At 41.9% G+C, this 71,533-nt stretch overlaps 1 protein-coding gene across 1 annotated transcript; it reads left to right on the top strand.

Annotated features, from left to right (window-relative positions):
• Window positions 1–20,863: 20,863 nt before the first annotated feature.
• On the top strand, window positions 20,864–69,223 carry PXYLP1 (2-phosphoxylose phosphatase 1). The gene is made up of 6 exons (XM_030227233.2): window positions 20,864–20,979; window positions 35,339–35,470; window positions 56,369–56,530; window positions 57,422–57,548; window positions 65,453–65,592; window positions 66,895–69,223. Exons 2-6 carry the CDS (start codon window positions 35,392–35,394, stop codon window positions 67,824–67,826), a joined length of 1,440 nt encoding a protein of 479 aa, XP_030083093.1. The 5' UTR covers window positions 20,864–20,979; window positions 35,339–35,391; the 3' UTR covers window positions 67,827–69,223.
• The last annotated feature ends 2,310 nt before the right edge of the window (window positions 69,224–71,533 follow it).

Raw genomic sequence — 71,533 nt, 5'->3', positions numbered from 1 at the left:
ATGACCAGGATGCTAGTCTTTTTTTAAATCAGAAAAATTTCACTTCTGCATCCTTTTTCTAAATATATGTTTACAATAAATAGTCTTTTAACACCTTTCCATGCATCATTTACTTCTAGAAATGCTTCTTCATGTTTACCTTTGCTTACAGCATGGAAGTTAAAATGGAGTTGCTGGGTGAGTAAGATGTATTTTACAATTAAATGACAAAGTATTAAGAGTACCACAGGAAATATTGCTTTTTCTTACTTTTCCTGGTCCAATGACTTCCAGTTCCAGTAGTTGTCCATAGATTTGTCAGCTCCTAGAAGAAAAGGTGTTTCCTACCTCAAAGGAGGATAAATGCTAAGAAAAATAGAACAGAATTTTTCTGGTTCTCACTTCTTTTTCTGACTTACTATCTATGCAAATTTGTTTCACTAAGGAAGGCCACCTACATTCCCCTCTTACATCCATATCCACAGTGCAACAGGACATTTTTATATTTGTCCTCTAGAGCAAATTTCCTCACAAAACCCCTGCTCCCTCTTTCATCTCATCTTAAAAAAAAAACAGTTACTTTCTCATTTTCCAGAGAAATGTTTCTCTTGGTTGAAACACAGCAGAGTGGCTTCCACTTTTGGGTAGAGGTTGTCAGACTGAGTAATTTACCTCTTCAAGAGTTTGAAGTGGTAGCACAGGAGCTGGCAGTGTAGGGTCATGGGAGCAGCTCCTGTGCTGAAGGAGACTGGGATTAGCACAATCCAGACATAACCCCAGTTGAGGGAGAGAGTGCTCTGGGAAATGGGCAGACACCTTCCTCCTAGCCCCACTTTTTTCTCAGCTTATACAGCAAGTCCCAGCTCTTCTCAGGGTGTTGCTGGTAGAGGAGCAGCTGTTCCTCACAGAACTGTGGAAGAGAAAAGAGATGGAGCTCCAGGAGAAGCAGTTTTCTTACTCAAGACTTTAAAAGCCTTCTGCAAACCCCGAAAGGCTTGCTGATGACACAGCTCCTGTCTGAAAATTTATGGGTTGACTCTGCTGTTCACAGTTCTCAAGTTTATGCCAAAGTCCCAAATGGATCCTTTTCATTTTCATTTCCTGTTAAACCAACCCCACTGACCATTTCTGTTCCACTGGCCTTGTCTGATTGCCACCCCAAACCAGCTTTATCACAGCACTGAGGTTTGCTGCTCAAAGGCGTTTTGGGCTAGCAAAATAATCTATTCTGTTCTAGGAAAGCTTTGAATCTGCTCTGACCTGTCATAAGCACTGTGTCTTGGAATAACCCAGCTCTGCCCAGGTGGCTGTTCAGGCTGTTACACAAAGGAGAGGCTATTGGCTGATGAAGTGTGATCTGTACGTTTCATGCAGACTTCCATGTGTGTTCCCCTGGCCATACTCCTTTATGGAAGCCCAGAGCACCAGGAGTATTTCTCTGTCTGCTCTGGGGTGCCCTGACCGCCAGGGGAGCACTGACTCTGACCCTCATCCATGGAGAAAGTTTCCTAGACTTCAAGAGAGACTAGAACCCCAAAACTGTGAAATAGATTATAGAGACTAGTGTAGGTGTATCACTTTGTGAGATATTTAGGTTTTGGGATTTTTTAGTATGTTGTGGATGGAAGCAAGCAGGTTGTTGTCCTGGGCTGCTTCTTCTTCCTTCTTCATGGGTTTGGGTGGAATTTTGTAATTGGGCAGCAAAGTCCCCATTGCAGCTCTTTGGGATCAGTTATTGGGTTAAAAGGGAAAATAATCCAGGTGTCAGTTCTTTGGATAGTTTAGTCTTAAAAGCCCTTGTAACAAGAGATAGTCGGTCATTTTGTGCCTTCTAGTGAAAAGCTGCTGAACTCACAGTAGTGAGACTGTTTTACTGATAAGAAATAATAAACATGAAATAGTGACTCTAGTGCCTTCAATCCAGACCCAGAGAAACCCACAACTGGGACCCTGACACTCCTTGCTCAGCTTGCCACTGCTGTGGAGGAAGTCATGGTTCATGTTTTCCCTCACCAGTGGTGTAGCAGGGATGTAGGGGTCTGTGTGACCCATCCAGCCCTGCACATTACTAGAAACGTGTCACATTCATGGCCCCTGCTCTCTTCAGGAAAGAAAGGCACAGTAAGAAAGGAAAGTACTTCACAGGGCTCTTTCTGCTTCACTTTCCACTCCTCTACTCTCAGAACAGTTCTGCCCTAGAAGAACAATTTGCTCAAATTCTGAGTTCCTGTTTTCTGCTCTGTTGGCCCTCTGAGAGACTAAGACATAACACAAATGTCATTTCTGCTTGTTTCCTTCTTATAGCACTGAGACCTTTCAGGTTCAATATTCACATTTGCCTAAAGTCATTACTGCATCTGCTAAGTAGTGAATAATGAGGTTGCCAATAGAGCAGCACTTTACTCATTTTGTGAGGAAAATCTGCACTGACACTTATCTGGGAGTCTATTTGGAATTTTTCTGGCTATTGATCTACATTCTGAAGTGCACCCCAGACCATCTTGACCTGACCATAATTTTTAGTCCTTCATTTACAAAGAATTAAAAGATCATTTCCAGTAAACTCAAGTGTCCCCCTGGAATGTTGCCTAATTTGCTGGAAAGTAGTAACTGCTGTTTGCAGGAAGACATTTGCACTTACAGCCTGAAACCAGAGACTTAGGGCCAAATACTGTCTTCAGTTGTGCCACAGTAATTCAAATGTAATTATTCTGCTTGTAGTAAAGCTCCTGTCTTGTCATCCTCATCCTGTTTGGGATTGCAGAATATTTTTCTGGAGTAGTAATAATTTCCTCTGAAAGGTCTCCAGGAAATGGTCAGAGTGACAAATCTTACACAAGTCCACAGACTGGTCGGTGAAAAGATGGAGAAATCAAGTAAGTTATTACTTGGCCTGTGGTAAGTGCTGTGTAGAATTTCCCAGAAACTAGAGAAATATTATCTGGCACTTCTCTACCTCTATTTTTAGCAAAGAGGCTCTTTCTTCATCCTCATTAGATTAATTCCAAGCAAGAAACTATGTCTTCTCAGAGAAGGAGAGGGAAAAGGAGAGTTGCAGGGATATGGCTGGGATATCAGGAAGCACTGCACCTCAGCTGAGCAGTGGGTGACTTAGCACAGATCCTTTTCTGTCTTTTCAAGGTAAATAACTTGGAGTGTGAAGGGAAGCAGGGTGCCAGTGCAGAGGACACTGACAAGCCAATGCACTCATTAGAATTCAAAGCACTCCTGTGTGCCTTCTGTCCCTTTGAGAGCAGGCCACAGATGGCTTGTAAAATGTACCTCAGCCTTTGGAATATGAATTTAGAGCTGCCAGCTGATGCCCTGCTTCCTGCTGTTGGTTGCAGAATCTGGTTGGTGGAGATCAGACAATATTACAATGTCAAATTGCCTGATATACCTCCACCACATGCTTGCTCTTTAAAAAATACCCTCAAAAGCTCTGATGTAAAAGTATCATCACATATTCCCTGGGCTAAATCATTGCAGTTAGTCAGCGTGGCTAAGAGATCAACTTGAAGGGTTTTGTTTTCCCTGTCAGAAACACTATTTTAATTATATCTCCTGTGGCCAAGCAGCACCTTGAATACTGCCTTTAAACAAACATGTCAATTGAGGTTTTTAAACTAATGCTTGGAGGTCTGTTTTGGCTCACTCCCTGGCATTTAAATGTAGGGTTTGCTCTGATAATGTTTCTAAGTTTTGTTCTAAATCCTTGGGAGCTTGAAAAGATCAGAAATGCATTAGCTAGGTCTAGAAATCTGGAGGACCCTGGAACCAACCCAAATTCACATCACTGCCTGCGGATGAAATACTCCATCATCTTTTAGCAAAACACAGCAAATACAGTAAAATTGGACACAGAAATTTAATCTCCCTCACAACAGGAAGAAGAAACTGGGTTGAAAGAGAAAGAAATGGGATGAGACTATGACAAAGAAAACCGAGCTCTTTACACATGACATGGCAGCAGGCTAAGAGAAGGGGCTTGTTCTTAGGGAGGGAACTGTGCTGCTGGGGAAAGAAGCACCCAGAGGGGCAGAAGAGATTTCATTGTGCCCATCCATCATAGGAACCAACCTGGCCAAACCCAGTCTGTCTATTCTACTCTAGGCAACAGCACAGGGGTAAAGGTAAAGCTGCCTGAAATCCTGCTCTATTGTAGCTTACCCCAGCTTGGAATAGGAGCAAAACTAATTAGTGGCTGTCCCTGCACGGATAAAGGCATAGTGAGCTGCCAGGTGACATTAAAATCATTTATGAGATGAGAATAATTTTGAACAACATTGACAAAAAGTGGCAGAAATTTTTTTTTTTCTTCTACAGGTAATAAAATGTGCTACACAAAGCCCTTTATTTCCTCAGTGTGCCTTGCACCAGCCCTGAGCAGTCCCAGCCTGCAGCAGAGGCCTGCCTGGGGACCTCCCACGCCCCAATGCCAGTTTGGAAACTTTTGAGTGCCTCACGTGGAGTCCTGGCTGCTGTCTGCTTGCTTGGTAGGGTGGGCAGTTGTAACCTATCCAAAACTAATTACATTCTCTAGGTTTGGTTCAAGTTTTAAGGAATTCTTTTTTAAATTTGGGAAAACCATTGAGTTCCATAAGGGAGGAGGGGATGCCAAGACATCAGCTGCACTTCAGCATTTGGTTTTATCAAAGCAATGGAGAGGCAGGCATCTAAAAATTCCAAACCAGCAAACTAGTCTTCTTTGTGCTTTTTGTGTTAGAAATTTCTGATAATTTTTAGATCTGCTGTTTTAAAGGCAGCACTGTAAGTGGATCTGTGCACCAATGCCTGTCTCATGAGCCCTGGTTGTCTAAAGCCTGTGTTCTGTACAGTCACAGCCCTTGCACTTGCTCTCTTTGTTGTTTTCTCTCCCCACAGTCCCCATCTTGCCCCTGCCCTCAAAATGCCTGCAGAATGCCACTTGAAATGAAGAGTACTTAAGAGGTAGGAACCATTTCTAAACACACTGTTACAGTTTTGTAGTGTGGAATCCAATAAGATTCAGACAATAATACTACAGCCTACACTTGCCATAGATAGCAAAGTTTAAAGCTAATGAGATGGATTAAATGAACTGAGCCACAGAAACGCATTGTGTCCTTTGCTAATTTTCTAGAAAAAAATAAAATCAAGGTCATTTTGTGATGTAAAACTAAATTGCATCTGGCAATTAGGAGAATTAGAGGAATGGTGGAGGGTCTGAAAAAAGGTCAGTTTGATGGTCACATTCTTCACTGCTTTCATTTGCTGCTGTTATGGAGATTGGAGCACAGCTGTGCTTTGCAGTTGTTTACCAACTCAGATCCAGCTGGGGAAATGCAGTCAGTGCTCCCAAGAATGAGAGGTAAAGTTTCTGATGTTTATATATATTCTCTTTGCTAAGTGTTGAAGGTCTAAAATTCCACCTCTGCAAGGTATTTTCTGCTTTTCAGGTGAATTGCACTGAAGATTTCTGACATCCTTTTGAAGGCTTCCTGCAGGAAAGATGAAATTTCAAACCTGTATATTTCCTGAACCTTGATCTCATCCTGTCTGCTATTGAAATATATGACCCAAAAGTGCTTCCCTGTGAATTAGGCACTCATCATGCATTTTAACCTTCTTGGAGAAAATTATGCAGGTCTCTGAGTTGCCTGCATGAGTTATCTTTTATTCATTAGAATCCTAAATGTTATTGACATGCATTCTTAATTATTCCCTGCTGGAAACAGTAGTGTTCCTGAACAAGTATTTTGCATTTGTTATGTCCTGCTGCTAGCATAGTTAATAATGTATATAATAATAAAATAAGAAACTATCAGAGCAGAATAACAGAACTTATTAATATGGTTCAATGTAAGAAAATTGTTACTTCTGACTTCCACAGCCTAACAACAACTTTTTCTGAATACCTCAAGCACGTAAAATCTTTGGGATAGGTCTAGCATGGAAATGACACTGCCAAAAGAAAAGCTGGCAAAATGTCACCTGCTGTCCCTCCAAAAGCATTAACTGGAGTAGTTCCTTCCTTAGTGCAGCTCAAGGTGTTGCCAGAAGCTTTCCAAAGCAGTATTTGGACACATGTCTGGAATTAGTGGTTGTTTATTCAAACACAAAATCCCAACCCTAAAAATTTCAGAGTCTCCCCTGTCTTATCTTTTTCCATCTCTTCCTCTGTGCACACACATATACATTTTGCTGTGTGGAAAACCCAAAGGTTTCTAAAAAATTAAAAGCTGGTTGTGAAAAATTGTACAATATTCAGGGTTGCTCTCTGGTAGGAAATCTAGAAGCATCAAAAAAAGTCAGTAAAATTACAGCCTTTTGTTGTGTTGTACACCAGACAGAGTGTGAGTGATTTGCCACCACATCCACATCTTTTTCCTTGGTAATTTCCAGCTGACTGCAATTCCTTAAATACATGGCTTTGTGTGCTGTGCAATTAAATATCATCCAGTTTCTATGCTGTCATCCCAAAGATTGTTCAGTTCAGTCTGTAGGATATTTCAGTCTTCTCTGATGCTGATAACGTCTCACCTTTGACACTGACAAATACCACCTTCTGCATCTTTTTAATGATAATGGCAAAATTAAATATTAAACAGATGTAGTCCCAATTTCAGACCATCTATGAACCAATTTTCAGCCTTCTCATTTTGGTACAATTTATCAGTTCCTTGGTTTAATCAGATCCCTTGCTGCTTTATTCTTATTGCATTAAATGTTTTCCTCAGCCTGAAAAACCTAAAGTGCCATTTAATCACAGCAGGTCTAAACTACCTGGAATTTCTTATCAAAGAAAAGACTAGAATGATCTCAAGGGTATCCTCCTGCTAGTCTGATACAGGATATTATCTCATTGTCTATTCATCACTTCATCTTCAGTATTTCTTACCTTTAAAATGTATCCTAAAATCTTAAGACCTCTTAATGATAGGACAACAGGCTCATCATTGATTAGATTGTTTATCTTGCTGGTTTTTCCAGCCATTTGCAGGTTAACTGTCAACAGCTCCCTACAGCTCTTCTTCCTGTATCTAGATATTATAGTGTCTTAGAATAATTTGGGTTTCATTGTGACCTCCAGAGGTCACCTAGGCCAACTCCCTGCTAACAGCAAACCTAATGAGATCAGATTGTACTGGCATCTGTCCAGGTGAGTCTTAAATACCTACAAAGAGGAAGGGATATTCCACAGCTTACTGGGCATTTGAGTACTTGTATAGTGTTGTCTTAGATAACTCGAGTTCTATCATCATCATAGTACGAGGATTTCATATTATCAGAGCTTCAGACCTTCTTGATACAGGCAGCTCCTCTACACACTGACTTCTCCAGGTCCTCACAGTAATCTGACTCTCCTGACTCCTCTTTCCTTACTCTTATCTAGCACTAGCTCTTATTGATTGCAGTGTGGCCTGTTAAGATCAGGCCCACCTCCAATCTTCAGCAACTGAAACAGCTGCAACTTATTGGGGGACAAGATCACCCTCTACAGTATAGTAAGAAAATTTTCTTTCTGTCTAATTGCTTTCCTATGTTCCTTCTTGTGTCTGTTGCCTTTATCCTACTGCTGTGCACTCTAAGAAGAATCTGACTCCATCTTCCCTTCACCCCCTGCTCAGAGAAGCATAGACTGTAGTAAGGACATCCTGGGAGTGTTTTCTCTTCCAGCATTTACAAGCCCATTTCTCTCTGCCTCCTCTCTTCCATCATCCCCCAAACCATCTGGGTGGCCACTCACCCAATCATTCCAGAATGTGAACATCTGTCCTGTACTGGAGAGACCAGTACTGGATGTTTCATCCCAGAGGGGTCTCACAAGTGCCAGGCAGAGGGAATGATCCCTTCTCTCAACTTGTGGTCACAAGAGTGCAGCCCAGGCAAAGCCTCCTAGGCTCCTGTGATCCAAGGAGGATCTGCTACTGATTGATGTGAACTTGTGCACCTAGACCTTCAGTTTTTTCTGCACAGCTGCTTCCCAGAGATTTGGCTCCAGCCTGTCTGGTTTGTGAGGGGTCCTTCCATCCCAGATGCAGGAATCTGTATTTGCTTTTATTGTTTAACTCCCCAGGTTCCTGTCAGCCCATTTCCCCAGGCTGTTCAGGTCCCTCTGATGGGCTGCCCTGCCATCCCAAAGCTGTGTTATCTGCAAACCTGGCAAGAGCACACTCTGTGTCATCATCCAAATCGTTAATGAAGACATTAGTGCTGATCCCTGAGGGACACCAGCAGTGCCTGATGCCAGGCTAGACTTTGCATCAATAGTTATTATTGATGATTTCTCTCTTGACATACCAGAAACCAGCAGATCTGGGAGAGATTTGTGTCTCACATTTGTAGTGAGAGCACTAGTGGAAAGACAGACACAGTCCACAAAAAGTACTGGTTACTGGCAGTTTCCCAGTGGAGCTTAGTTTAAGTACAAAGCTCTGGGAACACCATTCAGGTCATGCAATTTATGTTGTGAATAGAAACCATTGTCAAAAACTGAAGTCTTTAGCCTGAAGAAACCTTTCCAATAATGATTTCTCATATTCCATGTATTAATATGAGATTTTTTTCAAGCAAAATATGTAAAATTAAAAATATTTCCATATAATTTAGCTGCAAATCTTTGAAAAGGCCATTAAAATAAAGTACAGAAGTGGGCTGTAGACAAAATATTTTTTTAATTGGCAGTACTAAATGATCCTCTTTACTATTGTCTTGTGAAGAAAAATGAAAGGATAAAATGTAAGAGGCAAAACTGAACACAGAGCATTTTGTGTCCCCTGTGGACACTTTGGTAACTTTTGAGATTTATTCTCACAGTCAGAATAACTGGCTGATGCTGAAATAATCCCTTGCCAGAATAACAAGAATCACTAGCCTAAAAAGATTTTTTTACAGCACATTTTAATATCAATATTATCAGCTCTGGGACTTGTGTTCTGTCACTAGTTTTGACAAAGAAGATAAAGCAATTATAGAGCTGAAACATGTTTGCCATCAGCTATACTTGAAAAGCTTTCAAGTTAAAAATCTGTATGACACCAGCTTGGGTAATGTGTTAAAAGATATTTAAAATGTACAGGAATAAAGGCTGAATTAAGCCTCTTTCTTACAACACTCTTCAACTTCAGGAAGCAGTCAAACGAATCCATACTCAATGTTAAGTTCTGCATCCATTCACAAAGTAAAATTCTTCAAGATGACATAGACAGGAGGAGTTTGGTGACCCTGTGAAATTCTGGGTGAACATAACAATGTCTCAGCAGTTACCTGTATCAGAAGAGCAAAACATACAAAGAGAAAATGAAATTATTAGAAGCAAGGCTGAGATAGTAAGGGAAGTATTTTTTACACTGCTCTTTGAAAGAGAAGACTTGTAGAACAGCTGTTTCAGAGGTACTACCTGGGATCTTATAAGATAAAACAGTAACCTTGTGGGCAGATCTGTCTGACCTGATCATGTTCAGATTTTTAGAGCAGTCAGACAATGAATGTCTCTTTCTCTCCAGGCAAGAAATTCTTCAGTATAGCACTCCTGTGCAAAGTTTCATCTGTGTTTTACCAGGGAGCTCACTAATGAATGCCTTTCTTCTGTTGACATTGAGGGCAAGAACTGGACATAATCACATGTGACAAACAGGCTGCAACTCCAACAGGAGTTTGTCCTGTAATAACAATGTTTGATGTGCAGAGGCTGAGGCATTGTAATTCAGACTCTGTATTTGGTGGGATGAAGTGTGATCTTTCTTCGATTTCTCCTGAGATTGGGTTGGGTTTTTTTTGGTTATTGTTTGGTTTTTTGGGGGGAGCAGGATGTGTGTGTGCTGATTTACACTAAACTGTGCAACTTTAGACCCCGTTTGCCAGACTGCAGCTGTAGTCTTTATGCACTGCTGCTGTCTGACACAGAGCAAAGTCTTTAGGGGATGAGATTAAACACACTATGAATCCTCATTTCTGATGAAAGCTCCATGGGAACTCCACTGGGATCCCTGCTACTTGGCTGGAGTCAAAGTTGTGTGAGCCCCGTTGCCATCCCTTTGTGCCTCAGGGAGACAGCAGTATCATGGATACAATGTGTGTGCTCTGCTTTCATGCTTTAGGGCATTCTTTGCAAAGAATAGCAATGCTTTCCTCTTGTCCTCAAAGCCACTTGTTTACCCACCTCCTTTGTTCAGAACTGAAATATTTCACTTTAAAACCAGAGAGGAAAACTGCCTTTTTTTTTTTTATTTAGCAGCTGTAGGAAAGTCACACAAAATCCCTGTCTCTTTTAATCAGCTTATTTGTTTAAGCATGCAGGGTGGTAAATTGTCTTTCCCTTCTCCATGTGGTTTAATACCCCACCCATCCATTGGCTGAAGACAAAACAGCCCATAACTGTTTTGCCTGCTGTGACAAGTGCTGAGATGAATTAGATCTTAAAGACCTGAATTATGAGATCCAGTATCACAAGGGCCTAAAGTGTAGTGAACCCTATACTGACTGGACTATGAACTGCAGGTTTGTTGTAAGAGTGAGTAATTATGTACATTTGAGAGGGAAAACAATACACCCAAGACTGTTAGTGCTAGACTTTTGCAAAATAATGTCTTTTACCAATTCTGCATATTTAGCAATTTCAGTGAGGAAGCTGTTAATATACTGAAGACTGCTACAATTAACTATCAGTTTGTTCAGTGTCAAAGTTTGAAGGTGCAGTGGTTTCAGCTGGGAAAGGTTAAACCACATCAGAAGGTTTATGAAAAGTTTCACTGCTCTAGGGGGTTTCTAATCTGTCAGAGTATAAAAATGCAAACATACTTAAAATGCACTGTAAATAGGGGCCTCTAAACATTAGACAGTACCCTTAGATAAACACAGATTGTTTTATAGTGTGCTAAGAAACAAGCATTTGCTCCCGGTGTGCAAGTTAGCAAATAAAAAACCCACATACAAACAGTGCAACCTCGTTTTACTCAGAGAAGGTTTAACACATAAACCCAACACTTATGCAGTGGTTTTACTTCTCTAAATACAAACAGCCAGAAAACGAGACACTAAAGTTTCACAGCACATCCTGTGCAGGTTTTAGTTGTTCTTTTTTCCCAAGTGTATATGGTATCCCTCTAAAGGGCCATAAAGTCTTAAAAGCATGTACTGGAGTTACCTGGCAGAGTTGGTGTCAAGTTTTGATTTGAGGTGAAGTAAATCTGAACACCAGTGTCACTGAGAGCAGAATATGAGATTATATCTCATGATTTATATCTGAGTCCCTTTAAAGGATTTTTTGAAAGACGTCTTTAAACATGTACCTAATATGAGCAGAATTCAGTAGAACTCAAATACATGTTAAATGTAAGAATGCTTTCTTCATTCAGAACTTGCACTTGACTCTGGGCAAGAGGCTTGCATTGCTATCTCACTTTTTAAAAGGGCTAATTCTCCTCTTATTCATGCTGATGTAAACCTGAAAAAACCCCACTGAGGTCACTGGGGAATGACAGAGCTCTTTGTGTGTGTCTGAAATCAGCCTGCAAAATAGGCACAACTAATATAGACTACTTTAAAAACCTTTCAGAATCTACTAAGACTTGCATGGGGAAAAAAATCACTTAAATGTTTCAAGTTCAAATTCAATTTTAGAGCTTCCATTTTTGAGGGGGAAAAATAGACAAATTTCAGTGGTTATTACTACTTTCAACTTCTGAAAAGAAATATCAAACTACTGGAGTGGGGAAGGGTAATGAAAGTCTCAAAATAGAAAACTCTCTTCACTTGAAGGCTGTCAGGAAAACAAGCCCCTGGTTTCCTGCAGCTGCAAAAGCAGCCAGAGCTCACTTTAATGACAGTCAGTGAGAGAGAGGCACGTTGTTCTATTTTCTCCACATTTGGGCTGAGCTTACAATGTATGCAGATGTTTGGTGTTGGATTCCACATCCAATCCCCCCTTCTCCCACAGCACAGACATGGACAGGAGATTCCACACTGGGAGCTGTCTGTAGCCTTTTGTACAAATGTCAGACTGAGGGTATTCATGCCCTGCCTCTCTGGTTGGTAAGGCCCTGGCATGTATTCCTTACCATGCTATGTGTAAGGCAGTATTTTTGTGGATCCCTCAGGTCTTGATCCTTAGATAGGAGCTGTGATCCCTCAGGTGGGTTCCCTAATTCATTTTTGAGGGGACTTGCAGCTTTTTGTGGGTAGCAGTAGTAGTAAAATTCTCCAATAGAATGGAGAATTTTACTACTACTGTCTGTCCAATAGCTGAAAATAAAGCCCTTCAATCTGCTGCAGCTGGGTCACTCTTCACTTGAGATGTGGGATTAATCCTTCCTGACATCTACATGCATATGGATGTATTTGTTTTCAGACCTGTGCTTGAGCTAATGAGTGTTTGGGCCCTTGCTTTGCTAATTCTTTTCATTAAGGGCAATCTGATGCCCATCCACAGGACTTGTGCCATTTAGCCACTCTCTGCAGTGGCTATGATCAAATGGTCTCTTTTTGTCATCACACACTGCACATTATTTGCCTCTCTTACATTCCTGACTCAATATCCTCCCATCTTTGCTTGATCTTGTCCTGCCCTTGAAATACACTAGTTAGCTGTATGCAAAAACTAACAAGACAAAAACATCAGTTTTTCTGAAAAGGGAAAAAACAAGTGACAATTGTCATTGTCACTCTGAATCCTCAGAGTGACAATGACAAATGATTTACACTGGCAGGCACTCTTCATTAAGGCTGAATGCTGAAAATCTGCATTCAGCAAGACAGAGGTGACCTCTAGCATCATCATTTGGCCTGATATTTGCTCATTTAACCTAAAAAAATGACACTGTCTTTAATATACTAAAAATTAGAAAAAATACATTTCCCCTCATGATATATGCAATAAAGGGCAATCTCCAAGTAGCCTTTTTAACATCTGTAATTTTACAGAGCACTCTAAAAGTTACAGTGGTTTGTAGCCACTGTACAAAAAAGTGCAGTCTTGCTTTTTTGGCTGGAAAAATGTCTCAGCTGTAAGCTGTATCAGAAGAGCAAAAAATACAAAGAGAAAATGAAATAATTAGGGGAAAGGCTGAGATAGTAAGGGAAATATTTTTTAACACTACTCTCTTAAAGAGAAAATTTTTGCAAAGAATAGCAAGCCATCATCAGACCCGCTGAAGCAAACTTTGCTGCCAACCCCTTGCACATGCTGGATCTTAGGCTGTGGGAAAGTGTCATTCTCCTGACCTAGCATCACATCCCAGCTCAGCATCCTGGCCTCTGCCTCTGTTGCTTGTGTTTGCCATGCTTCACATGGATCTGCACTGATAGTGGAAATCTTGTAAGAGCTGATTGTTGAGAGCCAGGGATGCTCTTTGCAGAATATTAAAAGAGCTGATTAATACACCACACAATTCACTGAGGAAGGTGCCTCTGTGAAGGCTGTAAACAAGAAATGTTGCTCCCATGGAGAAGCAGTAAGTGGCCCTAAGGGTGCTAAGGAGCCCTAACAATGCTGCCCAGCCTCACTGGTTGCCCCCACCCAAAGGCACCAGAAGATTTAACTGCCTAAGGGTATCGAGTAAAATGGGGGACTTTCTTTTCTTCACAGAATGTACTGGCAAAGATCTGTTAGAACAGGAGAAGCCAAAAGGAATCAGACAGTGCTACAATTACAGTTTTTTAGATATTCTGGGAATACTGTCTGTTGCCTGCTTGTAACTTCTGTTCACAGCAAGTTCCTCCAGGCTGAATCAAGTATTAAAATATGGCTTTTCCACTTCTTTGTCTGAAAGCAAGTTTTCCTAAGACGGGGGCTACTCTTAAGGTTGCTGGATTTGCTTCTTTGACAGACCTTAAAGTAGTGAGGAAGGAATTAATTCTTGAAGTCCTCACCATATGTGGGTATAAAACAGAGAAACCCGGCTTAGCCAGACTGTTTTTCCTCTGACACACTGAGAAAATACTCCACAACTCATTCATCTCTACATTCTACACACTTCCTTATTTGCTCCTACACACTGGGGTAGTGCCTTCTGTGTGTTAGTGCAGAAGTATTGAACCCTAAAAGTGAGGTGTATTCTGATATGAGTATCAAATGCAGCTAGAAATAAATTATATTGAAGTGTCTGGCTTTATAACTGGCTTTATAATATGTTGCTATTCTTGCCTTGGAGCAATTACACGTGTTGGTATTGGAAGTTCATCTGATACAGCAGGATGTGCATGTACGTGTGTTTCAGTCCTCTGCTGACTCACAAGATGTTAGTCAGTGTTAATTATAAGCAGGAAGAATTAAAATTTTGGGAGGGTGGATCTTGCAGTGCTATTTATCTCTACTTAAACTAGGACATGGCTCCAGACTATATCTGCCTTGCATTCTCAGCCAATGGATTTTTGCACAGAAATAGGATGCTAAGATACTCAGATACCTAAATTATTCAGTGTTATTCATATTTCAAGTAGCAACAACTTTATATTCTTATTTGAAGGTCTTTTCTTCTACATCCACCCATGCTATCTGTGTTGATGCACACATTGTTTCCTGATGGAGCATCAGGTCTGGATGCCAAATGGAGCTGTACCTGCTGGCTTTGATGCAAAGCAGTGTTAGTGCCTACACTAAGGAGGCTGACATTCCTGTTCCATAGGACTTCTTTGCCTCTCTGGTGACAAAGAATAAAGTCTGAAAAACATCTGTATGTTAACACCAGCTTCTGTGTGTGTGTGTGAATAAAGTATTCCAGGGCTTTTCCCAACTTCACTTTTTGGACAGCAGTGTGGGACATACAAGTGCCCTTGATATTGATTTTAATGGAAGAACTTTGCATCAAAGCCAGCAGGTGCAGCTTCATTTGGCATCCAGACCTGATGCTCCATCAGGAATGACTCAGGAGGAAACAGCCACCATTTCCTGTCTTGCTAGGGTCCCTCATGAGCTGGTTTAATGTGTATCAGAGAATGGGGTCATAAGGAAGTCGGAAGTGATGTTGTCCTTGCTGAAGACTATTTTTCCAGGTGTCTTTCCCCAGTTTCACTTTTTAAGTTAGCACTTTCCTTGAGAACTAAATACAAATGGGAAATAATATCATGTGCTTAAAATTTTCCTAACTTTATGGACAACTTTTCAGTTTTGTACTGCCAGAAGGGTCAGAATTCTTCCCCAGCAAGATACCTGGGAATTCCTCAGAAGCTAGGAAGCAATCAGACACTAAAGCCAGTTTTGCTGGCATATCACCATCTGATCCTAACTCACCCAGCAACAGAAGGGCTAAGAGCTGTCACTCTGAATAACTTTACTGCCTACATCTTTGGCAAGTTGAGTCTGAATTTAACTAAAATCACAGCTTGCAGCAAGAATATTTATGAACTAGGAAACCCTCCTGTAAGCATATAAGGGCAATCTTTTATATATATACATACATATATATGTGTGTGTGTGTGTGTGTGTGTGTACATATATATGTATTTTCACACCCTCTCCCCTTCCTCCTATCTTCGTGTTAGCAGCCAGCAATGTGGCCACTCTGGTTGCCTAGGAAGCTGATTGCTGCTCCTAAAGGATCTGTTTAAAATTCTGATCTGGATTCTAGTCAGGTATGTGAGACCCTGGGAATGGAGCCCTTGAAGTGGTGGGTACTTTCCCTTTTCCCCCTCTCCTTGGCTCCTCTGGACTGAGAGAAGGCAGCTGTGCTGCTTTGCCAGACAGAGCAGCTGGACTTGGTTACCCCTAGAACCAATTAAGTGCTGGAAGAATGGCTTGCCTTATTCCAGGGAGACAGAAGGAGCTGTTTGGGATCATAAATGACACTGGAGAGTAGCTGTGTATCCATGCAGTTATTTTAAGCGTTGTTTTTGAGGCTTTTTCTATGCACCTGATGCCTTTTTGGGCACTTGTACTTTTATCTTTTATTGTTTGAAATGCAAATAAAAGCAATGATACATATTCAGACAATCTGAGACCTGTGCTTCAGAGGACTATGCTGAACCTTTTGTTGAGTTTCTTTTCAGAAGATAATTCTAGTGGAAAATTAGTAAATGGAGCTTTAAATAGATAAAATAGTAAGCTGGCCAAATAGTGCACCTATCAGAGAGGCAAAGGAGGGTGCTCTCTCCAAGTTGGTTTCCATCCCATAGCTCTACTGCTTGGAGAGACAAAGCAGGGTTTCTAAGAGGAAAGTTCCTTAACATTTAATTTTGACCTGAGGCTGTCCCAAAAGCTGTCTGTCACACCTCATTATATGTGCTGTTCAAACCTAGCTAGGCATTCAGAATAACACCTGGATAAAAGTCTATGAATACAATTACTGATTATCAATGCAAGAGATACTCATTAAAAGAGATCTTAGATAGTAGCAAAAGCTGGAGTTTGAGTCACTTGTTTATGCTCTTAAATGAGTGTAGGATCTCATTTAAAACTGCTTTGAAGTGTGAGTTAAGAACAGGAGCCCTTTGATCAGAACTGAAGTATGATGTGTCATAAGGTGTTATGCCAAAATAAAGAAGCCACTTAAGTTTTTTCTCCAGAGGCACTGAGCAAAAGGAGAGCTATGGTTCCCCTACTGTGTCTCATGCTAGCAAGTCCATGCTGGAGAAATTGGGCTATGAAGATTACAGCTGAACATCTGCAAAGTGGGAAATGGCACTTGGTTTTCTGCTGGGGAGAAATAAGAAATGCACTATATAAGTGTTTTATTAGTGTACTTATAAAGCCTATTTCTACTGCATACATTCCTCCCCAAGTGTGGTCCCACATACTTCCTCTTTCAAAAGTTTTGACTTAAATTTGTGGTTAACTTCAAATTAAATTTGTGGTTACTGCTGCTTGCAGCAATTTCTCCATAAAGAAATGACAACAAGCTCTTTTCTTCAAAATACATCACTCTGAACACTTAGAAAAAGTACAGCTGGAATGTGATGGGCAACATTGCCATGTGGTGATTCTGTCCCATGACTGCAAAACTAACTTTGTAGGTAGCTGCCTGCACTGCTGTTGGGTGACTGCTCTTTGCCATCCTGCCATGCACTGGCAATACTCTTGTGGCTCCTGCTGGGATAAAACATGGACCTGCTGGGAGCAGAGACCTGTGTTTTAATCCAGTGGTTGATCTGCATCCAGCTTCATGGCAGTGGGATGTGGGGAAAAAAAAAAAAAAAAAAAAAAAAGAAGAGAAATTAATAGGCCAGACTAACTGTCCAAGTTACATTTGCTCAGAAGTCCTGTATATAAATCAGTAATTTTCCAAATGAAGGGGTATTATATCTTCCAGGACATAGAGTCATGACCAAATAGCATTCATCTGTTCCCCCTTAAAAATAAATGGAGTTTTCTATAATGCTATCCAAAAGAAAGGGCAATATTGGCATGTACAGCTCGATAAGGCATATTTTTCTGTATCTTTCTTCACCTAGAAACAATGTAGAATTTGTAATTATTATTTGGGATTTAATCAACCCATGAAAGAGTAGAGGAAAATAACGAGATATGTGGTAATATTCCTAGTATGTACTTTAATTACTGATTGCTTGATTACTGCTGAAACTGATGAGGCTGAGTGTGATGATATTATCAGGAACTAAATCCTGATAGCAAGAGATGAAAACATAACATTTAACATGATCATGATATTCTGCAAAATAGCACCTTTGAGGGTTGGATTGAGTGACTCCCTGCAGAGATAATTTAAATGCTGTAAAGCCATATATGTAGAAATGCTGATGAATAAGATAATAGTCTCTAAGGAAAACAGAAACTCCTTTAATGCAACAGAAGGGTTACAGAAATCTCTGTGAGTGGCTGTGGCACCATATCCAAATCAACAGTTACAACATTATTAAAAGATTCCAAAAGATCCAGTGAGACTTTGAGTCTGGTAATTTAATGGGTAAAGATATTTTCATCCTAGTAAGTTACAGGAATATAGTTCTGAAATATACATGAGTCACCAAGGCACTCAAAGCTATAAAATCAGGGGTAACTTTGTCAGGCATTGGACAGATACACCACATGACACCTGGAATGACGCAGGAACGTGCACAAAGCAGCTGAAAGAGGTGACATCAGACCTCAGGTATGTGGTGGTGAAAAGAGGCATAAATAACTGTTTGCAAAGGGGTTTCCTTCCAAACCTGGCATTTTCTGTAATATACTTAAAAGCAGTAGGACTGAAACACAAAGCATCTCAGCCAGTAATTAGCAAAATGAAAATAGTGCTTGCTAAGAATGACACCTTTTACTAGATGGAGAGTGAGGACTCTCTGAAGCATCCAGGCGTGTAGCTGAGAAATCCAGCCCAAGTCAAACAATGGAACTGAAAAGAATGCTTCAGATCACTGAAACTCCTCTGTTCCTGAAAGAAGAAAAAACCCCACCCACAGACTTAGAGGGTCTGAAACTGCTAGTGAAGAAATAAACCTAGAAGTGAAACAAGTGCATGCAAATATTACTTCATATAAAATACTCTCACACAGTTCAAGGATACAATAACTTAGAAGTGCCCCAAACCCTTCTTTATGCACAAAACTGGCTGTAAACCTATCTATCAAGCAGTAGGTGGGATCTAGCTGGTATTTTGGATAAAGTCTTTGGGCTTATTCCCTGATTCTCCTTTCTTGCAGAAGTATTAGCTGTTGGATTAAATAGAAAAATGAATTATTTTATGCTGTGAAATTGAATTGATTGTGTACTATGTGTGTTAGAATTTGTCTGCAGGACAGTTATGAACTAACCCCTAACTAATCCTTCTCCCAAGGATCTCCAATTGACAGTTTCTGAATCCTAAATCCTTTTTGAACTGCACTTTGTTCTGGAGGGACGTGGAAATGCGACTGCCCTAGCAAACATTTGCCATCATGGCAAATCACTGTTTCCATGCAGAGATAATTGTTCTATAAGGTATGATTTCTGCTTTCTGGGTAGGAGAAGATCAGATTTCTTTGTGCTATGGTTGGGCATTTTGCTATCCTAACATGCCCTAAAGTGATCTGGTGACTTGCAGTCAGAACTCCCTGTCCACATCTCAGGGCCCATAGCTTGTCTTCCACTCCTCTTCCAGCCATTCTTTTTCAGATGGCTGACACTGGTTTTATACAAAATAAGAAAATTATTGTGATCAGTTAGCTCTAATCTGATGTGATGCTGGTAGCAGGGAAGAACAGCTGTGCCTGCATTTGATGTGCAGCAGTCGTTTGGAGGCTGCTGAGCAGCTCTGGGGATGGCTTTTGGAGAGCAGCAGTGGGAAAAGGCTCCATTCTGCTCTGCAGCTGAACAACCCCTTCCCACACTGCTCTGCAGTCCCTTGGCTAAAACTAGATTAATTCCTACTTCTTATCCCAAAGAGAAAGTTGGAGAACTTAAGCACTTCCAGGTGAAATCATATCAGTCATGCAAAAGTACAAGTTTCGCCAGGAAACCATGCCCAATCTTTTTCCTGGATATGTTGGCTCTGTGGATGTGCAACATCAAAGAAAGAAAACTTGGCTCCGTGCTGCTGTTGGCAGGGCTGTGATCACCAGTCACTGTGACCCAAGAGTAGAGGCCACAGAGATAAGTGTGTCTGCTGATTTGGCAAAGCAGTGTGACGGCACAGTTGGAAGCTGGCAGAAGTATCCAGGGCTGCAGGTGGAACCCTGGGAGTGTGAGAACCACAGACATTCTTCAAGGTGCCTCCTTCCTGCAGCTAAAGATGCGGGTGCCCCATTTTTAGTGGCAGTGCATAGGTTTTTTACAGAAAAAAAAGGCAGTGTCCTTTTCATACAGAGGAGTATTTATTCGAATAAAGAGAGAGATCTGCTGGGGCACACCTCCATGCAGTTTCTCTCTCGAGGTTTTCGAGGTTGCAGCCTCCCTTTTATCCTGAACTCCCAGCCGTGTGTCTCTCTCTTCCTTTCCCCATCGGCTGAGCTGCTAGGAAGGTTCAGTCTTTCCAAACCACTTACCCCATATTCCCACCTTGAACCTGGCATTTTACTCCAAAGTTCACCTTGTCTCTTCCAGGAGTCAAGGTGTCTGAGCCCGGTAAGAAACCTGCTTTTTGAAGCTGGCAGAGACATTAAGACCCATTCCAAAGATGTTAACACCCATACCTTCACCCATCCAATTGTTTGTAAAGACATTAGCACACATCTTTCCTATCACTTTTGATCACCTAGCATTCACATAGGCTCTGCATCTTCATGCCAGAATAGGTGTGTAAAGGGAATTTGGGCATTCCCAAATCTGCAGAATTGATTTTATGGTCTGGTTTAGGGATACATGAAAAATTGGTGTATTTGAAAGGTGATCAGCTTGCAGGATTGAACAAGTACTCCTGCTAGTGGAGCAGAATTGGCTCCTGTGAGGGGACAGGCTGGTTAGCTGGGAACTGCTTTATTTGGAGCAAGTCCTGGTGACTACTGTGCAAGTTACGGAATGAATTCACTTTTATCAACTGCACAGGAGAAATGTTTGTTATATCTTTGTACTGAAATTTGTGGCATTTCTTCCAAAGGGCTGTGACAGCTTCCAGCCGTACTCCCGGTGAGTCAGATACCAGAAGAACGCGCCAGCGGAGTCAGCGGCAATACCCACCGCGCCCAGCTGCATCTCCGGGGAGCCGACAGCCATCCTCTCCAAGGCTGCAAGCTAAAAGCAGCGGGAAGTTGAAAACCAGGGCTGGGGTGTGGGGAACCCGGGCTGGGTGCCCGCTTTTGGCCCCGGAGACTCTCGCTGTGGCTGAGAAAGAAGGCGGCTTCAGAGGGCTGGTACTTGCCGGCTCCTTGGCGGGCGGGCCGCGTATGCGGTGGGGGGCAGCGGGCACCCCGTCCCACGTCGTCTGTGGGACCGTCCCGTATCCCGTCCCGGCCGTGCCGTGCGGAGCTGCCCGGGCGGTGGCGGGGCGGCGGCGGCCGGCAGGGGGCGCGGGCGGGCGGCGTGGCCGGGGGGGCGGTGCCAGGGTGGGCCGGGCGCTCGGCGGGCGCGGAGCCGCGGCCGTGGCGTGGCGGCTCCGGCGGCTCCAGCGGCTCCAGCTCCGGGCCCGGGAGGAGGCGCCGAGCGCGGCCAGGCAGGTAAGGGGCGGCTGCGGGCGGGGCTGGGCCCCCTCGGGCAGGTGGGACACGGCCCGGGGCTCGCCGCCGGGGAGCGCTGTGCCTGGTGCCCCGGTACGCCGCTGCCGTGTTCGGGGTGCTCCGCTGCCCCGGTAGGGGCTCGGCGGAGCGGTCGTTGCCGACGCCCGGGGACAGCAGGGGTGCGGCCCGTGCCCGGCTCCGGGAGGGGTGGCGGGAGCGCTGCGGGCGCGGAGCCTCGGCCGGGCCGGCCTGGCGGGCGGGGGCTCGGCCGGCGGGGCTTCGGGGCGGGTCAGCCCTGCAGCCCTGCCCCGGACGGGAGCGCGGGCCCGACCCGTGCTGTGCGGGACCCGCTGGGAGCGAGCCGGGTGTGAGCCGGTGTGTGCGAGCCGGTGCCGGTGTGTGCGAGCGGTGCAGGGCTGGGGCTGGCCGGGCTCGTTTCCCTGCGAGTCCCCGCGTGTGCCCGCCTCGGGTGCAGCGAGCGGCAGCGGGGCTGGACCGGGGCTGCTCCGGGTCCCGGGACTTGCCTTGCATTGTCGGCGGATACACTGTGGCCGGAGTGGAGTAACTTCGTGGATCCACCTGTTTCCTGACGCCTCTTGTCTTTAGCGTGTCCCACAGCATCCTTTGCATCGCACTTACTTATCCTAGATATTTCTAGGGCCTTGAGCAGACTTCTTATTGCATTTCTGTGCTGCAGGTTCCCGAATCATAACCCTGGGCGTTTTGACAAGCATGGGCTTCTCATTGGAAGTGTGTTGTGAGGTGGACATTGTCTTGGCCTTCGTGCAGAGAGCTGCCCTTAAAAAAAACCAAAGCAACTCTGTGAAAGTGTGTCTTAAAATGCCGGGAAGTAAGGAGCAAACAATGCATTTGTAAACATTGTAACCTGAATTTCTGGACTGATCACTTTACATAAAGTCTTTGAAATTACAGGGTGGGAAAAGCATGTGTAATGACTTTATATGCCTTTTATTTTGTCTGGCATCATAGTCTCAGATGGGCATCTGAGTACAGATCTTAAATTTTCTCTTCTATAAATTTTACAAAGATATTTTTATGTGATGAAAAAGCCAGTACTGAATAAGTGGCTCTATCTTTGACTAACTGCAAAAGCTGTCACATATAATAAGTTATTGTGCCAGTATTACAATAGTAATGGGATATTAAACCAGCACATTTTGGCAGTAAGTAGCTGTAATACTTCTGCCCTGTTTTGACGTCTCTAGAAGGAGGATTAGCTCAGACAGAATTTGTAGTGGGAGGGTGTGAGTGAGATGAAAAGCAAAAGCTGCTTAATTTTAATCTTCTCAAAAAGGTAACTACAAGTAGTGCACATGATTCAAACACAAATGCTCTTCTCTAATGGCTTTTAATTGTAGTATCTTGATTGTGTTATGTAAACTCAGTAGTGCTGAAATACTACTTTTTATAAGATTCAGTCCATACTGAACAAGCTCCCTGTTTTGGGGCAAAGGAAGCATTGAGGGACAGAGGTGTCATAGGAAGGTCTGACAACAGCAGTTCTGTAAAATGGCTTTGGTGTAACTGAGGCTGTGTCTGTACCGGTGTAGAGGTGTGTCTCAAGTTAGACTGCAGGCTTTAACTTGTTAAAAACTTGTTTAAACTTGTAAAAAACTTTAACTTGTTTAAGTAGTTTAATTTTCATGATTGGGAACTTCATTTTCTCTAACAGCTTTCTTTTGTCTTCTGAGCTTTTTTTTTTTTTTTTTTGTCTAGTTTTAGAGGTGGGCATCTTGGAGTGAAGAAACAGAAAAAGCAACACTTCATGGTGTGCAAAATCACTGTCCCCCATGAAGTGTGCTTCCTCCAGTGGTTTTACAAGGAGGTGTGTATTTTTACACACTCACCATAACCTCCTTAGACAAACAAAACCTAGAGTGTCCTGTGAGCTTTCTTATGTATGTCTTTTTTTATTTTCACTATCTCATAGGAGAAGTTTGAAACTAGACTTTTGGTTGCTTTTTCTGATGAAGCTGCAAATATTAAAAAGAAAAGATTATTTTACATATAAAGACTTTGTATCTTAAGTGTGTCTGCATGTTATTGCCCAAAAAATCAATGGTGGATTCATGTGGTTCTAAGTGTGGCTTTTATCTGGATTTATGGTCAGTTCTAGTTGCATATTCTCGTCATCTCCCCACAATTTTATCTTTTGGCCAACAATAGCATGTTGGCAATTAATTAGGTGGGAAACCACTGTGAGATATGTGTTGCTCACAAGCACACATCACATGAGCATAGGAATTAAATGTTAAGCCACCTACTAACATATGCTTTATGATTTAGATTTTTGGTTTATGATGGATGCCACAGAGGAGGTGCTGATACTTTAATTGTTCAAGAGGGTGGAGTCTTCAAGCCGGCCCCTACCAAAGGGATGAAGGTGCTCTCTCAAGGAGCTTGGGAGTGTGCACAAAACACTCAGCTATTGCTTTGGCTATTTAGAGAATAATTTGGTGAAGAAGATATGAATAGACTTAAGAAGATGGAGTTTGTTATAGGGAATGCAGACAAGTTTTGGGAATTACTGGTAGCTAGTTAGCAATAATGTGCAGGGAAAGGTATTGTGGCAGCCTGACAGGCACTGGGGCAGCACACACACAAATGCTGCCAGACAGCAGCCTCAAGGATGAGAAAAGAGCTGCTTAAAAAGAACCTCAGTGGTCCAAATACTGGACAAAGAATGTAGTTTGGGTCAGAACTGTCCCAACAGTGCATCACATTTGGAAAGTGTTTGAACATAGCTTTTAAACTTGATTCCCTGGGAGAGGGAGGCAGTAAGTGAGCTTTGGGTCACATTCAGAAGGGTGTATTTAAAAAAACTCTGGCTTGGGTGGTAAATTATATGCAAAAAAGAAAACTTAAATTTTGGAGCAAAAAGGGAAGAAATGTCAAATGCTTGGGAGGAGACTTAAATGTAGGTTTCAAGCCAAATTTTACGTGCATGGGTTTGAGTGTCATGGTAATTTTAATGGACTTGTATTAAAATATTGTAGTACTGATAAAATATTGTGCTTCAAAATGCATATTTTCTTATTTTCTTTTACATGCTTTTGCAAATGCTTCCTGTAACAGGGAATGGAAATGCAGGCCAGTGTATGGCATAAGTTACACAGAAACAGAATTGGAAACAGTTGGTCATAAAGCTGTGCAAAGGCTGATGATGACTGAAGGTTTCTGTAGCAGTTTTCCAGGATGATACGAGGAATGCTGTACAGACTGTGACATGTTTCATATTCTGTTAAAGTCAGGCTGCACCTTGGTGAATCCCTGAAGCAAGCATTTAGCTTTGCACACTATTTAGGGCAGAAGAATTTGGGAAATTTTACTGTCTAAAATTTGTAGGGGAGGATACATGAGTCTTGACTTATGTCAATGTAGGAGCACATGGCTTGTTTTGTTCAATTGGATTTAGGTTAGAATTCAAAATTCATGTTCTTGTTTGTCTTGAAAATATTAGATGTTCTCTGATTACAGCTGGGTGAGGCATTTTCTTGTTCAGTGAAGAAAGATAAGAGTGGGAAGGTGTACTGTGACAAATGGCATTTACAATTCTTTTTGAAAAAACAGATAATGCCTGAATCATCAATGTAATGGTTCATCCTAAGCAGCAAGAAAGAGCTTTTTTTTTTTTTCTTTTCTTTTTTGCATTGTGCAAGCTGATAATAGAAAGATTTGCCAGGAGGGCTACAAAGGTGGATGGTAAGTGTGTGATTAGGCTCTAAGTGGTTCTGATGACAAGCAGAGGATTCAGAGCAAGATTGACAGGCTATTTCATATTGATTAGAGAAGTAAACTGGGTTTTGAAAAGCTAGACAGCTGGCATATTTCTTAACTGATTTTTGGAAGCTGAAATAATTAGGCTTATTTGTTTGTGCCACATGGTGAACACTTCCAGAATGGCTGTCTGGAAATGCTAATCAGGGGCTGATTTTCAGCTGATCCATTCATAGTTTCTACAGCCACCCAAAACTTCAGCTTGAACCGAGAATGAAGTCAGTTTCCCCCCAAATTGTCACGTTCATGGTTTCCCTTGTGCAAATAGAACCACAGACAGCACAGCTGTGTGTCAGTGTGTGCACTGATGAATGTCCCTGTTCCCTGGGCAGTGGAGGGTGCTGTGCTGTGCCTTGCTGGTGCTGGCAGTGCTGATGGGGACCCTGCAGACACACAGCTGGTGCCCTCAGTGGTTAATCACTGTTAAAAGGACTGAGTGATGCTGGCACTGGTTCTTGCACTTTGCCCTGCATTTCTCATGCATTGTTCTCCTTCCCTGCTCTGTGGTTGTGATGTTGGTTTGTTGATTGCTCCTGAGTCTGAACACAGCCTTGTGTTTCTCTGAAGATCTTTGGGTACCTTCCTGGGGAGTTTCTGTGGGCTGATAAAATGTAAAACCAGCTTAGCAAATAAAGCAGCAGAACTGTAGCCAAGGGCCTTTCCAAGGAAATGCTGGGACATGATGTTTAATGCCAGCACTGTTTACCTAAAACTATTTTTATTTTTCCTTTTGAAGCAATAACTCTCCTGTCTACACCTGTGTGTTCAGCTGTCTCTCTCTGTGAGATGATGTGTTCCTGGTGGTTAGCTTGTGCTGCTGCCATGAGGATCCAGGGAAGAGCCAGGCATGCCCTTTTGCCAGCAGCATGGCACTTTTCCCAGTTTGTTGCCTGTGTTATTCCCCATTCAGCTCTCAAGCAGCCAGGCAAGTTGGCAGCTGTGCAGAGTGCTGTGGGGAGGAAAGGGCAGCAGAAAATGCTGACTGTGTGCTAATGCATCTGTGTAATTCTGGGGTTAGATTGCAGGAAGATGACAAAAGTGCTGAATAAAGTATGTTTAATCTTTTTTTTTTTCCTCTCCAGTATGAGTTGCAGTGGGTAATAGTAGAATGTGTGGAGAAGCACAAGTTTTCCATTTGGAACAGAAGTGTGTATCTGCCCTGTAATTTTATGGAAGTGGTTGAATATGGAAGTTTTGGATGACCTGACCAGGATGGAACACATCTCATGCAAGGCTATAGGCAGAAGAGAAATCTTTTGGGATGAGGGTCAAAATATAGCTTGAACACAAGGATAGGATAGAGTAGAAATGTGATGGGTAAAAATCAATGTCATCCCTTCCATCCCTCTTGCAACACTTCTCAGGTTGTTGCGCTGCCACTTTTCACATCTCTAATTAAGCTAATTTAGTAAAATGGTTTTTTACTACCTGGAAAACTCTCAGTGGTGGCCAAATCAGCAGATGTAAAATGGTTTAATTTAGGGTGAGAGTGGTGAGTGGTGCATTTCCCCCTGACAGCTGTGGGGGAATGGCTGGGACACTGGGTTCAAAATGTGGCAGTTCTCCAGAGGGTGAGTGGGAAGGACCAGGTGAAGAAGGGACACAAGACAGGATGGAGAGTGGCTGAAGAGAGACAGTGTCCCCAAATCCATTCAGTCTGGATACTGTGAGCAAATGAACCTGTGTGGGCTCCTGAGGACTGTGGGTGTGTAACCTCCACCAGCAGAGTATGAATGTATAAACTGACCCAGTACAAGGTCATTTGGAATTAAAAGAAGTACAGACTTGGGAACTCAGATCACATTCTGAAATCCCAATCTAACCTGAGTGGAAGAGCTGAAAAGCAGTGAAAAATACTGTCTTTAATACTAGCACCATCTTGAACATTACATGGGATGATAAATTTGACTCATTGTGGGAAAATAAGCATTTTTCTGTGTTTATGAGCTTTCTTCACTGATCTGTTTATTCAACTTGACTTCCCTGGTTGATGACAACTAGCTTTGAGTGCATCCCTGCAACGTTTACTTTCAAAGTTAGTGCCAGAAGAAGGGATTTGCCTCAGGACACAGCCCCTGACACTGGGGCAGAGGGAGGCAGATTCCTGCTCAGAGGAAACACAGGCACAGGGGAGTGTTATAGCAGGAGATGGAGTTGTTCAAACAATGGAAACTGTAAAAAGTAAAACCTTACCTTAAAAACAAACCCCAGAAATCATGTAATGATTTAAGCATGTTAAGTGTTTTGCCTTTGTGTGCTTTTTGGAGCTGTGATGTTATCTGATCAGCCACTGGCTGTGATCTGGGGGTGATTAGGATCTATGCTTATAGTTATGAGCATATGGTATATGGTTTTAAAAGGGTAAGTTTAAAATAATTACATTCTGGTGCTGTTTTTTAAGAATTATTTAATTATCTCTATGTTCTAGAATGGTTTTGCTGCCAGTTAATATTCAGTTCTGGCCTGGAGCCATCAAAATCATAAGGTTTCCTTCAAGTTTCATAATACTGTTAAAATGAGTTGCTCAGTTTCCTTTAAGGAAGTAAAAGAACTTCCTTTGCTTTTGTTTTTACTTTCTCTGCAGTTCAGAGGCTGTGTGATCTAGTATTGCATAGGAAAAGGAATAGGAATATGGGGACATTGCTGAAGTGCATAACAGAGGGCTTCTGACAGATTTTCCTGGATATTAAAATTTGGTTCAAGCAGAGCCTCCAAAGTGATGTGCTGGACTGATGGGTCGGTGTTGACTTCAAGTTTTTTAAGATTTCTACACAGCAGTGTAGGACATTGATCTTATTTCCAACCAAAAGGAGGTAATCAAAGCCAGATCAAAACACTTACTGAAAAGTTTGTCTGAACTGAAGAATCTCTTGAGCTAAGGGTTTATGTGGACCAAAGAAACTGAAGTTAGGGACACCTACTCCTGGAAATATTGCATGAACATTTACTGTTCAAATGAGTAAACCATGTGAGACCTATAAAGTCATAGCTGGAAAACCAAAGACTAAAGCATGGGGACTTCAACAATTCAGAAAAGGAATATGAAAGTAAGGGAAGAGGTTTTAAGCTAGCAAAGGAACTGCAGTGGTCTCTTCAATAGTAAAGATTTGGGTATGCCATGAAGTCTGACTTTTAAACAGGGGAATGGCTTGTGATCCATTGTTATTTGAACTCTGTTGAAAGCTTTGTAATTTGACAGATTTTATTATAGATTAGATTTTATTGGTAGACTGAAACACACCAGAGAAACCTCTCTGTGGTCAGAGGGAAGCAGTTCATGCTGTATCTTGTTCTGTCCAAAATGCAGCTTCAGATTCAAACCCACATCCATCTTCAGGGATTGTGCTGCACTCGGAGCCCTGAGAGCAGCATTGGCAGTGCCAAGCAGACATCTCTGCTGGAGGAGTTCAGAGGTTCCTGTGGCTGCTCTGTGGAGCATTCCTGTGTGTTTTCCATGCTGTGGAGCAGAGCTCAGACATGGAGGTTCCTACCTGGGCTCTGAGCCCCCAGAGTGAAATGATAGCATCAGTGACTGAAAGTATGAATCAAAAGGGAGAGGATGGGTGAGCTGGCAAGCCTGAATTTTGCTGCTGACCACTGTTTTGTCCTCTGGTCTAAACAGATGTCTAAATCTCTGAGAAAGCAGAACATAGAGGGGTGTGCAGACAGTTTGGAATAAACATTCCATAATTGTTTCTATGTGCAGCCCTGCCTTTTCCCTTTGTTTATTGTCAGAGCTAATTTAGACTTTTGTTAGGTTCCTCCAGGCAGGGGCATGTCATCCCTGTGTCCTGGCTGATGGCAACACTGGATATTCTGTGTAAACAGGCCAGTGAAGCTGGTAGGAGCAAAAATGCCTTTGCTGTCAGGGTGCTGCCAGAGCCTGGGCACAAAGGCAGCAAGCTGGCTCCAAGCTGAGCCTCTAAAGGGAAAGTGTTCTGGCAGAAAAGGAGACTGAATTTAGAATGGTTTTATTTATTTTTAGTGAAAGGATGTGCAGGATGTGGAAGTAATATTTGAATTGCAACTGTTGAGAACTTCTCTCCCATATACTGATAATTCTAGGAATAGGAGAGGAAAAGATGGGGCAGTGACTTCATCCCCAAAGAATCAGATATTTATAGTACCTTAAATTTTGAAACTATGGTTTTCATCTCTAAATTAGTTCATGTGTTTACTTATATTTTTCTTATTAATAGTTCTAGGAACCATTGATTATGTAGAAACTGCAGTACTGGTCTCCTTTAGTGGCTTCATGTCAGAAATTATTGTGCTTGGTCCTAAAAAACCCCCCCTGTTTTGGTATTCAAGTGTTTATAAGGGTATTTACAACTCACAATTGTGGTATTTCTTCCAAAAGTATTTGTTTGAGTTTTCAGAAGGATTTTGTTTTAAAGTGTTTCTTTGCAAGATGATTAGTGGTCAGAGTACAGGGAGGTAAGATGACACACCTAAGTGGTTTGTTGTGCAAGGGTGAAAAAAACACATAAAATCCAACACTTAATGATCTTTGCATGCTTTTTTAACAGTTCCCCTGCTTTTTTTTTAACTCAGTTATGTTTGTTCAAGATAACGTGGGTGTCATTTCATCAGAAAAGTAATGTAAGTGTAAGGAAATTGCAGAAACTGAGAGATTTCTGGCTGCAGAATAAGTCAACTTCCAATGCTGTGAAACTCATAAAGAATAGTTGCAGTGTTCTAATGTTACACTGCATTAACTATAACATTAATGCATAAAATTTGAACACAGATGTCTCTGTGTGACTCTATTTATTGGAGATTCATAGACTGGTGGGTTCTAAGTTCAGTAAAACAAATACTTTCTAAAGGACTTAGACTGGTAAAATCAACTGCAAACTCAAACTATGCAGACACTTGTTTTGCTCTGGTATCTGAGAGAAGGAAGCTCCAAGTGGTGACTGAGTAGGACAGAAATGAGAAGAAGGAAACAGCCCTTTGAAGGATGCAAGCTGAAAGTGGCTTTTCCAGCATTGCCAGAGTAAAACTTTACGAGATTCCTGCTCAAACTTGAAAGCTGCTTAGGAGAAAGAGGTGTTTGAAATGTTCACCCATTTGTCTGCTTTTGCACCTTGAAGTTTAAAAGCTCAGATTTTGGAGTAAAGAGAACCTTGTATTTTGAGAGTGGTGGATTATCTTTAAGGTGTGCCAATGTTCAGCCTGGCTGGAGGTGCCTTCATCACTTCTGTGTGCTCAGCACTCATCAGGCTTAATAAATTCAGGGTTAAATCTGCTGCACAGGGAAGGTGAGTGCTGTACAGAGGGGCAGAATTGTTCAAGTCAGATCTGTTTGATCCCCTTGCCTTGTGTGAAGTGGGAGCTCACACTGCTCCCTTGAAAGGCTGGGCAGTACTGCTGGGCCACTGCAGTAGCTTTGCACTGTGCAGGACCAGCTGTGCCACTGAGGGGATTTTAGAACTCCCTAGGAAGGAGGAAACTTGCAAACAAAGACAAGAAAAGTTTGGATGTGGACATTTTCATGTGATAAAATATATTAAGTGTCTTAGCTGTTTTTATTTTTAAATCAGATACTTGTTGGTAGAATGTTAAGTAATTAAAAACCAAAATTATCTTATAAGTAACTATTAATTTTTGCATATTAACATGTAGCCATGCTCTTTTGGACAGGCACTGCTTCTTGCTGTTTCCATGCTTTACTTGTCGAGTGGTACAAATTGCATTTTTATCAGGGCTTACTTTATCTTCACTTAGGTGTTGGGGTTTTTTAGTATTTGTGGTTTTTTGTTTGTTTTTGTTTCATGAGGCTGCTGTTTGTACTTTCAGTTGAGTTTTGTGTCCCCTGTGGTTACTGACTTCCATTTTAACTCATGGGGTGGGAGGGCTAACACCAATAACACTACTGAGCAGGTTTTATTTAATATTTTCAATGATGAGCCAGTTTTACTCTTTTTAGAAATGCATTTATTTGCACCAAGTGTTATGACCTATTTTGCTTAAATGCTTTAAAAAAAAAAAAAGAGTATATTTCTTGTTTTTTTCCAATGGGAAAATGGAGAGTTGTGCTGAACAGTATCACAGATGCTGTGTTACTTTGTGATGCTGTGCAAAATGCACTCTCAGTGTTGCAGGGATCATATGTTCAATTTAAATTGCTGCTGCTACAGTGACTGCAGGGGTTTTGTGAGGGTTCCCTCACCCTGACAATTACAAGCATCAGTAACCAAGCAGGTCATGCTGACCAGGGAATTGGTTCTGCTGCATGTTCCAATTTCCACTCTGTTCTGGTTCTTGCCATGGGTCTTTATAGCTCTGGTCCATGTGGTCATGACCAGAAAATCCCAGCCAGTGCTTTGCATTCCTGCAGGAAAAAAATGCAAATCACTTGAAGTGCCAAAGAAAAGGGCTGACTTGAGCCATTTGCTGACACAACTATTTTCTGTAGTTGCTAATTCAAGAGTATGAGCTCACTGTCTGAAGTTGTCTGGGGGCTGGGCTTGGGAGTAGATGAAAAATGTGCCTGGTAGGCTGCTGCCCAGTGGCTGGAGAGTGATTGGTGGAGCATCATGAGTTAAAGAGAAAGTCAAGGCAGAACTTTTCATTGTAACTGCATCAGGAGCTGTCACCTTTATTTCAGATGCCTTCAAAACAGGCTTTGTCAAAAAGTAAGCCTACAGATGCAAATGAAGGGCAAAAGATACATCAAAAAGAAATGATAGGTAAAATCTCTTATGCAGTGTAGAGATATCAGACTAATGGGTGGGTCCCTGTGTTATTCTGTGACCTTTTCTAAAGCTATCTATGAATGTTACTCCAAATCAACCTTATATTGTCTGTGGGCTTTTTGTTCTCCCTCCTACACTCTATGAGCTTGCTCCAAAATACACTTTTCTCTGTCTTTGGCACATAGTTACGTACAGACTGAGCACTGCCTTCCTTTTGGAGCAAAGTCTCCATTTGTCTTTGCTGTTTTTTCATTGTGACCACTTTTGCCCTCTTATGTTTCAGTAGACAATGTCATTTTGATGCAGCACATCAGATAAATACAGTAATTTTATTGAGGCAGACTTTGAGGAGTACTATTGATTATTTATGGAGACATGCTGTTTTAATCAAGTAAATTCATTTAAGCTGTCATGGTGAGTCAGTATCATTCTGTTCTTATGCTTCATGCTGGAGAGTAGGTTTGTATTATAGATGATGCTGGTGATTTAGAGGATGTAACAGCATCAGTCAACTGGCACAGGAGTTTGGCAGTGCTGGTTTAGTGTCTCATATAATATCACAAGTGCTCTGAAAGCAATGATGTAAAGTTATTTTCAGGGCCTGAGTTAAACAAGAAGTGTGGCCAGTCAGGAGATGCCTTGTCTCTGGTTTGCTGAGTTGCTGGTGCTGCCAGGGGGAGGTTCTGTGTGATGCCCAGGCTGGCAGTGCCCCTCCAGTGCTGAGCAGAATGTAGGTTAGTGCTGCCAGCTGCTCTGCCTTGCCTGGGCTCCAGGCTGCCTGCCTCTCTCCCAGTATTTCTGGTTTGTTACTAATTTTTCCTGACTCCCTGGCCTGGCCTTCAACCATAAGGCTGTTTTTACCTTGGTGTGAGCATGCAATAACACCTTACACAAGCACTTGGGTGAGATTAGGTAAATACTGAGAATGCTCTAAGTGCTGTGAGTCATTCTGGCATGTTGTGATGAGTTGAGATTTTGGATTGTGTTTAAAAGGAAAAGTTCCATTCTGTGGATAGGTATGAAGGTTGGTATGCTGCAGAAGCTGACTGAGAAGGAGCCTTTCATTTACCTGCATTTCAATGTAGGATGCTTCATTAATGACTATCCTTATGATTTTCTAAACTGTTTAAGTGTGTCACATTTAAAATTAGTGTGACTGAAATGTTTGGAGTTGTAAAGGTTCATCTTTATCAAGTACTGCGTTCTTGGAAACAGAATTGTGGAATTGCTTAGGTTGGAAAAGTCCAGCTGTTCCCCCAGCACTGCCAAAGGCACCAGCAAACCCTGTCCCTGAGCATGACATCCACAGGTCTGTTAAATCCCTCCATCACTGCCCTGGGCAGCATCCAGTCTAAACCTCCCTGTCTCAGAGATGAGCATCCATCACTGCATTTTGGGCAGAAGCTGCTGCTCCTGGCACCAGTGCCACCTCACTGTGGTGCTCAGTGCCCTCCCAAAGCAGTGAGTGCTCCCTGGGCTCTGAACCACGTTCCTGCAGCCAGGTGCTGCTGTCAGCTGCTGGTGGGATGGCCCTTGCTGTTGGTGGAGTCATCCCTTCATGGTGTGGAGATGTGGGGCTGGGCAGGACCTGCCCTCTGTCTGGGTGAACAGATGAAGATCAGCAGTGCCTGACAGTCAGGTTAGCAGGGGATGCTCTGCAGTGCTCCTGCTCTGTCATGGTCTGTCCTGGACACCCAGATGTGTTCTGCTCTGTGGTTTGTTGCTTTGTTTCATCTGCATGTAAGAATAGCTTTGTGGGAAGATAAGGATGGTTTGCTTTTATTTCTCCCCGCTCCATGCTTTGTTTTATCTTCTTTGGCTTATCAAGGCTCCCTTCAGTGAGTGCCCACAATGGTTATTGAACTCCTCATGTGCCAGCCTGGAGGGGCAGAGGCTCCAAGACTGTGTCACACACCTTCACCTGCTTCCCTGCAGCTTCTTGCCGAGGAGGAGCTGATGGCAAATTGTGTTGACAGGCTTTTAATTAACAGCTTCTCAGCAGGAGCTCTTCCTTTGCCTCATAAGTCACAACAGAGCAACTTTTAATTTGTTAGCAAGCCAAAGTGTATTCAAAAGAAAAATCTTTCCACTTTGTAATTTCTTGAATGATGCCTTTCACGCTCAATGTTTTAAAGCTTCTGATCTTGCAATTAGGGCTTACAGCTCATTAAGCTTACTCAGGAAAACATTTTGCTAATATGAAGTGTGTAAGATCTCCTATTTTTCAGTCTTTAATTTTTTTCCTTTTTGTGGCAGCTTTATTTCTGGTGCAACAACAGTATTAATCTGTGTAGACGGTGCCCAAGACCTCTCATTCCTGAGAGCTTTTAAAAGATTTTACCTTCTCCTTCCTGCCAAGTCTATTTTTTGCTTTTTCCTGTGGTTCCTTCTGTTGTCCCATCTGTTTGGTTGAACTGCTTTATTCTCTCCTGGTGTTTGACATACACTAATCCTTTTACCTTCTATCCTTCACAGCTTTGTTGAATTGCAGTGTGTAATTCAGTTTTGCTTCTGCCTGCCCTTCACTAGGATGTTCCAGGATGAGCTATGATTTTTTTGAAATTGAGAACTGTTAAAAATTGTTCCTTCCAACTTTCCCCCTCCCTCTCTTTTCACTTTATTTTTATTACTGCTTGCACATGCCATTTATGGTGCTGGTAGCCTTTGGGAAAAATGCTGTAATGACTCTGGTTTCTTGCTTCTCAGAATCTCCAGATCTTTCCATTTTTCCACAGTTTCCAAAAGCTGTAAAGGTAGTTGTCCAAGTAAAATGAGATGGAAAGATCTCAGTCCTGCAAAATGTATGTGTGTAATGGATTTCACTTACTGCAATCACACAACTCTTTTCAATACCAGCCCCAATGGATAAACTAAGTTCAGTGATTCCTGAGACCTTTTTAAATACCAGTAAGAAAATTAATTGGAGGGGAAGGGAATGGTGTAGAAAAAAAATCAGAATTTTGAGGTTGTGGTTTTATCAGCACTCAGATATTAAAATCTAAGATGGTTAGTTTTTGGAGTCCAGAAGAGTTTTGGTAAGCAAATATGTATTAATTACATGTGTATGTAAGATTTGTCATTCTCAAAAGCAGGAAAAATAAAGAGAGGCCTCTTTCTATGAGGAAATAAGTTCTGAGGCAAAAAGAAATGGTGGAGGGGAAAAGAATTACTTTCTGTCAACAGGTTTGAATGTTCTGTCATAAACAGAACTCAGTTCAAAGGATCTGGGAATCTCAGAAGATTTCTTTCAAGACTAACCAATTTCCTGCAGCACACTGTCAGTGCTAGGAGGAGTCTTCTCTTGCACATATGAGCAGCTGGTTGTTTAAAAAAGAAAAAAAAAAAGGCATGTAAGGGGGGAGAGCAACCCCCTCTCATCCTTATTTAGAGCAGTTTTCCACAGGAGAGCTTACATCTGTGAAAACAGGGCACTTGAGCAAATTTTGTACTCTTTAGAATGTAATTTTGCAAAGTAAAGTGTGTTTGGATGTTTTCAGGAGAGGGCTTGTTTTTTTTGGTATTTTTATTTTTGCAATGCGTAACAACTGCTGAGGCTTTATTAAATTTTGTTTACTGTGTAGTGGGACAGATTGCTTTTCTTATTCTTTATTACCTTGAGAATTGTGAATGTGAGTATTAACCCTGTGTTAGCAGGAGCAAGCTAATTTTATGGAAAACAGAAATATTTTTAATTTACCTGAAAGTTTTGTTGTGAAAATAGGGTTAATCCTATTGTTAGAGTGAAGGCAACTTCTCCATTCTGTTGTTGCCAATTTGAATTGCTTGTGTGCTTGCCTTTATAGAATAACTGATGCTTCCACATCTGAAATACATGTTTGCCTTGATTTTGTTGTTTGCAGGAACCACAGATATCTGAAGATGACACCATGAAGAGTGAGCAGAGTGAATAATAATGCTTTTCCGAAACCGCTTTCTGTTCTTGCTGGCCTTGGCAGCCTTGTTAGCCTTTCTGAGCCTCAGTCTGCAGTTCTGTAAGTGTCCTCGTGTTTGTTTTCCACATATGGTGCTCTAGAGGTGTCTTTAAAAATGACCATGGTTACATGTTGTTTAAGCAATCTTTCTTTATTGAAATACTTGGGGTTTATTTTGGGGTTTTTTGTTTGTTTGTAAGAATTTTTGTTTGCTCATTTTCCAAAAAAATAAGAAACATAGTTTTGTGTGCTGGGTAGGAATCTGTACAATCTAGAGAGTTCAAATCAGGCTACTGTACTTAAAAAGAAAAAAAAAAAATCTGCATTTTGTAGTGCAGTTAAGTAATTGAGTGTGATTGAATCCTTCCACGAAAGTAGGTAAATGACATTGGAGTGCAAACTGCTGCAATTCCTATTTCACATTGCATCAGACAGATGGGATTTAGGAAACTGCTGTGAGGGGTTGGAGTGCTGGAACTTCTCCTGATTTGTACCCTCCCATCAGGGAACTTCAGCCAGTTGGATTGGTTCATCAGAAGTGGGTGGTTTGTTCAAGAGCAGATAAATTGTTGTAAACCAGTGTTAAAGTTGTGAAACGGTGTTGTGCTTCAGATGGGTCAGTGCAGAGGGCCCTGGTGGCTGAGCAGGAGGTGGTGCTGGAGGCAGGGCAGTGCAGGTGACAGGTGGGCACTGTGCCCTGTGCCTGGTCATCACCTGCTGCAGCAGAGAGAGCACTCATAGGCAAAGCCATGTTCTGTGCTAGTGTGGTCTGTACTAATTAATGCACAGCAATGGAGTGAGTTGCTGTTAGAAGGCAAGTAAAAGTACAGTCCATAGGGTAGGATAACATTCTTTGTTGCTGTTGTCATCTTTCATTGTGTTTTACGGAGCACTGTCCTCCTCGGCCCTGCTTATTTCTGCACAGTGTAAAAACCCCCAAACCCAAAAGATTACATTAGAATTAGAATGTGTCTTTTACACATGACAGACAACTTAAAAAAAGGAGGGAGAGAAGATGAAAGAAACTTTGTGGTTTTCTGTTGTTATTTTAGTGTGCTTAAAGTCATCTCCATGTCATAAAGGGACCTGTGGCTCTGAATTGCTTTTTCAGCCTCCTCTGGGCACCAGCCAGGGGTCTGATTGCAGCTTGCTTTGCCCTTTAGGCTCGTTAGAGCTCTGCCCTTGATGCTGTAGGGTTGGTTATGAATTGTGCATAGGGTGAAAGTCCTGGAGGAGCTGCAGCTGAAACATGAAACTGAATTGTTAACTAAATGAGTTTTATTTAGAGATGAGGAGGTAGGCATTTAGGAGAGTGAATCACATTTCATCTAAAGATAAAATGATTTTCTGCTTAATTAGAACATAACATTTCTGCTAGAGATAAGGATGTTTGAGAAGTGCTTTAAAAAGCATGTAAGCTGCATCAGGCAGCCAAGGTGGAGCTCAGTGCCAATACCAGAAGTGATACAGAGACCTTTCCATCATGAGAGCTGCAGTACAGTCCCCTGGGAGCCAAGACATTCAGGTGGCATGATACTTGAACTTCTGACAGCTTCAGTATGTAGAGCAGTTAGTCCAAACTTGGAGCAAGTTTGGACTAATTCATCTACACAGCAAAACCAAAACCCTCTTGGATCACCTTGTGCTGCTAGGTGAGCTGTGCCAGCTGGGCAGCCTGCAGCTTCAGCTGAGTTATCAGTGCCAGCACTTGTTGTTGCTTTATCAGGAACTTTGTCACAGCCTCATCAGTGCCTGTTTGTCAGGAAACACTGTATTTTCATATCCTCAGAATGATGAACTTTGGGATTGGTGAGTCTGGCTGGTCTCAGCTTTCTTCAACACCAAAATTAGCATGAACCCCTCCTTCTCCATCCAGCACTTACAACTTCTTTGCAAATAGGGTAAAGTTTGAGTTGTTCTACCCCCACTTAGGCAGAGCATTCTGCTACAGGCCCCTCCTGACAAGACAGACCCTGAGGTCTGGAGCAATTCCCCAGTGGAGCTGGTGCAGGCTCTGGAGCACAAGTCTGATGAGGAGTGGCTGAGGGAGCTGGGAGTGTTTAGCCTGGAGAAAAGGGGGCTCAGGAGGATTTTATCACTCTCTACAGCTACCCAAAGGGAGGTTGTACAAGGTGGAGATCAGTCTCTTCTCCCAGGACAAGAGGAAATTGTCTCATGTTATGCCAGGGAAGGTTTTTATTGAGTATTAGGAAAAATGTCTTCCCCAGATGGGTGGATTGGCATTGAACAGCCTGCTCAGGGCAGTGGTGGAGCCACCATCCCTGGAGGGATTTCAAAGGCAGGCAGGTACCTGGGGTCATGGGTTGGTGGTGAACACAGTGGTGTGCTGGGTTAATGGTTGGTGTTGATCTTAGAGGTCTTTTGCAGCCTAAATGATTGATAATATGGTTTATGTTCATGGAATGAAAATGACTCAGGAAAATGCCCAAGCCACTGATTTATTTTGTTTTGTTAGAAGGGAGGTACCTCCTGAAGCATTTGGAGTGGAAATGAATGTTTTATGCTGTTGTGGGATTGTGAATCTCTGTTAGCAAGCAGTGCACAGCTTTGTGGAGGAGGGCTGGTAATTTTAAAATATGCTACTGCTTTTCTAAGCATGAAATGTTGAAAATGTCTGTTCCTTTCTGTGATAAATTTGTTTATAAAAGCAAAACAGTAACACTAAATGTATACTTATACAAGTGGTACATATCTTCTATTTTCAAACTTCTGCTTCAGAGCAGAGCATAACTCCTGTAAATGCTTGGTATTTTATCCCTCTTATCCCCATGTGGAGCTGTGGCATTTGAAGCCAGACTTGAGAATTGTAGCTGACTCTGGAGCAAAGGGAGTAGTAAAGGGCAAGCTCAGCTGTTTTTCTGTAGTTTCTGACTCAGTATTACAAACAGCCCACGCTGGGATGGCTGACAAGGTCACAGTCTGGCTCCTGCTTCAGCTGTGAGGGTTCAGGAATTGCTTGCAGCAGTTTGCCACCCAGTCACACAGCAAAGGATGCTGGTTGACTTTAATGTGCTGTGCTGGGAAAAGCCTGCTTTGTGAGCAGTGACTTCTGCAGCCACCATGAGGTGGAGGTGGTGGCTGGTCATGTGAGCAGTCCCAGTAAGTCTGTCCTTGCTTGTCAGAAAAACTCCTGAGGCAGTTGTTCAGAGCTAATAGTTGTCACATTTTGAGTTCAGACACAAGGAGAAAAATGCTGGGGAAAACAACCAGGGTAGGACCTCAGAATCTTCAGTCTTGGTAGCTGGGGATGAACCCAGGATTGATGGAAAACTCTCTCCCCTGTTGTGATGTTTGGTTGTTCTTGCTCCCTTTCTCTTGTGGTTTCTGAGTTCCGTATTCTGCTTTCCTGTGCTGTTTTCACCACAAGGCTGGTGCTTTCTTTGGTACTAACAGCTCAGCTCACAGGGTAGATCATGGAGAAAGCTTCCCCCAAAGGCTCTCTCAACAGCTCTGAGAGCTAGAGATGTTCTCTCCCTCCTGCAGTTTCAGAGGATGGACATGGAGCAGCTGGCCAGGACCCAGGCAGAGGCTGCCCTCAGCTCTGTCCCAGGGGTGGGGCAGTCAGCTCTTGGAGCAGCTGGTTTGTGTTTGTCACTTGTGTGTGCTGGCTTGGCTGGCTGCATCCAATGCCAGCTGCATCTTCTTCATCTCCTTATCCTGGCTAGAAGGAGACATGTAAGCAGATTGCTGCACAGCTGGAGACTCTTTTTAACTGTACCAGTCATTCTTCAAGGTGATGTGCTGCTGTGGATCCTGTGAGACACACTCCTTCCTTCCTGCCAGGGTCCTCTGTCCTGTAACTTTTTTAATTTTTCCTGAAAATTCCTGGTGCATGATGGGAGAAATGCATTTGAGACACATTTGAAAATTTACTAGGATATTTTAATACCTGTTCATAGTTTTGTCAGATTTGGTGACCATTTCTTGTAGGCACATAGAAGACTTTTAACAAGAAGTTTATACTTGCTGAAAAGGTACAAGCCTTAGCAGTTCTAGGCATCTTTAATGTAATTGTGTGGCATGGACTTCAAAACAAAAGGCTGGGGCCAGATGTGCCCTCAAATTCAGTGTTGCTATTAATGCATTGTACAGAGTTAAACCTGGAACAACCACCAATAGAGGGAACCTCTCTTGAATGGCAAATGCCACTGGGTTTTGTACATGTTTGACTTTTTAAATAGTGTAGGAAAATGACAGTGTTAAAAGTTAACAGGAAAAAAATGTTCCAGTGCTGGCTTGAAAAATACTCTGATGTCTCTAATGGATAATTATATCAATGGAACATTTTTGTTTGGGAAGCCCATTGGATTGGGAAACTGGTTGACTTCCAAACCAAATATGACTGGCAGATTAAAGTTTTATTAGGAATTGTCATTGTTTCCCTCTTGTTTTATGTTTGGGGCCAGATCTACAGAAAAGAGTGGAGAAGTATTTTTCTTATAGTGTTTATTAGTCCACATGTGTTTTTATTTTTCTCCTCTTTGTTTATGTAAATGGTCATGGTTGTAAAGCAATTTGAAACTTCAGCATTAGAGACAAAAGGAGAGCTGGTTTTGATAGACTTGTCAGTTAAGGCTGTTCTACAATGTAATTATGTTGTTTTTATCTAGAGTTTTCAGTGTTTCACTTTGTCAGAAAAACTGCAGAATGGAAAGATGAGCTGCTCTAGACTGTATGTTTTGTCTCTGTAAATATTATCTATAATGCTGTTGACTAAAACTGGGCAGTTTCCTTCTGTACAAACACAGAGAAGATATGTAGGGATGCTTCATTCTTTTGATGCCAGAAGAAGAGGTTGCAGTGGCTGAGGTGCTGTGTGACTGCCTAGAGCAGTGCAAAGGGAAGGTAAATGCAGTGCCTGGGGGCAGCTCTTGCAGTTCAGGGACAGAGGATGGCAGTGCACCTGCATCCAAAGGATGTGTCAGAATCCAGCTGTGCTCCTGCAGCCTCAAACTAAGGAGGTGAGACAGAACTTAGGACCCTGTCCATGTTCATTGCATTGGTTAGCCCTTAGGTCAGCTCAGGAACAGGAGTTTACAAGTAGGCCTGAAGAGCAGCTTTCTTTTTCCTCCAAAGATTGGTACCTGAGACCCCAATTCCTGGGCAAACACAGGCCTTTATTACATACATCAGAAACATCTGTGACTGGCAGCAGAGGCCTCAAGGTGGCTTTCAAAAATTTATCCATGAGTTTTCTTGAATAAACCAAATGGAAAGGCAATTTAAAAGCTGTCAGGATGCCATGTGTACATGCTGTAAAATTTGATTGACAATGCTTTTTTTACTCTGTAATCAAAGACATGTAAATTAATTTTTCCATGAAGCAAATACTTTTTGTTTTAATTTTTTCCTGTTTACCGAAAGCCTAAGGAAAAAAGTAAGAGTAAAGAGAAGAGGACTAAAATGATGGTGGGAAAGCATCCCTTTTTCCAGGGTTGTTTTTTTGTAAGCCTGTGGCTGACATCCATTCCAGACTGTCCTTCTGAGGGCTCTGGCTCTCAGGCAGCTCTTGCCCATGGAGCTTCTCTTCTGGTTTAAAGTTTGTTTTCCTTTGATCAGTGGCTTTATCCTTTTGATAAAAAGGGGTTTGGTGACTGCCACTGCTTTTTAGGATATTGGCCACTGCCCCAGCTGCTGGTTCCCATGTAAAGTGTGGAGAGCTGTTTTAGGGGTTTTTTGGGGTTTCTAAAAAATACTTTTTCTGCCTCGATGGGTCATGCTGGGGTGTTGGTGTATCAGCTTGTCTGGAAGTGACATTTTGCTGTTCCAGTAATAATTTCCCTCTACTTTCTGTCATTTGGTTTTGCACTGGAGGTTTTGGTTTTAAAGATGAGTCACAGGATACAGAAATTGGGATTTTCCACTCAGAAAAGCAGAAGAGTTTTATTTTGTTGGCTTGAGCTTTGCCAGCAGCTCTTACTTGATGAGGACAGTGTGGGCATCACATTCAGCACTGAGGTGTTTGGGGTTTAGCTTGGGATCCTCACCAGGGCTTCCTGCAGCCCCTGCTGGGACCCAGAGCCCTGGGGAGTGGCTGCTCAGGTGGGTATTGCATTTTGCTGGTGTGTACAAATAACTATATTTAAAAACCCACATCTTCAGAATTCTTGATGTAGAGAACTTGTTTTTTGTCATGTGTCACCAGCATAAGAAATTAAAAGGAGCACACATATCTCCCTTCATGAATTTTGCCTTCAAGCTCATAAGCATGGCAAATTTTCCACTCATGAGAAATCTCTCTGGGTTTTGTTTTTTAGAAGTGCTAATTTAATCTGAATTTAAGATTAAAGGGAAAAACGACCCACAAATAATAAATCCAAGGTTCTGTATATTTTAGTAGCAAATGAAGAAAACTAACTATAAATACAGATACTTTTATTAAGGGTCCTTTTTATGTTTGTAACTGGAGTTTTACATAACTGTATTGTGATTTTTCAAAAGTGGTGCTATAATGCATGAGTCCCCATAATGAACCTCTGAAGGGAAAGGAGACATGATGAATGCTTGAGAATGATACTATGGAGCAGTCTTACTTTCTCCTGCAAAAATAGAGCAATCATTTCAAAGTAGCTGCTTTAAATATAGGTAAGTTTAAATCACTTGAGACAGGACTTGACCAACACAAGTTACTTGTCAGGCTGCAGAACTTCATAATATAGGTAAGTTTAAATCACTTGAGACAGGACTTGACCAACAGAAGTTACTTGTCAGGCTGCAGAACTTCATAATTCTTATTTAACTGCATATTCTGACTTCATCCATGGTGGTTAGCTGGACTGTATTTTAGCAGAATTAATATGAAGTGTTAAGCACATGTTTGAAGGCTACTGCACAGGTGATTCTGCAGTGGTAGGTCAGGTGATTTATTTGTTTATATATTAACAAATTCTATTTTGCCATTTAACCAGTTCTCTGCAATTCCTTTTTCACAGCTCTTGAAAGCAGAGTCTGGCTGCCTTACAGGTCACTGCAGGCATGTTTAGAATGGCATGTTTGTCTTTTAAATCAAAGAAAATTATTCCTAGGATTTTTCCATATGTTACTTATATACTGGGCTAAACTGTGTTTTAACAACTGAAACATTGTTTTTAAATTTGTATGTTCACACTATTTTGTTTGTAGAAATAGCAAAAAGAGAATATTGTTTCTAATGTGCAGCTGTTCCATTCTGTATAAATGGTGAGTCAGGGTTGGCTCACACAGGTGAAATCTGCACAGTGGAAAGCCTCAGTTCTCCCAGGAGCATGGCCCCTCTGTGTGGGGTTTGCACTCTGGCCTTTCTTTGGGGTTTCCAGGATAACTGATGGCAGTGTGGGGTTTGCACTCTGGCCCTTGTTTGGGGTTTCCAGGATAACTGATGGCAGTGTGGGGTTTGCACTCTGGCTCCTGTTTGGGGTTTCCAGGATAACTGATGGCAGTGTGGGGTTTGCACTCTGGCCCTTGTTTGGGGTTTCCAGGATAACTGATGGCAGTGTGGGGTTTGCACTCTGGCTCTTCTTTGGGGTTTCCAGGATAACTGATGGCAGTGTGGGGTTTGCACTCTGGCTCCTGTTTGGGGTTTCCAGGATAACTGATGGCAGTGTGGGGTTTGCACTCTGGCTCTTGTTTGGGGTTTCCAGGATAACTGATGGCAGTGTGGGGTTTGCACTCTGGCTCCTGTTTGGGGTTTCCAGGATAACTGATGGCAGTGTGGGGTTTGCACTCTGGCTCCTGTTTGGGGTTTCCAGGAGAGCAGAATGCAGAGCAGGGCCCAGTCCCCAGCCCTGGCTGCCAGGGCTCTCTGGGAGATGGGCTCTGGGCTTTGCTCACCTGTGGGTGAGGCAGCCAAGGCAGAGCTCACCTGTGTCTGGTTCTGCCCTCCCTGCTGGGTGTTCTGTTGGGGCTGGCTGGGCACTGGGCAGTGATTCTAATCCCTGAAGCTTTGCTCTTTGCATAAGCAATTTCTCAGCTGCTCATCCCCTTGCTACAGGGCTGCCTTCCCTTGTACTTCTGTTTTACTCATGTTACAGAGATGATGCCATCAAAACCACTGCATCACAACTACTGGATGTCTTAGGCTGAGAAGGCAAACACAGCCCTGTCACTCTTTGTTGTAGTAGGAGCCTTTTGTTAATCTTTTGCTGACCCCTCTGATTTTTGAACAGTTTTCTGAGAATTCACAATCATTCACACTTTATTAGCTTTATCTCTCTTACTTTACTTTTACCAAAGCTTTTAGGACAATGTTATCTATTAATTGCAAATGAGTTAATTAGACTTTAATAATTTGCTGTCTCTTGTTTGAGATTTGGGTTTTGCATCTTCATCAGAGAATGTTCTGACCCAAATTTGCCTTCTCTCCTTGTTCAGCAAGCAGAATTTCAACAGGACAGTGCCAGGACCTTAATGTCACTGGGTATAATGCAGTTGTGCTTTCCCTCTTTCTAGGCCATGTGCAGTCTTCTGAAAAGCATGGAGGGCTACTTAAACTTCATGTTTGATGATAGGTTTGTTTCTCTGAGCTGTCCTTTGTTCTTGCCTTAATCCCCACTGTGCTGCTGCAAATGGAAACCATTGGGGTTTAGGGATGTGCTGGTTCCACTGTGTGTATCTGAAAGAGGGATGCTTAATATGCTTCACACAGTTGTCCATGTTTCTCCTTAATCCTTTTAATTTTTCTCTGGTGAGTTGTCTTTCAGGCAGTTTTGTTCTTTTATCTGTGCTTTTACAGGAATATCATTGCTGAAATGATACAGTGACTGACTTTATCCAAAGTGTCTTGTCACTTGACTGTAAAGATTTTTAAGAAATTTATTGTGTGTTCTTGGGCATGTGGTGTTTCTGTGATTAATAAAATGTCTCAAACTGTACTGATTTTGAAGATTTTAATGCCTAGAGGCAGTTTTTTATTGCCTTTTGTTTTTTCTAATAAGAGTAATCTCTGGTCCCAAAATTAGTTCCCTTCTGGCTTTTCAAAGCTGACTCTCTGAGAGAAATGCAGTGCTTGTACTACTAAATGGCATTGTGGTTTATTTTCAATGAGGCAGGGTCTAAGTAGTTTGTATTTAAAAGACTGGGGCTTTTGTGGACTTGCTGCAGTGAAATATGAAGTCTTGTAGAATGGAAGTGATCTCTCTTCATTACTTTTGTGAGATGGCTGGATTAAAAGAGCTGGAAGCATATGTGGTGTAATTTTGGGTTTACCAACTGTGCACATTAATGCTGAATGAATACAAGAAATAAGATTCACTGTCTTCCCCTAAGCTGTTTAATGGCACGAGTCCCAAAGATACCAATAATTCTCTGATCCAGAGAGCACTGTTCTGAATACCTGAGATTAATGACTGTCAAGGAAGGTTTCCCCAGCACAAAAATCTGTCAGCTTCTACTGTATTAAATATGTTTTGAGGTTTGCTGCTGGCAAATCCATGGCAGCTTTCTGTGCCTTGACCTGGTGTTGACAAGGACAAACAAGTGAGCTGGCTTGGCTTGGGTAAGCAGTGGCATATGGTGTTGAGATCACTTCCCTGAGCTGGTCACTTTGTGGACAGAAAGCAGTTGGGATTAGATGTGAAACAGAAAAGTGCTAATTTAATGCAGTAGTGAAGATATTGATTTGAATTTGTAAGGCTTTTTATCTGGGAAGGACAGTGCTGTAGAGAAGTGCCAGATGTCTGTGGGTTGTGTCTGGCTGATGCCATTAACATATGGGGCAGTTGGTGCCCCCTGCCTTGGGCTGGCAGAGCTTTGGTCTCTGCCTCCAGCCAGGTGTGAGGCAGGGTTGCTGCAGGTCAGGAGAGGGGATCAGAAGATGCTGGTACCAGTGAGCTGATGTAGTTTGTTGGAACCCAAAAGCTGCTGCCTTGGTGTTTTGACACCAGGGCAGCAGTACTCATGAAGATGTGGTGGGCAGAGCTAAGGTGTGGTTTTAAGTCTCTTTATTTCTTTGTTTTCCCTGTGTATTTTGGGATTCCTGATGTTCTAGTACACATCCTAATGACACTTGACTTCAATGTCAAAAGACACTGTGAGTATTTTGGGATGAGTCTGAGGAGACTGAGTCTCCCCATTCTGAGTTTGGGAGAGCCCTAAGGAAAAAGAGGCATCTAGGATGATAGAAAGGAGTAGTGCGTGCTTGCCCTGTATGCAGGGAGCACTCACAGGGCTTCAGCTGTGGAGAGCTCAAGCCAGCAACAGATTGCTGGGTAAGAGAACAGGAGCAACTCTTGAACCATCTTGGACTCTGCTTTATGGGGTGTATTTTTGTATCATGCTCAGCTGCTGTAGATGAAAGGATCACTGAAGCCTGAAGGATTTGTAGCCCATGTTCCTGAGAAAATACTTTTTGCTGTGTGTTCTTCTGCTGTGCTGAATCTTCTTGGCTGCTAAGTTGGTGTTCAGTTCATGTGTGAAATCTGCCAAGCATCCTTTTTTCAGTCGTGTTGCAATCGCTGCTGCACAGCTTCCCACTGCAGCATTTGGAATCATACGGGACAAAAGGAAAGAAAAAACCAAATCCAAACAAACCCCAAACTAAAAGCCAAGGTCCCCACCCCTGGAGAAGGATGGCAGAGGCACTCAGTGCAGTGTGTATCAGTGCAGGGCAGTTGATCTTTATTTTGGGACAATACTATGGAAATGGGAAGAGTTGCCAACTGTTTCTGAACACAGCTGATAAAAGCTGTTGGGAGAATCTGTTCCAGGACAATTCAGTTGGATTAGTTCATTTAGCTGGTGCTGAGCTCAGTAGACAGAAGCAGGACAGTGCTTTACAATCTTCCTGCAGTGCTTGTGAATCTTGTTGGACAAGCAGCAGTGGCTGGGTCTGCTGTATTTATAAAAATCGTGCTCAGGCCATAATTCCCCCCTGTTCAGCCTTTGTGCATTTAAGCCTTGTTTGGTGGCCCTCAGGACACTGATTTGGCACAGATGAAGTCTTCTCACAGCATGATGAGATGTGGCAGCTCTCAGCAATAGGAGAGACTTCACCAGAGCCTGGTGGTTTATTGCCCTTCTCGCTTGGGAGTCCCAGTGAGCCTGTGGTGGCCCAGGACTGACATAACTGTGTCATTGCAAGCACTGCTGGGCTCCTTTTGCATCTTGTCACTGAACACCCTGGAGAAGGAGCAAGATGTGACTTGAGCAATGTGTTTATAGAGCAGCAAATCCATCTGCTTGTCTGGGTGTCCCATAGGAACCTCCACCACTCCCCCCAGACCGAGTGCAGAGCCAAGCCATGGGGTAATTAGTGACATGCTGGGAAAGAAAAGCTTTAGCATGCATGTGTATTTATTTTAAAGAAATTAGTATATTAAATTGATGAAAATATAAATCTCTTTGGTGGTGAACATTACATGTAGAGTTTCAGAGTAGTAGGAAAATATGATAAAATACAGCAAGTAATTTTTCACTTTGGGAGGAGAAGTGAAAAATGATTGTCATCTCTAGAGCTTGAAAAGGCTCAGATTTGCAGTCAGCATTGCTGTGTTATTGCTGTCAGGCTGAAAATCCTGGAAGCTGTTTAAGCAGTGCCATATGCCCTTTTGAATTGTCCAGTGAAAAACAATGGGGGGTGGGGGGAAACCCCTAAAACGATAAAGCTCTTTTCAGAGCTACATCTGCACTTAATAAATGCAAGCACACATTGTATAATTTAATGTATCTGCTTAAATTAGGTCTCAAACACAAGAGTACAAGGCCTGCCATGTTGTGTTTGGTGCAAAAAGGATTTTCTTAACATATTTATTTTCCTCATGTAAATTGGATTGTGATCTTGCAAAAAAAATCTGCTAGCTATGCAACTAATGCAGCTGGAAATAAGAAACCTGTTCTCTGCAGTGCTGGTGTTTAAAGCTGGTAAGCTACCAGGCATGGTGGTTGTGTGTAGTTGTTCTATTTTACCTTTGAACATGAACACACAAGTACTGAAATCTGTTTTTTTGCCCTGACTCTGATATAGAATAAGGTCACTACCTGTGAGCTGTGGCTCCATGGGCAAGGGCTGCTTTGGGCAATTGCCCCAAAATGAGGAAAACCTTTCAAGAAGGTTCACAGCTTGTGAACCAGAAAATAGGCAGACAAGAAGGCTTTGCCCCACTCCAGGAAAGGGGTAGGAGGGTTGGCTATTTCTGTCCAGCTCTGTGAAAAGCAGCTGAGGAGAGCAGCCTATTTATAGCAGCTCTCAGTTGTCCACAGGAACATTTGCATCTCCAGTGGAAAACTTGAGGGATCTGAAAACTAAGAAGGCTGAAAACTCAGGTGGCATTAGACTGAAGAATAAGCTTTTGGTTGCCTTTCATGTAAAAAAATGACACCAGGATTGATTAGAAAAACAAAGATGTAGTTACAAGTTGTAGCTGCAATTGTTTTATTGTTCTGGGAGAAAGCAGGGACTATGGTGACAAACTCATGCTGGGGTGTCTGTAGGCTTCCATTTTGTTTGTGTGTGGCAGGAGAGCAGTGTTAACTCTTTAGGGTTTTTTTTTCTTATGTCCTAATGTCTGTGATTTTCTTCAAAACATTCAAAATCTAAATACTCTAGAGCTCACACTCCTTCCCCCTTCATCAGATCTGACTTCCAGTGGGTTAGCTGAGCTCCATCTGCAGCCTCCTAGAGTCCCTGAGTTCCCATTTTCTGTCAGTGAACCTATGAAATACAGGATGCTTCAGAAAACTTACATTTCCTACACTTTAAACAGAGAAACAGCATTTTTATTTCAATTTTCCCCTGTGGGTATTTTTGCAGCTGGAGGAGAGTGGTTCCTCGTGTGGCTGCCCTGCTCCCATCTCCAGCATGTTTTGGATGGACAGTGCCTGTAGCTGAGTTCTCCAGGTGGAGAAGGGCAGGAAGGGACCTGGTGCTTCAGGCTCTGTGGTGACTGAGTGTGCAAGGCTAAAGAAAAGGGAAATCCACCTCTTTTCTTGATTAAATCACAGAAGGAATTGGGGGAGGAAATGGGACTGTTACTTCTGTGTTGTCACTATGAAACTGAAGATGTAGTTTGAGGAACTACATGAGGAAATATAAACATAGCACTTAACAGAATTTTAAAAGCAGCATTTTTCTGATATTGACTCAAGTAATGCAGAAATTTACCCAACAAAGATGAGTGCCCTGAAATGGACACACACCGTCCTCATCCACCCAACTATGTGAATTTAATCAATTTCTCATGACGGGTTAAAATTTCTCTGTAAGAATTTGAAATATGATGCTCTGTTTCACAATTCTGCTGCTGCATTCCTCATGGTCTTCCAAAGTAATTGGTTTTTTTGCTGTAGGAAGGGAGATGTCCATGTTTATTTGATAGGATCGATAGAACTGTTCTAGTGGATTTTAATTTCTGGTGTCAAAATATGCTGTGCTGAAGGCCATGGCAGAAGTGTGGCTCTGCAGAATGAAGTGCAGGTGTTCAAGGCTGCTGTGGCAAGCATTTTTCAGCACTTTTGATTAGAAACACTGCCATGAAAAGAATATTTATTCAATTATATCTGCTACTTGCTTGCTACACCTAAATACTTGTGAGTATTTTTTTAAAGTTTGTCCTAGAACATGACATGTGGGCTGTTAGCAATAGAACTGTGCTGTAAGACTGCTTGAAAAGTCTCTAAATTCCTGTGATTTCTTTTACAGAGGGAAAAACAGCAGCAGCAGTCACAAAACTGAGTAGGTTAAATAGGTGTATGTGTCTGGGCACATGTCAGCCCATAACTCACCCCTGGTGCTGAGTGTTTGCAAACTGTTGGAAGCTCAGAGGGGATCTGAGTCTCTGCTTGCTCCCATTTGGCTGCTTAGTCAGTGCTATGAGTTGGGGAGTTCCTGCCCTGTTCCCTGCTGAGGCTGATGCCTGTGTTGGGTCACCCATGATCAGAATTTGGGCAGGTAGGATTTCAGGTGTGTGAGGAGGGAAGGGCTCCCCTCTGCTGCCCTGCCACAGCTGCACTCTGAAGTTGTACCTGGGTCACCTTGGAATGCACACAACTGTCAGGTTGAAATATTGGGGAGAAATTGCACTCCAGGGAGCCTTCTTTGTCTTCTCAGGGGTTTGTTAGAGCAGAGCATTTCATGGTTGCTCTTCCAGGTTAAATTTAAGTGTGTGCCCTCCTCCATTCCCCACTGTTTTTCTCTCTTTTACTCACCTCCCCCATAGCTCCCTTCACTCTTTTTTTTTTTTTCTCCTTTGTAATTGTGCTCAGAGAATTTAGCAGCACTGTGGGGAGAAAACCTTCAAGCTCAGAGCCTGTTCTGGTAGTCCAGAGAGGGCTTGGCTGCCCTTGAGCACATCTGTGCTTGAGGGACCCCTCCTCCTCTTGCTCCTCAGCAGGCAGGACACACAGCAGGAGTGGAGAAAATGGAAGGGCAAATGCTTGGGGAAGCAGAGTTGTGGTGAAAAAAGTAGTTAAGGGATTGAGACTGAAAAGACACTGAGGATTGTCACTTCTTTGTAGGTTCAGTGTGGACAGGTGCTACATAAAAAAAGATTCCTCTTCAAGTTCTGTAGGGCAAGAGGTTTGATTTAAAATAAAATTTACTGTTTTTTTTTTTTTTTTTTTGTTAATTAAGCTACACATTCTAATAAATGAAAAGCCAGTGAAAATTTAGGACTGTAAAAGTTTAGCAGCTCCATTTATATTTTTATATAAATACTTAATCTAAAGTTAGAAACTTGTGTTCACAGGCTTAGAAAGCCTTTCAAAAGACCTTTATGGTTATTTTATTGAATAGTACTTGATAGTTTGACCAGTGTGAGGCTCTTTTTGTTTGTGTGATTACTCACCATTCACATACAGCACATTAGTGATTGTGACCTTATGCATTATGGATGAAGGCCCTTGCTGTTAATACAGATCTTACCTTTGAGCCAGTCAGAGCCTTTATTTAGCAATGCAAAAGCAGAAAATGAGAAAGGTGGGTTGTGTGTCACACAGGCACGTTTGAACTTCATTAATAGCCAAATGAGCATTTGCAGTCCAAGGCAGAGCTCTAAAACTGATCATGGGGGGTGGGGGTTGGGTTTTCTGGAACCACACCTGGGGGTTTGCAGGGATCAGACCTGGGACTTGCAGGGTCATACCCAGGGTCCCAGGATGTCAGAGCTCTGTGCTCAGGTTGCTTCATTTCTCAGTGTTGCAGGATGTGCTCTTCAGCCCATGTGTGCCTTAGCTGCTTTTTCCAGATTGTTTTTCAGATTTTTTTCCAGATTGTTTCTTCACCTTTCCCCCCCATCTCAGTTGTTTTCAAGAATTCCTCTCTCTTTTGGGTTCTTTTGTACAGTACTCCTGTTCTAGTTTCCATTTTTTCAGGGAGAGAGCAGCTAGAAGAAGAGCTGGGGTCTTGAACCTGACCAAAAAGAGGCTCAGAGGGACCTTCTCTCTCTCTCCAGCTCCTGAAAGGAGGCTGTAACCAGGGGCCAGCCAGTCTCTTCTCCCAGTCCCATCAAGCAGCAGGACAAGAGGAAATTGCCTGAAGCTGTGCCAGGGGAGCTGCAGACTGACAGGAGGGGAGATGTGTGGCTGTGGCATTTGGGGCCGGGTGTCAGTGGTGAGGACAGCGGTGCTGCGTTAACAATTGGGTTCGGTGATCTCAGAAGCCTTTCCCAACCTTAGTGAGCCTCTCAATCTGTGAAGTCCACATTCATGACCAGACTTTGAGAAGCCTGAGTGTTCTGCTCTGTGCTAGGCAGCCTTGTTACTGCCCTGGTAGGAGCAGAAAGGGTGGGGGGAAAGGTGGAAGTGGATAAATGACTTTTTGTGCTCTCTAACGTGTGCATTTGCTTTTCTTTACACATCAGCAGAAGGTTCCTTACAGTGGGCTTGCTGTTTTTCATTTCTGCTGTGTGGCTGCATTTCTGTTGGACTGTTTTAAATAGTGTGTTTGCATGGGCCTGAAAGAACCTTCTGTATTATAAAAGATGAAAACTTCAGCTCTCTGTTAAGTCAGAAAATGGAGACTAACATGGCTACTTGTGCTGCTGCTTCTCAGGCTGTTTGGAGCTACAAGGGAAAACAGCAATGGAAACTGGTTTTATTGCCTGTCTTTCTGATTTTAGGTAAATATTCTTGATTCTTTTTCATGGATAAATGTGTTTCTTGGTAAACAGTGTTGCTACCTTTGTATCTCAAGCTGAAAGTAGGACTGCAGGAGGGAGAGAAATTGATAATGAAGTGATTTAGTGTTTAATTTGGTGTTCTTTCTACATGAATTGCACTTTGTGTGTTTGGTTTTCTGCTGTACTGAATTCTGTCAAATTCATGTCAGTTTTGTAGCCCTAATGCGTATCTGGCTCCCTGCTTGGGCTTCTGAGCACAATAGCTGATTTGGTAAACTTGCCATTTTTCCAGAGGGGATTAGTTGCTGTGTAGGAATTGTTATCATTCCACTGAAAGCACTTCTGAGTTTCTCTTGCTTGGAAACTACTTGTCTGATATTTGGGGGTTTATATATTTGGTGGCATTCAGGAACTTGGTGGGGTGGAGAGAGTATGGAAATCATGCAATTAACTTTTTGCTCTTTAAATTGGTCCTAATTAATGTACCCTGGAAATAAAACCATATTCACAGTTTTTGAGATGCCACTGGGTTTGTTTAAACACATTTCTCAGTCAAGCTGTTGAGTTCATTTTAGGACGTGGTCTTCAGGTTCTGTGGTGTGATTTAAAGTAAAGGTTCCTGGAGGTTTTTTTTCTTTTTAAACTTAGTATCAGAATTTGGATTTTATTTCTTTTGAATTGTGTTGGCTTAAAAAAATCATCTGAGTTTGGAGCTGCAGGAATTATTGAAGGAGTGATTCTACAGCAGTATTTAAGTGCAATCCTTTGTGACCCGAGCCTCTCTGTCTCACAAGACAGCAGCTGCTGTTTGACTGTTCCATCAGGTCTTACTTCTGCCTGATACCAGCCCATGTATTTAGTGTTACTTCGTGTTTCAAACAATTTTAGCCTGGTAGGACCCAGGGAAGAGTTGCATTGAGCTCTTTCTTTTTAGTTTTTCTGTAACTTACTACTTTTTCCCCCTCACTATAACTTTTTCAAAATTATTGTCTCAAGTAGTTTTTATGTAGCTTCTTTAGTTACAAAAATAAGTTTATGGATATTGGGAAATAAAAATGTTTTCTTTCCCTTTCTGTTGTCAAGCTAGCTCTCTAATAACATGTCCACATACTTTATAGTTTCAGTGTTGGCAAAAGTTCCAGTTAGATGATGAAATATGTTTCAGATCTATTTTATTAACTGCTCTGGTTGTGCTAAATGCACATCAAAATCATCTGTTACATTTCTGGTTTACATTGTTGTATTCCTGTCCTAGTGAAACATGAGCTTTGAAAGGCACAGCAGTGGAAAAATCCTGCTCAAAACCTCCCTTAATCATAGATTTAAGTGTGACTATGTGCACACTGGCAGACTTCTGTTTTGGGCAAGTGCATGTGAACTAATAGAGAAATTCACATAAAATATTGCTAAGCTGTAAAAAACAATGTGAAAACTGTGTAGTAGGATTCTGACCTTGTAATGATTTGCAGCTGGAAGAGCAGAGCTGGGTATGGAAAAAAGAACCAATTTCAGCTTCATGTGAGGGGCTTTTTAAAGTTTAATTTATTTATTTTTTCCTTTCCTCTCTGAGCTGTATCAGTTCAATACTGTTTGTACTTTTGTCCCTTACAAATGGACCAGAAAACCCATGGGGGAGACAGAGGTGCCATTGCCACTGCAGGGGAGGATTTCAGCAGGGAAGTACTTGGATACAGAGACTGTCAGCTCTTCTTCAAAGAGCTTTAGAGAACTGCTCTGTGTGGGACAGGGAGTACACAAGGGAAGGACCAAATGGAGACTTGTGTGCAAAGGGAGCTGGAGGGGATGAGAGTGTGAAGCAGGACTGGAGAAGTGTGATGAATGAGCACAGCAAGGGAGCATGAAGGCCAAGCACTTGAAATGAGAAGGGAGGGAGAAAGGAGAGAACATCATAAATGCAAGAGGCACTAACAATGCTCAGGGAATGGTAGGAGATGAGGATATAATTGAGAAGCAACTAAGAATAAAATTGAATATTAAAAATATTCAGTATACTCTGTTGTTTCAGCAGCCAGAAATACAGAAGGAGGATGTGTTGCTTGGGATCCTCATCCCAAAGCTCTGAACCCGCAGGAGTGTTCCAGCTTCTGAGGAGCTTTAACAAGGGCTGAGGAGCACCAGTGTGGCTGGGTGTGATCTTCAGGCTGTGCTGAGCTGTGGGAAGGCAGCCCCAGCTGAGATTCATTTCTCCTTGGTCCTGTGTTGTCATTCTTCCCTGTTGTCCTCATCCCTCCTATCCCCATTGCCCCAGCTCTGAAATACTTGTTGTTTTCATCTATATGCACCTGGTGGAGATTTTTAGGAGACTGCAGAGACTGGAGACTGGTTCATGTAATTCCTTTTTCTGTTTAGCTACATTAAATAGATGACCCATGTGTTTGAGTAAGTAATTTGGTTGATTGCCATTATTTTCATCCAATATATGTTATTTCTAGTGTGTTAAAAGCAAATACAGCTTATCATGTGTCTTTGCTTCTCCCTTGTATAAGCCAAGCATATTCACTGTACTATAAGGACAAGTTTTACCCACTGTGTCATGAACTATTGATATTTCTAATCTCTGAGTCCTCTTCCTCTCTACAAAATATTCTTGAGTTGTACTGACTTGAGAGTCACCTTTAAAAATGTTCTTTCAGTTGTTTTTTAAATTGCAGTCATGTATTCTGGCAGTCCTGCAAGTGTTATTTTAATATTCAAAGTTATCTTAGTATTCAATGTTATTCTTAATCTTCAGTTTTATATTTAATATTTTAAAGAGTAGATGCTTCTCTGTAAGATATAGTGCTTTTCCTTATTCTTGAATTTGTCTGGCAGTGTTAAAGTATTTATTCAACTAGTTTGATTGGAAATGAGACTTGCTTTCTGCAAGCAAGGTATTTGGCCTCAGGAGTCATAGGCACTTGATTTTAAAAGCTGATGTATTTATCTGTTGGCTTCTACGCTTAATAGTCTCAGTACAAAAGTGGGATCTCTTCAGGGCTTTTGTGGTTAAAACTGCCTTAGATGAAAAAATTAGGATCGTTATTCTGCTTTTAAGTCTCCCAACCAAAATTTAGGATCAGAGCTAACTCGGAGTTTTTGCTGTTGGGGTATGGTTTCTCCTGTCTGCTGAAACACTCCTGTGTCTAAGCTGACTTGAGCTAGCAGACCTCCTGGGTACTTGAGCCAGCTCTGTGTGTGACCTTAGGGAGCAGTAGCTGTGTTGTTTGTGGGTTGCTCTAGAGAGAATTGCTGCAGAAAGCTGGAGTTGTTACTGTAACCTTTTCTGTTGGAAACTTGGCCGATAGAATGTGCCTGTGATCTGTGCTGAGGCCAGCTGCTGGCTGTAGTGCTGTTTATTTGCAGAGTCCAGTCACTGTTGTATGACATTCTTGGGCTTGAGATTTAGACCCCAAGTACAAATGGACTGCAAAGGCCAGAGTTCCCAGCCTTTGGTAGGTATTGCCAAGGCTCTGTGTCACTGCCAGTGTCTTAGGCAGGGGTTTGCAATGTCTCACAACCACCTGAGTCTAAGTAAGGAGATAAAAATTGAATCTGGTAGATAAAGGTGAAATGGCAGCTGAGCTCCACAATTAAAATGTCCAAAGTCAAAATTGCAGTTTAATATTCCCAGCAAACCCAGCTGAAAGCAAGATCTGAAACAGCTTAGTGAAAAGTTTCAAGTCGCTGCACTTGGCAGGTATTGGCCTTGTCAACAGCACTAGCAAGGCTGTGGAAAATGCTTGGGTTCTGGTTTTGGCAGACAAAGAGTAACCACATAAAATATTTGAAGTGTAATGTATTGTAGTGTAAGAATGAAGCCTGTGTTTATTATTGGCTATGTGTTCATAAAATCTGTGTGTGTTTTGCTTTGGTTTGCTGTCTTCATTGGTTTTCCTGGTCTGTACTACTATTTATTGTGGAACAAATTCACCTCTGAAATTGGAACTGGGAGTCAAGATGGAGCTGAGGAACTGATACAGAAGAATTAGTAGAGTTTTGCTTTGAAATTTTTTGTCTTTTTTTTTTTTTTTTGGTCTCAAGATAGGAGCTAAAAATATGAACACATTTCTTCCTCTTTTTCACCTCTATTAAAATTCCAGAAAACAGAGTAGAATAGAGGCATTTGTTATTAGAAGTGCAGTCTGGTAAGACTCATTAATTAAGACTCACTGATGCTCTCACATTAAGGCAGGGTCATCACAACTCTGGCCTTACCTTTAGGTATGCTTCAACTTTCATCTACATGTCAGAAGGCTTAGTGGTGGTATTTCTGTTAGCTTCTCCTCTGTATGTGTTTAGTGCATTTTTTTGTATTTCATATTTTTTGGGTAGTCTCAGTTTCATTCAAAGAAATATATTTTCTGTGCTTTAAATTTTATTTTAAATAAAAGAGACTGTTTAAGGTTGACAAGGTGGCAATGTAAGGGCAGGGATTAGTGAGGAAAATGATGAATAATCCAGTCCTTCAATCTTGACTACTTTGTTTTCCCAGTGCTTTGTACCACCCTCATCTTAACTGTGCTGTGTCTTTTGCTGATGTCCTTCAATGGCAGTTTTTAAATAAAAATGGTGACGGACAGCCAGACCTATTGTGGCACTTTTTCTGTGATTCATGCTGAGAGACTGAGAGAAAAAGCTGCTTCAAGAAGATGTTCAACTCAGAGTTGTTGAACATCTGGGTCTGTTCCTGAAGTCTTAGCCTAGCATTGACTTAGCCACAGAGCTTTTCTGGGCTGTGTAGATCAGGAACAAAAAAAATCACAGTGAAGTTGTTGCATACTGTTGAGAGACATCCTTTCATGAAATCATAATCTTTGTGCATAATCACTTAAAAATAATGATAAAATCATAATCCTCTATGTCCCTAAAGTCTCCTGAAGGTGCATGGTGTATGTTTTGTTTCTTTCAGTGCATTTAATCCCAGTAAACCCTGTGAGGGAGGATGGCTTGAATCCCAAGAGCAGGAAGAGGATAATGCCTGATTTGCTGACGGAGCCTCCTGCCATAGACCCGGTTTATGAAGCTCAGGTGTACTGCAATGTCCCCAGCATCGCCGAGCGCAGCATGGAAGGTGAGCTGGGCTGGGGGAGGGCACACCTCAGCTCAGCTGCTTGTTTCTCTGAGCTGTGACTGGAAATGGGAGCTCTGTGCACTGTCAGGTCATTGCTGCTTGGAGAAGGTGGAGGAAATGCCAGCTGGTCACTGAGTCACATTAAATCATTCAAAACCTGCTGCTGCTCTTTCCTTCCCTTCCCTTCCCTTTGGATCCTCTTCGTTGTCTTGATTTTTGGAAATTGTTCTGTCCAGCCAATAGTCAGCTATAGGTCTAAAACTGAAAGGGTTGGGAGGGGTATAGATATTTAATATTTGAATCGTAATTCTTGTTACACATCAGCTGCATTTCCAACAGTTGACTTGGAATTCAGGAAGAAAATCCCACAGAAGTAATTATTTTGGAATTACAAGCCATTAGACATGGTCAGCTAGAAGGCATATTTGCATTCTTTACTCCACAGCAGCTGCAGCAAGTTTGAATGAAGCCCTTCATTAGCATATCCTACTAATGGTTATCAAATAAATCACAAACTAGTATGTCAGAAAGATCCAGATTAGACATGCTGCAAAATCCATCATTATGATGGGGACCTGAAGAGAGGCATTATGAAAGTGGAATGACCTTATTGTGTTGACAGAGTTCAGTGCTTGAGTAGTGTTTTGTGTGGTTGGTGGACTTCAGATGTGCTGTGGAGATATGCTAGGAGCCTCAGTCTTGTATAACTTGTCTTGCAATTTAAAGTGAATTTTTTCTTGGGTTGGTAAATTGTAATTTCCTAGGGGTGTTTTCTTTAATTTCAATACCAAAGCTATCAAGCTCATGATACCTACATTATTTTTTTTTTATATTAAAGAAAGTGGATATAGGTAATTTTTTTTTTCCTTGATTTCCCTTTCTTCACTTTAGGTCATGCCCCTCATTATTTTAAGCTGGTGTCAGTTCAAGTGCTGATTCGACACGGCGATAGGTACCCTCTGTATGCCATTCCCAAGACAAAGAGACCTGACATCGACTGCATGTTGGTGCCCAGCAGGTAAAACGTCTTGAAGTTTGTCTTTACTAAGCTTTTTTTTTTTGCTTGAGAATAATTTTTTTCCTCTTCAGGAAACAATTGGTGCAGCCTGAAGTACATTGTGACTTCTGACCATTGTGTATTGCCATGTTTTGAAAAAACAACCCCTGGATCAGTGGTGTACAGTATTTTCTTTGAAACAAAAGCTATTGCATGTTACAGTTCAGACCAGAGTAAGTTCTTCATATTTCTTTAAAAAGCAAAAGCTATTTAGTTGGATATTTAAGCTGCCATTCCTCTTAGGTAAGTTTCTATATTTTGAAAATGTAAGTGCATTGTTTGAGATGATCTCTTCCCTTCACGCTTCCCTTCAGCTGAAAACAGAAAGCTCTCAGGCAGTTCAGCACTACCATTAGATATTTGTATTTATTTATCCATATTTATATTTATTTTTCATTTTACTCTTCAGAAATATAGGCTATCAGAATTTTTTCTTAATTATTTGTGTCAAAATTCAGGAAAAAATAGGAGTTGTACATTTAACTATTAAAACACAAATTAACAGAAAGTGCTGCTTTTTGCTACATGACAGCTGCCCCTTTCCTGTAGTTACTTCTCTCTGTTTAATGTCACAAGTTAGTTATTTGTGTCTAACTGCCTCTAAAACATCATTTTCCTTTCTGTTTCAGTATAGTGCTTTTGTCTAATATCATGTCTTTGTAGGTTGCTGAAAACTGTTTTCACAGCTGAATCACTTTGAGCTGCAGATATGATCTGAATTGCTCTTTGTGGCAAAATCCACCTTTTTTGTTTACATTCTACTCACTGATACAGTGAATTATAGTGTACAGTAGTAGAAAAGCCCAGTGATGATGTAATTTCCCAACCTTTGCCATGGCTTGTTTGATTACACTTTTCAGTAGGATGATGATGATTTTTCAGCAGATGACTTAGCAGTAAACCTACTGAATACTTAGAATTAAAAGAAAAATACCAAGATTTGTTAGCAAAAGCTCTGGGCAAATCTACCCCTTTGTGCTGCTGTCCCCTCAGCAGTGTCAGGGTGGAGATTTCAATGGCTGAGGGCTGTGTGTTGTGTTCCTGCATCCATTACTCAGGAAAAGAAGCACAGTAGGTGCACAGAGCAGTGTAGATGGACCATAAATACCTCTTTCCAGAATGGCATGGAATTTCCTTTGTCTTTAATCCACACCAGAAAAGCAAGAACATTATTTCTTGACTCACAAATGGCTTTACTCTGTTGTGCTGGAGGTGGTAATGCCACACTGAAAGTGCATTTCACCTGGTGCCTGGGAGGCTCATGGAGCAGATCTTCATGGAAGGAATTTTTAGGCAAGGGCAAGACAAGGAGATGATCCAGGACAGACAGCACAGCTTGACTCAGGGCAAATGTGCCTGACCAGTCTGGCCTTCTATGATGGGTTGACTGGGACAGTGGTCAAGGGACCAGTGACCAGTGTCATCTACCTGGAGTCCTGCAAGGCTTTCAGGGTGGTCCCTCATGGCATCCTTAACTCCAGCTGGAGAGAGGTGGATTGGAAGGGTGGACTGCTCAGTGGATGAGGAATTGGCTGAATGGATGCAGAGGTGATCAGTGGCTCTGTGTCCATGGAGGCCAGTGGTGAGTGGTGTCCCTCAGGGCTCTGGGACCAGTGCTCCTCAATCCCTTCATTACCAACATGCGCAGTAGAATCGAGTGCACACTCAGCCAGTTTGCAGTGACAGGAAATTTGTGTCCAGCTTGAGAAACGGATCCATGAGGAACTCAAGAGGGTCAGGAAGTTCAAGAGGTTGACCTGGCTCAGGGCAATCCCAGACATGGGTACAGACTGGGAGGAGTCACTGAGAATAACCCTGCAGAGGAGTTGGGGGTTCTGGTGGATAAACAGCTGGGCACGAGCCAGCAGTGTTCACTGGCAGCCCAAGAGGGCAGACATTGGCTGCTGCTTTTCTGTGTTCACACTTCAGCTTCTGCCAAAATGCCTGTTTTGTCCAGAGGGGTCATCCAGGGGTCTGGTCCAACATCCTTCAGGAGAAGCTGGATTTCTTTGAGAGGTCCCTAAGCCCATAAGCACTCTGTGCCCACTGCAAACTGAGTAACTTCCTGAAATGAGATGTGCATTCCTGAGACTGCAGAGAGGAGACCAAACTTCAGTTATCTCTGTCACAGAGTGGAGTGGGAGCTGTTTTAATAAAAAATTAATTTTTTGAAGAAGATGGAAAATTTTTTGAAGAAGATGGAATTGTTTGCTAATAGCTATGATGGCATTTCTAGTGACCTGCCTGTGAGTGATGAGATTATTTTCAGCATGAAATACTAAGTAGAGAAATATGATCCAGATTTCTATTGGAGTTCCTAAAGGCTCTGATCTTTCTTAATATCTGTCATGTTAGAATGTATGTGAGAAAGCTTTATTGAAAAGATGTTAACAGCAAGTGACAGTGTTAGATGAGTAGCTGTGTTTCTGAGTATTAGTGTGCCACCTGGGACCTCAGTTTTGTATTTGTCAGAAAAGCTTTTATAGCTGTTTCCACTTCAGTTTCAGGCAAGGAGAACAATGTGAAGGCCCTGGAGCCAGACAAACTCTCCATAAAAGGCAAGGAAGCAGTGTGGCTTTGACACAGAATGACCAAGTGGAGCAGTTGAGAGGGCACAGCCAGGCTCTGGGGAGGCCAGAGGGGAGCACCCGTGGCTCTCACTGATGTGTGAGCATTAGAGCATCACTGTGTAAATGACACATCCCTTACCACTCACAGCCACTGAAAGACCTTGTCTCCTCAAGAACAAAATTTATATAAAAGAGCATCTCCTCTCTGAATTTAGGGCAGCAGACAGATTAAAGGAGTTGCATCATTCTGTCCAGATGTATTAAAGCTGACCTAACTGAATAAAGCTAGAATGAAGCCATTGTTTTGAGTGGAACGTTCATTACTTCAGCATCAGGAAGTTATTTGCTGTGTTTGGCTGTCAGGCTTATATTCCTTTGTGATGTAAATTTGGAGCTTGATTGTAAATGTGTTTATATGGGGAGTGTGACAGGGTCTGTAATCACTGCCTTTGACTGAGGGTTTCTTGCTGCTGTGCAGTTGAGCTGAGATGTCTGATGGAAAGTCTGGCTTGTTTAAGCTTTCTGGACTTACAACATCAGATAAGCAAGCTGCTCATATGCAGGCTGCTCTTTCTTTGACTTGGCATTCAGCTGATGGAATTCATTAATTAAGCAGATTATGCCACAGCCCCATGGACTTCTAATGGATATGCAAAATAGCCTTGAGGTCACACTTGGGTTTTGTGAATTATGGATTGTGACATATAAGTGTGGAATGAATATAAGCAAATGGATTAAATGCTTTGGAGATTTCTTCCATCTAAAACTTCAGTTAATATTGTTATAATTTTTATTGTACTGGATGCAAATTTCCAAAGGGAACCAAATAATGCATACTTTTTTCCTCAAGAAAATTACTTGAATGATATTATGAAAATCTGTTCATTGTAGTATTTGCTTATGGGGGAAAGAAATTAATCCCACACATTTTTTCTTTTTGTAGCTCACATTTATAGTGTCATAAGTGAAAAATATGCAGTGTTTCTTTGCTGAGTTTGTGTGTGAGAGAAAAGAAATGCTCTTTGGAAGATGCTAAAATGATTTCAGAAGACTGCTATAATTTGATAGTAAGCTGGGTTAATTAGCATATACTTGAAGACATTTTGAGAGGTGTTGACGGTAATCATAAGAAGCTTAGCAACAAATACTGAAATTTTAGGTTCAATATGCACATGTTTTGAAACTGCCACAAAAACAAGCTGGGAGGTGGGAGATGAGACAAGTACCATACTGTGAGCTGGAGGGGGTGTGGATCTGACTTGGAGTGAGGTCAGAGTAGGATCCAGACCAGAGTCAGGTGCAGAAAGGTCTCCTGAGGCCTCTGCTGGCTTTAAAGAGCCAGACAGCAGTGGAGGAGATGGAATTACAGAGCCATGGAATGGTTTGGGCTGGAAGGGACCTCACAGATCCTCTCATTCACCCTGCCAGGGGTGCACTGAGGAGTTTGTATAAAAATGTACAAGCTGTGAGACCTCTATGAATAAATCATCCCCAGCTGTACTACCACTGCCTTAGGATCTCTTCTGTAGACTAGTGATCTATTGTCAGGTTTAGTGGCTTTCTCCATTCATTTGTTTTGTGAAAAGCACACACTGTAGTAGTCCCTTGATCTCACACTTTTTTTTGCCTACTTGAACTTCACAGAAAACACATGTTATTTTTGCTTGAAGTTCTAAAATAATTTTTTGCATTTTAAGTAAAGAGAAAGGGACTCGCTCTTGGGATAGTTTGCAGGCAGAATCTTGTATTGTATGATTACAGAAAAGTCATGGTTGTGTGTCTGAAGCCTGGTGGGGTCATGTTTACTCACTGAGTGATGCACTGAGGGCTCTGCAACTGCTTCTGAGAAGCCTGCTCCTCTCAGCTTTTGCCATTAATTTTTCTATTAAAATTTCCTTTTTCTTTGAGGAATTATTGAAGGATGCCAGGTCTGTTCCTGGCATAAATATGTTATATAGTTCAAGTAGTTGTACAATATTTCTTCCCATGGACAGTGGTTACAGGTTAGCAATAAAAGGTGATATTAAAGCATTTTAAGACATTTGCAAATATGATATTTAAGTGTTGATTAAGGATTTAAATGTTGGTCCATTTTAATGCTAGGGCATGAGAACCTGAGTATTCAATCTGGGATCTATTATCCCAGTGCTTAGGTTGTAAATAACAAAAGGATCAACTGAATTAATTATTTGAGGGAAAAGAAGCATCCTCAGTTTTGTTACAGATAAAATTTATTCTATTGTACACAAATAAAATCATTAAAAGGCAGATTAACAGTTTTTAAATAAATGCTAAAATTGGGAAGTGTGGCTGTTGTTAGTGGGTTTAAATGAAAGGCTGTTCTGTTTTCTGACAAAATTTGAAATATTTTTTATACTACTACCTTTTGCAAATGTGGTAGCTTGCCATTGTAAGGCCAGGAAAATTACAGAAGTATATCTCTTTAGTTCTTTTTATTTTCTGATTACTCTTATGGAAATAAAATTTTAAGGATAATTCAGTCTTTTCAACTGCACAACTGAGCAATTTCCTTTGCTTCCTGCTCCAGCAGCCCCAGCAGCCCCAGCCGTGTTGCCTGGATACTCCATCTCCTGCAGCATCTGTAAATTGGCCAATTCAACAGGAGGATTCATATTCTAAATAAAAGCCCAGTCTTGGGGTGGGAGGGGGAATGCTTTGTCAGCTGGGAGCCCGAGTGCTGCTGCAAGTCCTGCTGCTGAGATAAATAGGTGTTTGTTGGCCCAGTTGGACAGGGATATCTGTTTAACAAGAAGTAAGCTTTGAATTTCTATTCAGAAAGATGTCCAAAAGTTTTATTTCATAATGCACTTCTGCAGGCTTGGGCTTATCTTGTGCTCACTTTAAATCCAGTGTAATCCAAAGTTAAGTAACTTGCATCTCCATGGCTAATATTATTAATACACTGGAATATAAAATCATCAATTATCATGCCTTTTGTAATTTTATCTTGAAAGTTAATTTATTTTGCCTGCCATTTTTTCAGAAAAATCCTTTTGCAAAGTACAGATAAATACTTTTCTTTCTTCTTCCCTTTCTTTGTTCCCACAAGTGATTGCTGGCAGTTTTATCAGCACAGATTTGATTCCATTAGAATTCTTTCAGGCTTTTGTAAGCAAAGCAGCAAAAGAAGCAGACTGGATAAAGCAGTTCTGTTAGTTTTCTTTCACATGTATTTGCAGAACTTATTAATTGAATGAACAGAGTTTAAGGAAAATTTTGATTGTCAGTTTATTCATGTGTAGAGTTTTATAAAGTTCAAAATTTAGAAAATTTGTGGTTCAGCCTGCTACCTCTGTAATAAGCATAAAAAGCCATTTGCTAATGGGTGCAATTTAATTTTCTCAACTTAATTCTTCCATTTTTAGATTTCACTGCTGGGCTGTGAAAATAGTGCAATGTACAAAATGTTCTGTTGAAAATGTTCATCTGGAGCTGGAGAAGGCTTCTAATGTATGATTGTACCAAAGGAAGCCTCCACTGCTTGAGAAACAGAAACCAGGCTTTGTTCCTTTCTCTGCTTTGCAAATATTGATCTTCAGTTGCTTTGTTAAAATTACAATATACAGAAGAACCTGTGGATTTAGAATATCATTAAGTGACTGGTTTTCCTTTAATTTGAAGTAAAATGAAAAAAGTTATTCTGACTTTTTATCTCATTATGCTTTTTGTCTCATTTTGCATTTTTTTCTTACTGGCAGTTGTGGCATATTATTAACATTTTCCTTCCAGGATTATTTTTTTTTTCCTGAAGAGAAATTAGATACTGGAAAATTGAAGTTTTATAAAATGATATGAGCTATCTTTCTTTTGACAGACACTGATTCTTATGAGCCCTCCTGTATATGCAGGCTGTGAGCAGAGCTCTGCAAGAGGTCCTCTGATGTGTGAGAGTTCCTCAGTTGGCTCTTCTAAGTGAGCATGGATGTCTTTGTCCCAGCAAACTTCTATTTCAGACTCTTATCCTGCTTTAGTGGTGTTACTGCTCCCTCTGGTGTGCAAGTCAAGTTCCTTTTTAAGACCTGAGATTTTTATATCAAAAATAGTTTATCCTTCTAACAAGTGTAAATGTGAGCAGTAAACACAAATCCCGGAGTTCTGTAAGAGATCCCTGACAAAGTTTATTTTATATGTGTGTTTTTTAATCAACATGAAAATAACTGTATTCAAGCTGAACATCCTATCAAGACAAGAACCATCTGGAGCAGAGCTGGGTTGCCAGGCAGTTTCTGGTGCAGTTCTGCACAAAATTAGAGAGGTGAATGTGTAACCTTTGCTAACTGCTGACATTTAACAAGGAAGTCCCCACTTGTGTAATGCATTTCTGCTGTAGGAATGTCATCACATGGGATCACAATATGATCACAGATTTATTTTTTAAAGGTTCAGGTTACCTTTGGGTTACCTTGTGGGATTTTTTTGTACCTATAACTTTCTGTGCAGCAGTACCACAGTGAGCTGAATCCATGGTATATTTGAAATTTCCAGTGTAGTGTGGGAGATTTAAGCTTTCACTGACTTGAACTCTGTTTCACTGAGTTAACTTGGATATTTTAGTGAATATCTCTTCCAGCTGCATTCATTACTTCCATGGCAGAGTATCTTACTTATGTATGTGTCCAGCAGTGTTGGGCTCTTTCTTCCTGGATAAAAGTGCAGTACCCCAGACAATGATTCCAGTTTTAGTGGGGCCGCTGCTTTCCAGTTCCACGTAATCAAGGCTACATGTGGTATTTGATTTGAGGCTGAAGGAAGTAGAAATAAAAGCTGAGATTGTGGTCAGCATTGCACATTACAGTATCTGGGAATTCCTTCAAGATCATCTCCTTAAAGTACTGTATTTGAACCAACCCTTTGGGTTGTGACTGGCTTTGGCTGTGCTGCTAAAGAGCATTGGTACTTCAGAAACGAGAGAGGTTTGGAGGGTTTTTAAAGGATTTTTAATATATTTTCTTTTTCATTTTAATTCATAACAGTATTAGTGACTGAAATCAAAGCAAGCCCCAGAAATGGCTCTAAAATACTTAGTGAAAGGTATCATAATTTTAACAGGACAAGACATAGTTCTTTCTCTCTGTAGTTCTTTGGTAGATCGTAAGTAGTTAGATTTCTTTTCCATACTTGCAAAAGTCCTGAGTAAGAGCAGATGTTGTCCCAGTGGGAAATAACTTCACATCATGAAATTTCTGATCTGACATACTTGGAATACTTGACTCTCTTGAGCTGCTTTCCCATATGCTTTTGGAAGTTTTCACATTTTGGTTTGTATCTCTCTAGGAAACCTTCTCATCCTCAGCTTGAAGCCTTCATTAAGCATATGTCCAAAGGGTCTGCAGCCCAAATGGATGGTTCTCTGAGCAGCCTGCCTCACTTCCCCAGTCATTCCCTGTGTGAAATGGGAGAGCTTACACAGACAGGTGAGTTCCGCTAGCAGCTCTGTTTCATCCCCTGCTCTGTTAAACACAGTCTGCTTGAAAAGGGATCTTCTGATTCTCCTTATAGTGACATAAATGCTTTTTTATGGAAGCTTATCATGTTGGTCGTATCCTCAGCTATGCTGGGATGTGTAACTCAACTGTAAAAGTGGCACCAGTTGGTAGAAGCCATGCTTTGGACTGCAGCTTGGCAATCCTGTTACACACTGGTCAATCTTGGCATCTCTTTTAGATTTCTTTGTAGCAGGTCACAGCACCTTTCTTCTATGTTGCTTCACACCTCAGAGCTCCTCGGTTACCCTTGAGACAAACAGCACTGCTCAGTCCCTCCTGAGGAAGATCTGATGCTCTGTTACAGACAGGGTTGGGATTCAAAGGGGCCCATCAAGAGATGCTGATGTAGCAGACAAACCTGGTGCTTGTGTTATGGAAATGCTTTGTACATCTGGTGCCTGTCAAATCCTTGTGTGTTCTGGGATCCCTTTGAAAGGAATCCTTGGCCACTGTCAAGTCTTGCAAAGTGGTATCAGGAGAAAGCAAGGCAGGACACCACTGAAATTGCACAAACACTCGGATTGTGTCACTCACCTGCCATCTGGGGACTCCTGTGGCTTGCAGCAAGGTGTACAGAGGTGTTCTAGTGCATAAAGGGTTCAGGCCTATTGCTTTGCTGCTGTGCAAGAAATGTGGATTTTGGGGTAGAGGTTTTGGCACGTGAGAAGGATACACTCTACAGCTGGATAAAGGCAAAGCTTTAGCATAAATTATCAAGTAATTTAAATGCTCCCTGAAGGAGGATGGAGAAGGAATCTTGATGCAATTGCTACACCTCACAATTGCTTTGTGAGTTTACACACTAATTTATGTTTTGTGTATTTGTGTCCTGACTGCTGGTGGTTTTATTGGCTGCCATAAATTTTCAGGGGCATGGCCTTCTCTGCAGGCCTGAAAACCTGACTGAGGTGCAGTCTTCAAAGACACCTTACTTTTATAGTCATGTTAGACCCATTCAGTCTGTGTCTTAGTCCAAAGAATTCATATTAAACCATGGAGGTTTTAAACAAACTTTATGGAACCAATTTCTTTTCTATATTTCAGGTTAGTTCCTAGAATCTGAGAGATAGGGAAGAATAGCAAATTTCTCTTGTTTCAGACAGTTATCTTAACAGTCATCATAAGTGGAGTTCAGTTTTGTAAGTTTATCAGTAAGGCTACTAGCTGTAATATTTTTTTGCATAACTGCAAAGATTCTAATCACGTGTTGTAATTTCTGTCAAAATTCAGGGGTTGTACAACACCTGAGAAATGGACAGCTGCTCCGAGAAATTTACATCAACAAACACAAACTGCTTCCAAGTGACTGGACAGCCAAGCAGCTCTACCTGGAGACCACGGGGAAGAGCCGAACCCTGCAGAGCGCACTGGCCCTGCTCTACACCTTTCTGCCAGATTTTGACTGGAAGAAAATTAACATGAGGCACCAGTGGAGCACCATTTTCTGCTCAGGAAGCTGTGACTGTCCCATGAGAAACCACTACCTAGAGGAGGAGCAGCGCAGGCAGTACAGCTTACGGGTGAAAAACAGCAATTTGGAGAGGATCTACGTGGATATGGCAAAGATTGTGGGCATTCCCACCAGGCAGCTGAGAGCTTCTAACCCAATAGATTCTCTCCTGTGCTATTTCTGTCATAATGTCTCATTTCCATGTACCAATGCTGGCTGCATTGGTATGGAACATTTCAAAGTGATCAAGAGACACCAGTTGGAGGATGAGAGAGAAAGACAGGAAAAGAAACTTTACTTCTTGTATGCACTGTTGGCTACTCATCCTCTCCTCAACCAGACTGTCAATAGGCTGCAGCGTATTGCAGAAGGCAAGAAGGAGGAAGTGTTTGTCCTCTACTCTGCACATGATGTCACCTTGTCACCTGTTCTTAGTGCCTTGGGCATTACAGAGGCCAGATTTCCCAGATTTGCTGCCAGATTAGTTTTTGAGCTGTGGCAGGATGGGAAGAGGCCCAAAGAACACTTTATCCGCATCCTGTACAACGGTGCTGATGTCACATTCCAGACCTCCTTTTGCAAGGATCATTACAAACGTTCCAGCAAGCCAATGTGCCCACTAGAAAAACTTGTCAACTTTGTCAAGAGGGATATGTTCTTAATTTTTAACAGTACAAGCTACTATGATGCATGTCGTAGGAGAGCACTGTAGAGAAGGGAAGAGGAATGGAGGCAGTGTTAACTTTTGTCAGCGATCTGTTTTCTGGCAGAGGCACAGTTCAGTTTTCTTACTTGTATTTTCATGTGTAAGTACAGAAGGGTAATGCTTGAAACATTTTTCAAATAGTTTTATTTTCATTCAGGCTGCAGATGGCCTTCAGTAGAAGAACAAATGCCAAGGGTTATGTGTGTGTGTACGCTCACAAATGCTGTTAACTAACTGTTGTGATAAACCATGTGGTGAATGTAACCTGGCCCTTGCTTGATAGGGTGAGAGAACATAGGCTTTGTGTTTCTCTGTTCCAGAGCAATACTTGGATAGCCTAAGTTTTAAGCCAAAACTCCATTTTTTTTCTAACACCGTCTCACAGTCATTTTAAGCACTTCATGTCAGGGTCATTATGAATTCCAGGTGTCTGCATTAAGGCATTTTAAAGGAATTTTTGAATTTCTTTACTCAGAGGAAGCCATAATATTAGAATATTATGGTCCTTAAAGCAAAGTGCATGTGTGTGTGTGTGAATACTTCCTGAGCATGTACAATTGAGTGTGTGCCTTCTGCACCTCACAGACCTAGAAACCCTTGGCTGTTGTTGCCAGTGCCAGAGAAGGGTGTACTGGAAAAGGGATACAAAACTCTACTCTCTGATTGCACTTTCAGCACTTTGAATAGTTCAAACACAGTCTAGAAACATGTGAAGGCCTTGTGACATTAAAATAGGTAGCAAACACTAACAGTACCACTAAACCTGAGTGGGAAATAAGGCTTAGAAATCAGTTTTATGGTGAAGTGTTGGGCTCTTTCCCATTGTGAACATGTTCAAGCTGTTGTGCTATGGTACACATCAGTATTTTAGGAATTTGCTATGGTGACTGCTTGGGACAGCTTGACTAAATACTGAGAAAACTTTGTAGTTGAGTTAGTATTTTTATGGACTAGGAAGCTCTTATTTTGTAAGACCAGACTCGTACATATTGTACTGTGTATATTTATAACACAGTAGATCTTTCTTACTTGTTTAGTTTGTAAAGACTTGTGGAGGTCACTTTTTAGACATTTTTTCCCTTGATCAGGATGTTTAGACTTAAGAATAAACTTATGGGTAATTTGAACAATGTAGATATGAAAACTTCAGACTGCTTTCATCTCTGTAGGAGTAGTAAATTGAGAACAAATTTTTAATAGAATTCCTAGAAGTTTTATAATGATGGAGGTTTTGTAACCTCTAGAAATAAATTAGTCTGTGAGTTGTGATTCAATGGTGCTAGTTTGTCAAAGAAAACATAACTCAGCATAAGTTCTCTGACTCTTGGCATTCCACTCTCTCTGTTTTCAATGCTGCATTTGAACATGGTTCTTTAAATAAAATTCTGGGGTCTCTTTGTGTTTTTCTGTGTTATGCTCATTGTGATTTCCTTAGCTGTGTGCAGGAACAAGGTGGATATTGTTAAGCTGCTTGTTTCATTTCTGATTTCTGCACTTAATCTGTCCTGGGCCCCAGTCTGGGCAGGAGCAAGTAAACATTTCATGAACACTGAACTAGAAATCCTGGTAGAATATTTGGGGCTTTTGTACCACATTGGAGGGGTAACCTTTCTAAGAGACTGGATCAAATTGTGTGCTGGAGGGCAAACAGGAAGAGAGAATCTGAAAGTTAAGCTGACTGTAGAAATTATGTGAAGGGGACCTTTTGCCCAATACAAGTAGTGAAGGCCCATAACTTTTCCTTTATGTTGAGGTGGGACCTCCTGTGATTGTGCCCCTACTACCTCTTCTCCTGTCTCTGGGGAACACTGTGAAGATGTCTCTTACAGTTCCCTTCCCAGGTATTGATGAGATTGCCTTGAGCCTTCTCTTCTCTGGGCTAACCAGACCCAGCTCTACCCTCATGTCAGGATCATCTTGGCTGTCAGTGGGGACTCTCCAGCAGCTCCATCTCTCTTGTCCTGATCTGGAAAAGAGCACTGATAGCTGAGCCAAAGAAGCCTCCACTGTGGTCAGGGCAGTGACAAGAAACCTGGATTGGGGAATTTAAGGAAATTTGGAACTAAATTTCAGTTGCAGCTTCAGGTTGTCAGTATCTGCTCACCTGTATGTTTGAGGGTCACTGGGTGGGCAGAACCAAATCTTTAATATAAATTTTTTTTTAAAAAGGGCAAAAGCTAATTATTCTTCTGTGTATGCACAGTCCATTAAGATATATTATTCTCCTGTGAGCCATACACACAGAGGATCTGCAGCAATGAAAGACTTGATCCATCTCCAGTGCCACCAGAAGAGATAAAGGAAAGAGCTGCAGGGCTGACATCACTCTCACAAACCTTGGACCTGGCTACGGAAATAAAGTGATAAGCAAACTTCATCACTGAAGTCAATTAATCGTGACATTTTGAAGTTTGACCTAATTTATGATATAATTTGTAATTTCAAGTGGATTTATATTTGGACTAAGGTAACAAATGTGACTACCTGAGCAATGAAAAGAGGAATTGGTGGGAATTATTTATCCTGGAATTGATAAATAGCCTTTCTGTAGGGGTGCACTGATGAATTAGCTGTACTAACTGGGACACACTGGCTTGAGCAGTTGCAGTTTAATCAAGTGGTAGAGGAGGACCGAAAGCTGCTGCTTTGAGGAATGCTGCTTGAGATCTTACTCTTGGCTTGAAACCTATGTAGGAGCGGGCTGTTTTTGTTGTGTTCTAAACAGGGTATTCAGAAACCGATGTTGAAACACGTTGAGTGCTTGTACTGTGAATGAAATTCGTGCAGTGCTTCCTCACCCGATCCAGCTCATTTTCCAGCGCCGTGCCCATGTCCCGTCTCTCCCTGCCCACTCCTCCCGTCTGTTTGTTCCATTTCTAGGAAGCCGTAACAGCTTTAGTTCCAAACGCTCCTTGCACACTATGAGTGCCAAATGGCTTGGCCTGAGCTGCCGTGTATTTGTGCATGAAAAAGGGAGGGAAGGGCTCTAAAGGCCAATTCCGGGAGCGGGATCCCCGGGAGATGCGGGAGCGCGGCGGGGCTGCGGCGCCCTCGCGTGGCGGCTCCCTGCGCTGCGGCTCGGATTGCGGGAATTACACCGGGAAAGGAAGAGTTAAAACCAGGGGATCTCTGGGTGGATTTCATCCTGCAGTCTGAGAAACCCGCGGTTTAAGTGAACAGCTGTCTATGTGAGATGCTCAAACCCTTGGGATGAAGAAGGAGTAACGACAGCTGTGGTGGTAATTTTGAAGTGAGTCATTCATGTTGTTGAGCACAGGTGGATTCTGCAGGTATTCTACAGTTTACCTAGCCTGTGTACTAAAATCAGCCCTACACTTTTCAGCTGAGTTATTTTTGAAATTAGTAAAGTCTGTTCTATATGGAAGTATAAGACAGACTATTATTTTTTCCTGTCACTTTTCTGGTTTGGTCTCAGTTTGCTTGCCTTGCAGTTTTGTTCCTTCCCCCTTTTTCACATGAAAGTAGCTGTGCTAGTACTATGACCTTATTCGAGCAGTTGAGATGTGACAGAGTCTGAACTTCGTAAATTTCCTTCAAACTGAAATCAAACACCATTAAGCTTGTTGTTTCCAAATGTCCTGGAGAGCTATTTTCAAAAGTGATTTAGAATTACACTTAAGCTATTATTTTAGGCTTCCCTGACCAAAATAATAACTTTTTTTTTCTTCTGTTGAAAGTAAAAATGTAGGGTG

This window comes from Serinus canaria, chromosome 9, assembly GCF_022539315.1.
Source record: "Serinus canaria isolate serCan28SL12 chromosome 9, serCan2020, whole genome shotgun sequence".
In the NCBI taxonomy this organism is placed as follows: Eukaryota; Metazoa; Chordata; class Aves; order Passeriformes; family Fringillidae; genus Serinus; species Serinus canaria.
Note: the sequence above shows the minus strand (reverse complement) of the source record. Positions and strands in the feature narration are given on the sequence as shown.

Bases quoted from the DNA above. Each gene is read 5' to 3' on its own strand.
- PXYLP1 (XM_030227233.2), top strand. From the start codon at position 35,392: ATGCTTTTCCGAAACCGCTTTCTGTTCTTGCTGGCCTTGGCAGCCTTG. The intron at 56,531-57,421 runs GTGAGCTGGGCT...TCTTCACTTTAG, and splicing joins CGCCGAGCGCAGCATGGAAG to GTCATGCCCCTCATTATTTT. The intron at 65,593-66,894 runs GTGAGTTCCGCT...GTCAAAATTCAG, and splicing joins GGGAGAGCTTACACAGACAG to GGGTTGTACAACACCTGAGA.